The sequence below is a fragment of the Mya arenaria genome, chromosome 3 (genome assembly GCF_026914265.1).
Source record: "Mya arenaria isolate MELC-2E11 chromosome 3, ASM2691426v1".
Taxonomy (NCBI): domain Eukaryota; kingdom Metazoa; phylum Mollusca; class Bivalvia; order Myida; family Myidae; genus Mya; species Mya arenaria.
In genome coordinates this window covers 67,248,079-67,320,167 of record NC_069124.1, presented here as the reverse complement: position 1 = coordinate 67,320,167, position 72,089 = coordinate 67,248,079, and the positions used below count along the sequence as shown (strand labels likewise).

The 72,089-nt window shown below is 39.1% G+C and overlaps 3 protein-coding genes across 4 annotated transcripts; all 3 read left to right on the top strand.

The window, feature by feature from the left end:
- Positions 1-6,247: 6,247 nt before the first annotated feature.
- On the top strand, positions 6,248-10,846 carry LOC128227684 (heat shock protein 70 B2-like). The gene is made up of 3 exons (XM_052938445.1): positions 6,248-6,405; positions 6,754-6,913; positions 8,513-10,846. Exons 2-3 carry the CDS (start codon positions 6,769-6,771, stop codon positions 10,243-10,245), a joined length of 1,878 nt encoding a protein of 625 aa, XP_052794405.1. The 5' UTR covers positions 6,248-6,405; positions 6,754-6,768; the 3' UTR covers positions 10,246-10,846.
- A 2,814-nt stretch (positions 10,847-13,660) lies between these two features.
- Positions 13,661-15,477, top strand: LOC128226217 (uncharacterized). The gene is made up of 3 exons (XM_052936109.1): positions 13,661-14,211; positions 14,451-14,668; positions 15,239-15,477. Exons 1-3 carry the CDS (start codon positions 13,661-13,663, stop codon positions 15,475-15,477), a joined length of 1,008 nt encoding a protein of 335 aa, XP_052792069.1.
- A 29,881-nt stretch (positions 15,478-45,358) lies between these two features.
- Positions 45,359-62,607, top strand: LOC128226678 (alpha-tocopherol transfer protein-like). 2 transcript variants are annotated; one of them, XM_052936658.1, is made up of 9 exons: positions 45,359-45,384; positions 45,602-45,649; positions 52,607-52,804; positions 58,025-58,184; positions 58,790-58,854; positions 59,644-59,846; positions 60,934-61,044; positions 61,279-61,402; positions 61,818-62,607. In XM_052936658.1, exons 3-9 carry the CDS (start codon positions 52,639-52,641, stop codon positions 61,973-61,975), a joined length of 987 nt encoding a protein of 328 aa, XP_052792618.1. In that variant the 5' UTR covers positions 45,359-45,384; positions 45,602-45,649; positions 52,607-52,638; the 3' UTR covers positions 61,976-62,607. The 2 variants fall into 2 exon arrangements, with proteins under 2 accessions (XP_052792618.1, XP_052792617.1); XM_052936657.1 differs by lacking the exon at positions 45,359-45,384 and having other exon boundaries at positions 45,391-45,649.
- Positions 62,608-72,089: the final 9,482 nt, after the last annotated feature.

The window sequence follows — 72,089 nt, the reverse complement described above, 5'->3', positions numbered from 1 at the left end:
CAGTATATCGCTCTTATACAATTTGCAAGGAAATGAAAGCATCTTAAAACATTTACTATAAATATGACATATGTATAAGCTAATGCGATGAATTAAGTAACATATTAAGTCAAATAATACATAATAGTTCTCATGTTACATTTTATCTGCGCAACACAATAGCAAGAAGCAATATCAATTATGTTAGTTTATGCTATGAAATTAATTTTGCTATTCATAGCGTTTTAAGCTTATATTTGTTGAATTTATTTAATATATTTCGGTCAGTAGTTCAAGAGATTCGGTGAAATATCTAGTTTTATAAGTGAAATAACAACCTGTGATTTTTTCACTTAACACTAAGCATCAAAAAAACAACTTAAGAAATGAAGTTAGTTGCGTTAAGTAATAATTGAATACATCACTTTTGAAACAGCCAGCTATGGCAAAATAATAATTGATCCTATAATTGTCTTTTTGAGTGCACATGCTTCAATAACGATAATCTGCACAGTTGGAGAGGATACATTTGAAGTTTGCAAAACTATACTTGGGGTTAGACAAACAACATCCAACGCTGCTATAAATGGTGAATTGGGTAGATACCCGTTACATATTAATAGATATATACGGATTTTAAAATACTGGTTTAAACTGAAGAAAAGTGATAATATAGTTATTCAATCGGTCATTGAAGATGCTATGTTAGCTATTGATAATGATAAATCAAACTGGTTTAGTAATGTGAAGAACCTTCTTACACGATATGGATTTTACTATGTATGGTGTGATAATTCACAAATAAACGAAAACCATTTTATTTGTATTTTTAAACAACATCTTATAGACGAATATTTACAGCAATGGCAACGAAATGTCAACGAAAGTGGTATTTTAACTTTGTATAGAGAACTAAAAACCTCATTTGAATTTGAATATCATTTAGAAAATATCGCGTCAAGAAGACTGAGAATTGCTATTACAAAATTACGTATTTGTTCCCATAATCTAAGAATACATAATGGTAGATATGATAGACTTGAAAGAAACTTGCGTCATTGTCAATTAGGTGATTCTAATGAATTAGAAGATGAGTATCACTTTATGCTTAAGTGTTCATTATATGTTATGTTAAGACAAAATTATATTAAACGTTATTACAGAGTTAGACCTAGTATGTTTAAACTTGTTCAGCTGTTAAATACACAAAATAAATCTGAAGCATTTATGTGAGGTAAATTTATATCGGAAGCATTTAAGATTCGTAATACTTTATTAATGAATATATAAACCATATCATTAATTGTTCATCGTAATAAGTAGGCTTTTTTTACATTATCATTTAAAATATTTAAATGACGATTTACCTTTAAGTTATGATATTTAATTCTATTGTCGTCATGTATTCAATTATATATTGAAAATGATTGTTCCAACATGTATACATATACAAATGTCAAATAAAAACCTTGAACTAGCTTTGATGATTGCAATAACACTTTTTTCAGTTCATCCTTTGTATGTCAATAATACCAGTCGCTATCAGCTTAGTTTAGTTGTAATGTTGATATGTTTATATGAAAACATAACACACATTCTGTTAAATTTACGTGTTATAAAATATGTTCTGTTCTGTATACTTTTTAGTTTGATAGATTTGTGATTTACAATTCCAGTTCATCCTTAAAAAAGGTTGATTATAATATTTATTTAATATTTCACACTACACTGTATAATTGTAATTGTAATATATTTAATATGTATATGAAACACACAAAAAACTGTATAGTTTACGTGTAATAAATTCTGTTCTGTTCTGTGAAATTAACAAAAATAGTCGTCAGGGAAAGAACTATTCAACTTTCCAATCGTTCCATGTTCAAATAAGTGTCTTCGCTAGGACAGAGTAGAAATAATTAGAAACCAACAAAAAACAACAACAAATACTCGAATATAAAACGACTTCGGTCACTATATACTCTATTTGCAATGATCAGTTTTAATCAATTAAATTATTAAGAACACAAACATCAACTTTACTTTGATTTATGCCAAGGGTACATATTGGTCTGTGTTATTCATCAACGGACAGTCTTAATTTTAATAGCTGCACTCTCACAGATTTACCGTTTTTACAACTTTTTTATATTTTGTCTTGGAAAGAGCAAATTTTTGCGTAATTATCTGCAAACCAATGATATAAGATTGCTGACAAAAAATCAGATTGTAGATTTTCATATTTTTGTTTGAAAATTTATGTTTTATGGCTTAAACCGTTACTAACGGTTTAAGAAAAATGCATACATCATTTTTTTAACTTCGATATAAAAATCTGCGATCTAAATTTTTGTCAGCAGCCTTATTTAACTAATTTCCATTGATGTTTGCAAAAACCTGGTTCCAAGGCATATAATTCTACGTGAAAAAGATAATGTATTTGATAAAAATGAATTCATATATAACATATAGTGAAGAATATACATTACATGTAATATTGAAAGTCTTTAAATAAAACTAAGAATTTATGAACTTATTTCAATTCATGTGGCTAAAGAGTGCGATGTTCACTTTGTGTCGGAGGCATTTAAGTGTAATATGATCTATTTAATATATTTATTTTCTTGACTGACTTGGTTAAACTTCCCAGGAAACAATCAATGATCGAAAAAAAAACACCACATGTCAAATGTCAACCACGATGAGTGGTCTTTAGCTGGAAAACGAGACGTCCATCAAACTGATTGGATACAGTGAAACAAACTCAAAGACCTGGCAAACTGTCCATTATAGTTAGTCCGCATGTGTTTTATTTATACGATTAAAATGTCACTTTCAAAAAACTAATTCAGTATATGACCAGTGTAAGTTGATTATATGTTTAAGTTCATATTTGGTGAATTTTGAACGACATCTTTGTTGACTAAAAGAGCTGTAAATGTAATAAGATATTGGTTAGAAATTATTCCATTTGAAAGTCACCGTACATTTGCTATTTATATGCACCAATCATCAGTCTGAAGCGATTTTCAACATTTTTTCTAAGAAGTCGATCTAGCGATCTAGCGGCCTAGCGGCCTAGCGGCGTGAAGTTAGCGGCCTAGCGGCCTAGCGGCCTAATATATTTTGTGCACAAAAACAGTTTATATATCATTGTTTAAGAAGAAAAGGCATGTATTCGTACTTTGAAATAAGATTCCATATTAGGCTGCTAGGCCGCTAACTTCACGCCGCTAGGCCGCTAGACCGCTAGATCACTTGATCGACTTCTTGGAAAAAATGTTGAAAATCGCTTCAGACTGATGATTGGTGCATATTAATAGCACATATATCATTATTTAAGAAGAAAGGGCATGTATTCGTACTTTGAAAAAAGATGCCATATTAGGCCGCTAGGCCGCCAGGCCGCTAAGCCGCTAACTTCACGCCGCTAGGCCGCTAGGTCGCTAGGCCGCTAGATCGCTTGATCGACTTCTTGGAAAAAATGTTGAAAATCGTTTCAGACTGATGATTGGTGCATATAAATAGCAAATATATCATTGCTTTAGAAGAGTAGACGAGTTTGCATGCTTTAAATGGAAAAAAAATGTTTTATCAACTTCGAAACAAATGTTGAAAATCGCTTCAAATTTATATTTTGTGCACAAAAACAGTTCATATATCATTGTTTAAGAAGAAAAGGCATGTATTCGTACTTTGAAATAAGATACCATATTAGGCCGCTAGGCCGCTAGGCCGCTAACTTCACGCCGCTAGGCCGCTAGGCCGCTAGGCCGCTAGATCGCTTGATCGACTTCTTGGAAAAAATGTTGATAATCGCTTCAGACTGATGATTGGTGCATATAAATAGCAAATATATCATTGCTTTAGAAGAGCAGACATGTTTGCATGCTTTAAATGGAAAAATGTTTCATCAACTTCGAAAAAAATGTTGAAAATCGCTTCAAATTTATATTTTGTGCATAAATAAACAGTTAATATATCATTGTTTAAGAAGAAAAGGCATGTATTCGTTTTTGAAATAAGATTCCATATAAGGCCGCTAACTTCACGCCGCTAGGCCGCTGGATCGCTTGATCGACTTCTTGGAAAAAATGTTGAAAATCGCTTCAGACTGATGATTGGTGCATATAAATAGCAAATATATCATTTTGTTAGCAGGGCAGGCATGTTTGCATGCTACAAAATAGAAACATGTTTGATAACCTTTTTTGAAAAATATTTTGAAAATGGCTTGAAATTGATTTTTCGTGCTCAAAATCAGTTAATTTATCATTGTTTATGAAGAAAATGCATATATTCATACTTTGAAATAAGATACCATATTTCGCCGCTAGCTAGGCCGCTAACTTCACGCCGCTAGGCCGCTAGGCCGCTTACTGCACGCCGCTAGGCCGCTAGGCCGCTAACTTTACGCCGCTAGGCCGCTAGGCCGCTGACTTCACGTACACCTAGACCAATTTTATGCAAGGAAAAATGGCTGAATGGCGACGATCTTTGAAAATGACCGCCAAATTTTATATTGTCATTCCTGCTGGATCTTAATATGTCGTATTTTAGCTCCAGATTGAAGTCATGCAATGTGCAACATATTTACTGTTCCTATAACCTTTTATTACGTCTTACAAAAATAATAATGTTACATTGTATAGATATATTATCATATATATTGTATTGTTGCCATGGATACCATTTAATCCATGTAATTTGCACAATGCTAAGAAGAAGTAATAATAGCACCATTTCTATATTCAGATTGGTGTCGTGACAACGGCTTTATACGTCCACATATCATCCGTAACACTGATATTTAAAAGTCAGGTTTTATCTCTCAAGCTTTGTGTGAAGAGGCATTATTGTAGTTTATATCGTTTTCATGGCAACCACTTATTACATGCACAAATCACACAAAGTGAAATACCAAGGGTTGACGCTAAACATACAAACAAGTTTGAATTGCATTATGCAAAGTAACAAACTTTTCCCATTTTCGGACGTTTTGGACAAATTCCGAGATCATAAAAGACAACTCTTAGGCTACATATGCCTAAGTACAGATAAACAAGATGGTGATGATGGTGATGACATATTCACTACAGACCACATGTTTTTACCCTATATATAATCTATTGACAAGGGATAGAACACCGACTGCGCAATCCTTACACCGGTCCGCAAAGCGAAAGTATGTTTGTAAAAGTTTCCCCATCAATCAAAAGACAAATATTTCACGATGTTAATCATTAAAATAACATAAAATATTCACATTGCATGCGTTTTTCTTTTTAAAGCATTCTGAACAAGTGCACAATACACCGACTTCTCTCGAAGCACTTTTTAAGACGCCATTTTATGTGTTAGCAGTCATCAGCCAACGAAATTGCTCGATGTGCTCAAATCAAAATGGCCGGAAAATCCCGGAATAAATCTTGGTGGTTGAGTTTTGCCAATTTTAGTGGTAACGTATAAAGTGGTCGGAGATCCATTGAACTGAATATAATTATTTGCGTACAGCATTGCACACAACATGATTTAATTAAGGTAAATTCTCATCTTGGATTTTTGAGAGCGCGTGTCCAAATAAAACAATCGATTTATTGTGTTAGATAACACAATACTGTGTAAACGTTTGGTGACTCAAAGGTCATTCGCTTTTTAAATTTTCATCAATTTTTATTGTCATGTCATGTATAAAAAAATCTTTACTTGAACTGTCTTACACTGTTTGTTCCATTTTTTTCTGAAAAATGCAAAAAATGTCTTCAACACGTGGCTAACATATAAAATTGACGGAATTTCGTACAACGATGCAAGGCTGAAATTTTGGCCAATGATTGCATCATTAAAATGCAGACAAATCTAAATTGTTCACATGTGTAGAAGCAGTAAATAGCATAGTCTGTTATAGGCTAAGAAATATTCCCATTTCTTTTCTGTCAAAAAAGTTATTTTAAAATTAACGTTACTTAATTCTTTGTTTACATCGGTTGTGACCCGTGGTAGCCTATGTGAGAACCCCTTTAAGTCACGTGATTCCTTGCTCTGATACATATAGGGTAGAAACATCGAGAGAAACCCCTGTGTTACAGACCACCCCAAACTAGAATACATGTGGTATGATAACCGATTCCTATGAATATATTTTGCATTCAATAGACTGAAGAATTTCACAGGAATGATAATAACAATGACGTAAAAAGTATTTCAAAATAACGCTTAATGTAACTTCACGTATGTAAGGTATTACTCAGTTCGTTGGTCTGCTGCCAGCTTCTAGAACGTTGTTTTGGCGGATCGCGAACACAGTGAGTTGGCGTGGAGAGAGATATATCAGCCAAACTATTTCCGCCGGCGGTGCATTGTCGCTTTGTGAGCAAAAGCATTGTTTATACTTTTGTTTCAGTGTTTTCGTAGGATTCAAAACAACAGGTAACTTTTTTGCATCTTGAAATTAACTTCATTTTTAAACGTTTTCAACTATTTATTCATATTTTGCATCAAATGAAATTTAATCCAACTTCATAGGTCACGTTTGTTTACCAATAAATGTACTTGCATTCTGATATATGACTAGATAATCTATTTATATAAACTGGTTACTTTTATACTTCGTTGGATAAGGTTTTCAGGTGAAAATAAAAGATAAAATAATTCATAATCATAAACGAGGTAACCAACAAACTAACAGCTGCTCAAGCACCAACAACTGTCTGATCATCGTATGACATATAACGCACAATTTCAGATCTAACATGTGATTTTTTTTCTTTAATACAGTTGTCCGAAATTATCATGACGGCGATTGGTATCGACCTTGGCACGACATACTCGTGCGTGGGCGTTTTCCAGCACGGGAAAGTTGAGATCATCGCAAACGACCAGGGCAACCGGACCACGCCCAGCTTTGTGGCATTTACGGACACGGAGAGGCTTATAGGTCAGTGTGCAATTATTAATTTCAGTGCATTGGCCTCAATATTTTCATTTAAGATTTTTGCAGTCGAATCTCTCTCTGTCGAAATCCGTTTTGTCAATGTTCTGGCAAACATTTTGTTAAGGTAAAACAAATCAAAGTCTGGTTTAGTTAGACATGTTTTTTATTTTGATGGTATCGAATTTTCATTATCTCGAAGTATTTCTAGAGTTTCCAACGACTTCGTCATAGCAAGTTTTGACTGTATTCCTCCGACATTCAAATCATTCGTATTTTTTTTTAAATACAGTGTTATCATACTTAGTGTTTACGATCACATCTCCGCAAGTGAGAGCCTAAGGTTTCTGATTTATCATTTTGAATATGTATGGCGAAAACAACATTCAACTTCGATTTGGTTAGAAATTGGATTTGTATGAAAAATGACGTCGTCATTTAAGGAATGAATTGCGGGGTTGATGTCATTATCGGGGTATGAACGCAATTGGTTGGTTGGTCAAAGTGTGTGGAGTCCGAAGGACTCCACGCGTACTTTGACAAACCCAATTGCGTTCATATCCCCGATAATGACATCAACCCCGCAATTCATTACTTATATTTACACCAATAGTTCATTATTTCATTCAAGAACTGTTAAAAAATACTTCATTTCATTTAAGAAAACCTTTCAGTAGTCCGTTCTTACCCATTCGGTAAATAGAACGACCCGACTATAACCGGAAACATTTTTTTCCAAATGACGTCACAATAACGCGGGAAAAGATCAACCACTTGAAATCACTTTAAAACGTAAAATTGAAACACTTCTGGTACCAATATATTTAAAATATAATAAACTAACACTTTTAAAAATGTTGATCTATATTTTACGGGACCTGCAGACACAATACAATTAATAACAAGATCAATAGCTTTCATGTATATTGTTATGCAATGAATTACGATCCGAACATATCCGAAGATGTTGCGTTCATCGATTGATGAACGCAATTGCCGAAAGGCAGTTCATTTAAGGAATGGAAGTTGAGGTGTAAATATCATGAAATAACGTCGTTGTTTATTCGGTATATAGGTTGAGCGTTATATAGGTCGTGTAGTTAACGTTGACGTGACGTCATCAATGAATATTACTTTGAAAAATGTGCGCGCTGTACGGCGATGTTTTTTATGTATTTAGTGCTTAGGCCCATTTTCTATCAAAAATTGTATACGAGTTTTTAAAAAAATTACATATTTGGGAATAACCACTCATATCGTATCATTTATTTGTTAAATGTCTTATTCCGCGATTTGTAGATGCGCGCTGGCTATCATAGAAGTATTCGCGCCAATTTCAAAACAATTTTTTAAATTTCTCTGTTCTGAGCATGTATTGAGGTTGCTTTAGGCGTAAAGCGTACTATAAAGAAAACAAGTATTAGCAAGTTACTTAATCGTTTAACAAACACATTAAAAGCAAAGTGTCGATTTCACTGAAAGTAGCACATCGTCGGATAGTAACGTGTGACCTATTTTGGTGCACTCAATAAATAACAGAATCGAGGTGGTTATACATAAGTGATTCCGACGATAACACAGTGAAGAACGAATTTCTACTTTCAGGGGATGCCGCCAAGAACCAGGCAGTGATGAACCCAAGCAACACCGTCTTCGACGCAAAACGCCTGATAGGGCGGAAGTTTGACGACCTGTCCGTTCAGAGCGACATGAAGAACTGGTCGTTCAAGGTAATAAACAAGGGAGGTAAACCAATGATAGAGACGGAATACAAGGGAGAAAAGAAATTCTTCTCGGCGGAGGAAATCAGTTCCATGATACTGACTAAAATGAGGGAAACGGCGGAGGCATTCCTTGGTAAGAAGATAAAGGACGCTGTTGTCACTGTGCCGGCGTACTTTAACGACTCTCAACGTCAAGCTACCAAAGACGCGGGCGCAATATGTGGGCTCAATGTTCTGAGAATTATAAACGAGCCCACGGCTGCTGCTTTAGCATACGGACTGGACAAGAATCTGTCCGGTGAAAAGAATGTATTGATTTATGATCTCGGCGGAGGCACGTTTGACGTCTCCATTTTGACGATTGACGACGGCTCCATGTTCGAGGTTCGCTCCACAGCCGGGGACACGCATCTGGGAGGGGAGGATTTCGACAACAGAATGGTGAACCACTTTGTGCAGGAGTTTAAGAGAAAGAATCATAAGGATCTGAGCAAAAACGCACGTGCTTTACGCCGCATGCGGACCGCGTGCGAGCGCGCCAAACGCACGCTATCGTGCAGTACGGAGGCAAGTATTGAAATCGATTCGCTATTCGAGGGGATTGATTTCTACACTAAAATTACTCGAGCCAGGTTCGAGGAATTATGTTCAGATCTATTTCGCAGTACACTAGAACCGGTTGAGAAAGCGCTAAATGACGCGAAAATGGACAAACGTAAAATAAATGATATTGTTCTAGTTGGCGGTTCAACAAGAATACCGAAGATTCAGAAATTGTTGCAAGACTTCATGGATGGACGAGAACTGAATAAATCTATAAACCCTGATGAGGCTGTAGCGTATGGGGCCGCAATCCAAGCGGCCGTTCTTTCAGGTGACAAGAGCGAGGCCATCAAAGACGTTTTGCTTGTAGATGTCGCGCCCTTGTCGTTAGGTATAGAAACCGCCGGAGGTGTAATGACGAATCTCATCGACAGGAACGCGCGTATTCCCGCCAAAATGTCTAAGGCATTTACGACATACGCCGACAACCAACCGGCAGTCACGATTCAGGTGTACGAAGGTGAGCGGGCAATGACCAAGGACAACAACCTGCTGGGTCGATTCGAACTTTGCGGCATTCCCCCAGCCCCTCGTGGCGTTCCACAGATTGAGGTTACGTTCGACATCGACGCTAACGGTATTCTGAACGTTTCCGCTGAAGACAAAAGCACGGGCCGATCAAACAAAATCACAATTACCAATGACAAAGGACGCCTCACGAAAGCTGAAATCGATAAAATGGTAAACGACGCGGATAAATATAAAGCGGAAGACGAGGCGCAGAGAGAACGCGTAAAGGCGCGAAACCAGCTTGAGAACTACATCTTTTCTCTTAAACAGGCGGCTGGCGACGCCGGTGACAAGCTTTCAGAGGACGACAAGCGGACAGTGACGTCGAAGTGCGATGACGCTCTACGTTGGCTGGATGACAACTGTCTGGCGGATAAGGACGAGTTTGAACACAAGCAGCAGGAGCTGCAAGTCGCCTGTGGGCCTATCATGACTCGCCTTCACAAGGGCGCTAATGATGCCTCTTCCGGAAGTGGCCCAAAAGTAGAAGAGATGGATTAAATGTGTTGTTTACAGTGTATAATTAATATTTAAAATATGTTTGGTCTGCGTTTTGCCAGAACTCTTCATAATATGTGATTTATTATAAGTTTTGTTGCATTCTTTTACACCCTTTATATTGGGAACATATGCTGAAATATGCTGCAAGCACTAAGGAGTAAGGACTGATCTTTCAAACGTTGTAACAATTGCGAAGACGGTCTAAGATGTTTTGGTTTTGGATCAAATTTATTCTAACACATATTTATGTATATACATTATAGAATATCAGTTGCTCTGGTGATGGAACGGAAATGAAGAAAAAAAAACATACAATAAGTATTCATCTAAAATGTGAGTTATCTGCATCAGTGAGATTTTATGTTTGCATTCACGAATATGTGTTTACATTACGAATAGGATATTATTAACAGACCTATTGAATGCTTTTTGCCTAACTACAGTTTGTATCTGAATGCAAACATTAACATTAAACGTTAATATTCAATCGTTGAGACATAGTGTTACTGATTTTGAGTTTGCTTGATGTATCTAAATGTATAAGTCGAATTCATTTGTAAGTGATCACAAGCAGATTTATTTAATTAAAGTCGGCATTTCATAGTTCCTTGTTCAGAGCCATGGCGAATTTTAAAACAATGGGCAGTTTTATGATAGCACTGAGAAACAGATTGAAATGGTCCGGGAGTACATCACTATCTGATGTTACATCTCCAGATAACAAAGATGCTTCTGTGATGAAATTCCTATAGAAATATGTTACAAGAGCCCTCTAAAGTGAAGAAATAAAAAAGTCTTCAACCAAAGCCAGTGCATCACCAAGCTGCTCAATATTCAAGCCAGAATACATTCGAAACTTTTCCGAGATATGTTAAGCTCTTTAATGGTAGAATGTTAAAATGTCCGTATTATACTCGGTTGTTATTATACGTATCCTCGTATATGGGGATAATTTTTAGTAAGGAATTATAAGATTATTTTTTTATTAAAAAAAAAATGATTGAGTTTGAAAATCCGGTGCCAGTGTGGTGATTGGGTCGTGAAGTACTAGAATTCCTTGCAAGCCATCGGTCATTGGACTATAATAGAATACAGGGCCGGCTACATGAATTGGCGTTAGAAGAGGCGTAACTTGAGGACGCAACCTTTTAACATGCGCCTCTGCCTCAGAACCAAAAGAATATGGCATAAACTGTTTACAAGGGGATTTGAGGCTACTTCGTCAAGAACATCTTAACAATTTGTAGTCGGAAATGGTGCATTATGAACGTAGTTTATCTTTTTTCTCTCCGATATTGATCTGAAAGGAAACTTGGACGTTTTAGAAGGTGCGTGCCCCGGGTGCGCCCTCCTCTAAAGCCGCAAGTGGAATATATACGAAAATTATTGAGTGGTGTCTGAACCTATACGTCTGTCTGTGTCTGCTGCCACCAGTGTAAGGAAATATTTGGACATTATTTTGTTTAATAAATAACATACGAAACAACTTTTTGACAATTTCTTTAACATAGTTAAGTTTTAAAAAGATTATATGTAACATTTCACGCAATTTGAATACGAATTGTTTTACGGATGAATGGAATATCTCCCTGCTGACCCACTGACATGGGCCCGTACACTACCGTGGACACGGACAGTGGATCATGGAACTATGAAACATCAGCATCATTCGAATTTCTGTTAATGCATGTGTAGTCTAAAAGGATGCTAGTTTAAAATCTGCTACCGCCCGGATAACGTCTATGTTTTTATTTATGTTTAAAAATGTTAAAAATTGTATTTAAAAAGTGTAGACAAGGCCTGAAGGGAACTTTAAATGGTAGTTGACATCATGGTTTATTTAAAGCCACGACCGTTTAAATCAAATGTGATATGACTGTTGTAGTTTATTGGGCAAAACAATTCAAATGAGCGATGTATCGTTCGGGTTTAAAAAGTAGTTTCATCGGGATGTGGCTTGTATAATATACCCGAGTTTATTTTCAACAGGTAAGCAGGTATGCGAACTATTTAGCATAAACTCGATTGTATTTCACATCAGCAGTGATTTCTGGTGCAAGCAAAAGCCAATAGGTAGCTGCAACAGCTGTCGACCTCTAGGGACGTAATAAAATCCTTAACGTCACACATGATAAGAATTGGATTACATTTTTCACACAACACAGTCACACATTTCAGATCTCCAATGGAATTTGTGACATTCCCATTGTCATGTAATCACTTTTCATACATTTCAATATTAAAGTGCAAATGAGCATTTAACATATAATCGTATTTCTCTGGGTTAAAAAACAGGGGTTCTTTTCATGGTAATTGGATCCGACGAACTGAACTTTTAACAATAAATACGATAAAACTGGTCCAGGAATAAAATGTTGGATTTCTCTAACAACTTTAAATATTTCTAACACGGTTTGCCTGAAAGTCTTTGTGCTTTCAACCTCTTCACGCATATGCACGTGTTTGTCATAATCATATAATAATGTCGATATCATTTAAGACCATTGTCTTATAACTTAGAATGACTCGCTCATGTTTTTGGATCAAAAATTAGTTTTCCCGGTAATTCATCCAAAAAACTTATTTTATCATTATTTTACTCTGGTATCGAAATTGCAGAAAAAAAAACAGTTATAGCATAAGAAAGTATTTTGGTTGTAGTGGGGTTCGAACCCACGCCGGTAAATCCAAGAAAAAAATAGTACGACCACCGGGACTTTGACAAAAGTGGTGGATATGTTGATAGCATCACGTGATAATGTCAATCAACCAATCACGCAACACAACAGCCGTAATTAATTTTCAATCGCGATAGTAATTTAGGCTTCAAAGACGATATTTGAGCAAACATCAACATTTGTTGAAGGCTTTTGGCAAGTATAGAAACCTTCTTATCATAAATAAATCATATGGAAAAATGTTCACCATCTCTGACTGACACTGATAAAAGACGAATTTTTGCCAAGGGAGCGACAGCCGTTTCAAATAATTTTAGCCGATTTAAGTCGTAAATTGAAATGATTTAATGTCATAGTTTTCTTATTTTGCTATCTGTTTAAGTGAACTGATCATTAGCCAGTAATAAAATAAACGCTCAGTTGAGAAAATGAAAACGATCAACAATTTCCACCCATATGTATTAAGATGAAGAATGATGTAATAATGTATCACTTAAGACCATAACAGATACTATTAGATCCTTTGCTATCATTATCGATGACGTTATACGCAAAACACAGGCAAGGAAACGTCGCGTCTCGAAAGACACAATCTGATTGGTTTGTTCCACAATACGACGTCATGACGTCAGTGTTTGGTTAGAAACGCCGTTTTTGTTTTCACTTCGGATGAGGTGGCGATATGTAATGTAGACATAATAAGTGTTGTTTTTTTCTTTTGCGTGAAATCGTCTGTAATGAAAAATCTCAATACTAGTGAAGAGCATCAAGGTTCTGCCGACGCCGATAATTCCGCCGTTTCCGATGATGAGGGACCACGGGTAATCTGCAGCCGCAGTTACCTTGTCCCCGGCAACCCTCTTGCCCCTAAAACAAAAGCTAGGAAAAACAGAAAGCATCGTAATGATCGCGCGGACAGTCGCATAAACGGATGCGCCAAGAAATCTGACAGCATCATGAAGGCAAAGCATGGAGTCCGTGATAAGGAGAATGATGATCGCGCGGACAGTCGCATGAACGGATGCGCCAAGAAATCTGACAGCATCATGAAGGTAAAGCACGGAGTCTGTGGTAAGGAGAATGATGATCGCGCGGACAGTCGGATGAACGCCGGAAGGCACGACAAGAAAAAGAGCGCGGTGGAAGCTCTACGAGAGGACACTCCGAGTCAAATGACACGGGGGTTTCGCCTTGGTGCGCTTACGCCCTCTAGACCGGAAAACTCTCAATGTCCACCCGGCTTCCTTCCAAGCATCAGCAAGAAGTTCCTCCCACCAATAAGACATAGGTAATGGTGAAAATCTTAGATAATGATAAACTCAAATTATACAAATGACAATTATGTAATTAGCTATTGTCAAAGTATAATGAATACTATATAGCAATAAATAGAAACAAAATGCATTTGAAAAAATAATTGTTGATACATTTGTAAGTTTTAAAACATTCTTAATGACCACAGTTCGTAATGTGATCACTACTTTTATTATGATGCCCTTAACAAACTAAGCTATCTCTTGCTCGCAGCCCGGAACATAGGATCGACGATCCATTCCAGCGTGACATACCGGAAGGGGCTAGGTTCATCAAGCACACGCACAGTGCGACGGCCTTCACATTGTTCTACAATCCGCCTCACCGCCTCGCACCGCTGCCCCGCCACATGTCCGACAACCCGTGCACCTCACGTGCACGAGGCAACTACCGCCAGAGGGACAAGTCGCATCTGAAGGCTTATCGTAGTGGTAAGTGGTATTTTTTTGGTCTGGGGAATTTTTTAATATGCGCGTGTTCTTTGTTCAATTTTGCACCTGGTATAGCGCTATAAATGGAGGACAATAAGCCACTTTGAACCAGAACACATATAGAACAAATGTAATTGTACCAAAGTTGCAAACGGAATGTCTTACTATATCAGAGAAAACAATAGGATACTCGTATACATGTACATTTCAGATTATTTTTTTCTTATAAGTTAACACTTCTGCTCTCATGCAATGGCAGATGTATACCCATGCAGCGGCAAAATTATTTTTACAAACTATTGTGGGCGTTGATTCGCTCAAGTTACATAGGTTTGGATGTCATGTTTTGGTACATTTTATATTTTAAGTATTTTTTTTTCTTCTATAGCATTGGCTTGAATTTACTTAATACAACCAGCGTCATATCATGTCACCAAACATGCAATGTGTATTATATATGAATTTCAAACAAGCAGCTGTACCATTTTAATAGGCAAACAATTAAGTTTAATTAATCGGATAGCAATTTGGACAACATGGGCGCCTGGTAAAACAATATATTTTCTTAAGGCGGGAAGTCGTTCAGCAAGATACAGGCAGCGGTGGACGACAGCCGACGGGCCCGGGAGAGCCGGAACATGGAGATGACGATGGCGCGCCTGGCCGACCTTGACGAGCGGGCGGCCCGTGTCGCTCCGGTGGACAGTGGAACCACTGAGCGAGTGCGGCAGGTGCGTGCAAGACAGGATAGCATCCGGGAGGAGGGTCACATACGTGCCATGATGAACTTCATGAAAACAAAGAAATAATCGGATTGAAACAATATAGTTAAAATGTATGTAAAATGAAATAAATAGGGAATTATTTAGGTGTAATTAAAAGAGGATAAGCGAATGTTAACATAAATTTTAAGATTTTGATACATATTTATTGAATAAACGTTTTTCTCTTTTCTTATTTGATGTATTATATTTAACAACTGTGCCGGATTGTACGATGCATTATTTCTAACGATATCTTTTACACTGATATATTTTTTACAAAACAAAAGATTTACTTTTTCAAAAGCCTGCAATGCCCATATACACACAACATAAATTTACTTGGTCATAACATGAAGCTAGTTGCCTGTTGTAATCTCCATCCACCATATCTCCCTTCACTTGTAATGACCATTCCTAAGTGATAATCGAGGTCAATGATTTCTGAATCAACACCTATTTACAAAATTGCAAATAAAGTTGTTTAACAGTATTAGTTTAAACATATTTATTCAGTTCGTATATACAAAAATAACAGTACAGCAATAGTATGATGAAATGGATCGGAAAACAAGCAATGTAATTGCTTATATTAATTCCTTTCCATGTAGCAGTGTACAGTAACGAATTGCATAGAAAAGTCAGTGTATGATGTGAAGTGAACAGTTTGACGAAATATATTAGTTTAATAACTGTTCAAACTATTATTTACATTTAATTTGAATGTTTTGGAATAATAAGATAATTATTAAAAAGACAAACAAACAAAAAGAAAAAAAACGCAAAAATATTCTGTCACACACACTGTCCCGATGAAAAGCGATCGATACACCAATGGGGTCGACTGTTAGGCATCAAAACGCTTTGATGCTGTAATGAATCTCTGGACTTTTAAAAACAAGCTTGAACTGGCATCAAGGGTAAGGCGATCATTACCGAAAAGAAGATTTTCTACAGTAGCAGCACAAGGTAAATCATGGATAAAACGGTTACGCATTAATTGATATCTAGGACACTGAGTGAGATAATGTGACACAGTTTCAACAGCGCCACAAGCACAAAGGGGAGAAGGAATAATATTTCTTCTGTGAAGGTCATAATTTAATGAGCTACATCCTAATCGCAGACGAGCATGATTAACTTGGTGTTGTCTGTTTCCTACATTATACAGGAGTTGTGATTTCTTTGGTTTCGTGTTAAATTGTGATTTAAACTCGCTGAGAGTAGGTGCATGTCTGATATCTTCAGGAAGTGAGTTCCACTGGCGAATAGTCAGGGGTAGAAATGAAGTAGCATAGGCTTGAGTTTTACAAGGGATGACTGGAACTTCTGAGCGATTTCGTAGGGCATATGGCTGAGCTCTCGGCTGAGGAATTAGATTTGTAAGATACTCTGGAGAAAGACCATTTTTCATTTTAAAGAACAGAATGAGGCGATGTTTGCGTCTCCTTTCCGCAAGTGTATCCCAGTTAACGTCAGCTATAAGCCGCTCAATACTACAAAGTTTGGTAGCACCGGTTACAATTCTAGCCGCCTCGTGTTGGACAGCTTCGATATCATTTTTTAATTCATTACTACAATTGTCCCAGACAACATCGGCATACTCGAGTAAAGGTCTAATAAAAGTGACATACATTTTGTCCAAGGCTGCACGGGAAATTACAAACTTTAACGTCCTAAGAATACCAATTCTCTGCCATGCCTTGTTGACGTTTGAAGATATGTGGGATTGCCATTTGCCATCTGAAGAGAAGGTTACCCCAAGATGTTTATGAGTGCTGATTTGAGATATGGGTACATTGTCGAGATAAAGTGGGGGTTGATTTTGTTGTTGACGTTTACGAGAAAAGAGAACAGATTCTGTCTTGGATGGATTAAAAGTTACTAGCCATTTCTTCGACCAAGATGATATTTGAGATAGATCATGGTTAAGGTCGGCTGCAGAAGATACGGGATCTTCGACAATAATGTAAAGACTGGTGTCATCTGCGAATAAGCGTATGTTTGCCTTAATGTCATTGACAATGTCATTAATGAAAATAAGGAAGAGCAATGGTCCAAGGATAGATCCTTGAGGAACACCAGCGTTGATAGTGAGGATTCCTGAAGCAGAGTTGGATAGGACTACCCGTTGTTTGCGGTCAGAAAGATAAGAGGAAAACCAATGGAGAAGTGAACCACTTATACCAATGGATGACAGCTTATGAATAAGGCCATGATGCCAGACTCGGTCGAACGCCTTTGAAACGTCACAAAAGACAGCCCTTACTTCTTTCCCTTCATCTAAGGCTTTGCTGACGTCATTGTATAAGAAAGCTAACTGGTTGACGCTAGAATCGCCTTTGATGAAACCAGATTGGAAGGATGTAAGTATTTTATTCGAGATGACGTAGTTGTAGAGGTGTTTGTGGATACAGCGCTCCATGAGTTTGCCAATACAACTTAGAAGTGATATTGGTCTATAATTGCAGGGACTAGATGGATCAGATTTTTTGAAAATGGGGCAGACGTTCGCCAACTTCCATGGAGAAGGGAAGGTAGAGTTTGCCAACAATCTGTTAAAATATTTCGAGAGAGGCACAGCAAGTTCGTCTTTGCCCTCTTTAATAAGTTTAGGACTAATCGAGTCAGGACCACTGGCTTTACTAGGATCAATACAGGAAATTGCATCTCTAACGTCCTGGCTTGTCAACAATATTTGTGAGAGGAAAGTGGATGGAACGTTCTCAACTGTAAAAGGGGGATGTTGCTGGGGTTCTATGGTTGATTGTTTGCTAAAGTATGAGTTTAGAAGGTCTGCCTTTTCTTCATCGGACTCTGCCTTAATTGTTCCATCAATAAGAGTTGGAATTGGTAAAGATGTTTGTTTTTGAGTTAGTTGTTTAGCTAGTTTGAACCATACTTTAGTTGTTATGTTATCAGAGTTAATTTTGTTTATTATTTTATGTTCGTATTCCTTTTTAATTTTTCGAATTATATTTGTTGTTTCGTTGCGATAGTTTCTGAATTGTTCCCAAGCCAGTGCATTATTTGAAAGTTTAGCTTTTCGGTGTAATTTGTTACGTTTTCTGATTCGTTGTTTTACCTCTTTGTTTATCCAAGGAACGTCGCCTGGACGAATAGTTACGTTTTTATTTGGAATACTCTCAGAGGCTGATTTTAAGATTGAGCTAGCGATTGTGTCTGCCGTAGCATCTAGATTTTGATTGTTTTCGATGAACGACCAGTCGGTGGATCTGAGTTTATCGTTATATTTTACATAATCGCCTTTGTCATATAACCATATTTGGCGCTGAAAGTAAGTCTGCTTAGGTTTTGTGAATTTTAAGACAGCAACAGTCGGACAGTGAAACCGGACAAGATTTGGAACAAAAGGATCTGCGACGAAACTTGAAATAACTTGATTAGTGTGTTTAATGAACATGAGGTCGATAAGTGAACTAGAGTGCTCGGTGAAGTGAGTTGGTGAGTTAATGAGCTGTTCAGAATTTAGGGAGTCTATCAATCTACACATTTTATTTGACGAATTCAAGCTAATGTTGATGTTAAAATCACCTGCTACAAGTATGTTGTCAACATGTTGGTTGAATGCTTGGTCGAGTGAATGTTCCATGTTAAGCCACTGTGTGTTGTTTGAGTTAGGAGGTCGATAGATTCCGCCCACAAGTAATTTGTGCTGGCATACATGTATTTCAACCCAAACCGCTTCGACACCATTAACATCAAGATCATTTCGTTGAATTGCATGCAGAGTATCTCGGACATATATTGCGACACCCCCACCAAGACGATCGTTTCTGTCATAACGAAATGGTTTTTTAAAGTTTGGGAGTTCGACATCTTCGTCTGAAATTTTATTTGACAGCCATGTTTCAGTAAGGACAAGAATATCGTACGGTTGTGCTTCTACTGTTAGAATGTCAAGTTTTGGTTTCAGACTTTGTATGTTCAGATTCATGATGCTCAGACCACTATTGGTTAGTGCTGCATATGAATTTAATGAGGAGTTCAAGCTATCAGAGTTTGTCGAAGGACCAGGATTAAGCTCAATATCGCCCGATCTGCTGATGAGCAGTGTGGCGATGTACAAGAAAACTAGAACAAAGTACATTAATGAAGCCAGGGATGCTACAAGTTGGCGAGTTAAATAAGAAAAACTATTTGAGATTAGCATCTAGAAAGTTGGTCGTTAAATCATAATCTGTCGCCAGCTGAAATTGAAGGGGCGTCCGATTACCCAACAATATCGCACCAACAGTGAATCGATGATCGATGACAGTGTGTGTGTGTGTGACAAAACAAAATTATGAAGAAAAGGAAGATAATTGAAAAAATACATTGCCATAGCAAAACTGTTGATATATGTGGAGGGGACATTTATAAATACATAATACATTTTAAGTTGCCAGTATGTTAAAGATGGTAAACTCCATGGAGTTGAAAAGTATAAGTTAAGATTGAAATATGTGATATAGTAAGTATACGAGAAATACGAGAGGTGCATTGTTGTCATTATCTGTTGATTAAACACTAACAAATCCAGTCTGGTTTTTAACAAGTATCAATAAAATTTAAACAACAAAGAAAAAATAAGAAAACAAAAACAAAAAAAACAAATACAGATTTTGAGCAATGTGTTTGAACGTGTACCTTTACAACGGTTTTATTATTATATATTAAAAAACAAACAAACAAAAAACAAAAAAAAACCTTTGTCTAGAAAGAAGACAAGTATCAAAATGCTTACAAATCGACGTACAAGAGAAATAAAAAGTAATGAACATCATAAGTGTACCTTTAGCTAAATAAACAAACAAACAAATAATCAATAAAGTAGAAATAATAATAATAATAATTAAGGCTACACTTTTATCTATGTACCAATTATGAGACTGAACAAATAAATACAGCAGCGACTCACAGCAACATCAAGCTTAAGTAACAATTACAGGATATAGTCAGATAAAAAAGATCAGGCACACAGACACACTCACACGCATGCACGCACGCACCCACACACGCGCGCGCGCACGCACGCACGCACGCACGCACGCACGCACGCACACACACACACACACACGAGATTATCTGTTTACAAAGTCATGTGCATTAGATTACTTCTTAAATAATGTTGCAAAGTAATATTTCATTTATTGTAGTAATTTTTAAGGAGCGTTTGTTTGTTTTAAGTCGCTGTATAATGTAGCTGTGTGAAGTTAGCTAAACATACGACATTGGACATTGGACATTCAAAATCGAATGTTGTGCTGGCACGACATTGGACATTGGACATTCAAAATCGAATGTTGTGCTGGCACGACATTGGACATTGGACATTCAAAAGTGAAAGTCGTGCTAGCACGACATTGGACATTGGACATTCAAAATCGAATGTTGTGCTGGCACGACATTGGACATTGGACATTCAAAATCGAATGTTGTGCTGGCACGACATTGGACATTCAAAAGTGAAAGTCGTGCTAGCACGACATTGGACATTCAAAATCGAATGTTGTGCTGGCACGACATTGGACATTGGACATTCAAAAGTGAAAGTCGTGCTAGCACGACATTGGACATTGGACATTCAAAATCGAATGTTGTGCTGGCACGACATTGGACATTGGACATTCAAAAGTGAAAGTCGTGCTAGCACGACATTGGACATTGGACATTCAAAATCAAATGTTGTGCTGGCACGACATTGGACATTGGACATTCAAAAACGATTGTCGTGCCCGCACGACATTGGACATTCATAACCGAATGTTGTGCTGGCACGACATTGGACATTGGACATTCAAAAGTGAAAGTCGTGCTAGCACGACATTGGACATTCAAAATCGAATGTTGTGCTGGCACGACATTGGACATTCAATGTCCAATGTCGTGCTAGCACGACATTGGACATTGGACATTCAAAATCGAATGTTGTGCTGGCACGACATTGGACATTGGACATTCAAAATCGAATGTTGTGCTGGCACGACATTGGACATTGGACATTCAAAAGTGAAAGTCGTGCTAGCACGACATTGGACATTGGACATTCAAAATCGAATGTTGTGCTGGCACGACATTGGACATTGGACATTCAAAATCGAATGTTGTGCTGGCACGACATTGGACATTCAAAATCGAATGTTGTGCTAGCACGACATTGGACATTCAAAAGTGAAAGTCGTGCTAGCACGACATTGGACATTCAAAATCGAATGTTGTGCTGGCACGACATTGGGCATTGGACATTCAAAAGTGAAAGTCGTGCTAGCACGACATTGGACATTGGACATTCAAAATCGAATGTTGTGCTGGCACGACATTGGACATTGGACATTCAAAAACGATTCTCGTGCCGGCACGACATTGGACACTGGACATTCATAACCGAATGTTGTGCTGGCACGACATTGGGCATTGGACATTCAAAAACGATTGTCGTGCCGGCACGACATTGGACATTGGACATTCATAACCGAATGTTGTGCTGGCACGACATTGGACATTGGACATTCAAAAGTGAAAGTCGTGCTAGCACGACATTGGACATTGGACATTCAAAATCGAATGTTGTGCTGGCACGACATTGGACATTGGACATTCAAAATCGAATGTCGTGCTAGCACGGCATTGGACATTGGACATCCAAATCGAATGTTGTGCTGGCACGACATTGGACATTAGACATTCAAAAGTGAAAGTTGTGCTAGCACGACATTGGACATTCAAAATCGAATGTTGTGCTGGCACGACATTGGACATTGGACATTCAAAAGTTCCTAGTTGTCATAGATATTCGCGAAGTGATTCAGATTATGTTAATAGTCAAATCGTTCTTTAAATAGTTCTGGATGCAGCAAAGTGAAGGCAATAAAAAAGAGTTCCATACGGGTACTTGTTTATCTTTGCCCGTTGGGAAGATAAGAATTTCACGCATGGACAAATGTTTGAATCTACTTTTCTGAGGTGGCAGAAATATATATATCCGAAATCTTGGACTGGTGATAAGGCTGCAATTCTAATTTGTCCATTCAAATTATTGTGTTAAATAACGACATTCAACTTGGCTTTTATTTTTTAAAATATGGTTTATAATAACGTATATCTGTCTATTCATAGTGACCAAATATTATTTAGGCATCCAATGGAAGTGGTAAATATTAAGAGAAAAAATATAATGAAACGACAACCAGTATACAAATAATAATTGTTGGACAAAGGTCATTTTTACTCATTAATTATCTGTCAGGAGTACCCTTTAAAATAATACCAAAATTATATGGGATCCCCATGCATCAAAATGTAGCATTATCGCCAATGGTTTATGCATTGACAAGTTTAGCTGTGTGTGTATGTTGCCTTAAGTCACATCCATGTCCGACAATATTATACATTTGAGGTACCTAACACATATTTAACAAAGAAACTTGTATTTGAAAGTCCGCAACATTGTTATTGAGAGTTGTATTAAAACAATCCTTTCGATTGATATACATACATATTTCCATGTAAATGCAGACACATTCATTAATGTAATATAATTATTCTAAAGCTCTGTAGATAAACACATACTGAAGTGCACATTTGTTGGGTTTATATAATTATTTGCGCTTTGTTTCCTTTCAACCCTTTCAACCATTGTCAGTTCTGCCCAAGATGCCATTTCCAATGGCGCTGGTGTCACATTTTACATGTATAAATTGTATATTCTGTAAAACCTATAAGAACTTATGTCGTATGTGATGAAGACGTCATTTTGAATTCTTTAATGTCGATGCGATTGATTATAAAACGCTTTGTGTAATTCTGTCGACTTATCAAAAAGGTTTATCGAACACAATTATTTCATATAAACTTTACCAAATGAAGACGACGTAGCATGTTCGACTAACTGAGTCGATAAAAAAACAAGTCGACAGGCAGGAATAGGTTACTTTATCGACTCATTGACAATATTTTTTTTTGTGTTTACGTAAAACCAGATAAAAAAGATGTACGGACGATTACATTTATACTTGTAGGAATCATCAGTGCATGTCTATATTTCCCATATGTCATTATATACTGTGGATATAATTATCTTCACTTCCTTTATAAATGGTACTAGATGTGTAGCAGTGATGTGTAAACAATTAAGCTTATTAAAAATATGCCATTTTGAAAGCATTATCACTGTTTGTCTACATATAATCCACGACCATTCATAAGTATATTCATTTGAATCTTTCTCTGCATATGTGACATCATATATATCTGAATCATGCTTAAGTTTCAAATATTGCGATGGAATCGTCATGACAATGCTCTCTTGGTGTTAATAAATTTTATAATGGTTCATTGCTTTGTGATCTCTGACCCTTTTCAAATAATTTCATGACAATATCTCAAATAAACAAAAAATCCGAATAATGCATGCAATCAAAATTAATTTAAAGTCGGTAAATTCATTCATAAAACATGTCATACATTGATTTAAATGTGCTAACTGCTAGCACGACTTTCACTTTTGAATGTCCAATGTCCAATGTCGTGCCAGCACAACATTCGATTTTGAATGTCCAATGTCCAATGTCGTGCTTGCCACGACATTCGATTTTGAATGTCCAATGTCCAATGTCGTGCCGGCACAACATTCGATTTTGAATGTCCAATGTCGAATGTTGTGCTGGCACGACATTCGATTTTGAATGTCCAATGTCCAATGTCGTGCTAGCACGACTTTCACTTTTGAATGTCCAATGTCCAATGTCGTGCCAGCACAACATTCGATTTTGAATGTCCAATGTCGTGCTAGCACGACTTTCGATTTTGAATGTCCAATGTCCAATGTCGTGCTAGCACGACTTTCACTTTTGAATGTCCAATGTCCAATGTCGTGCCAGCAAAACATTCGATTTTGAATGTCCAATGTCGTGCCAGCACAACATTCGATTTTGAATGTCCAATGTCCAATGTCGTGCTAGCACAACTTTCACTTTTGAATGTCCAATGTCCAATGTCGTGCCAGCACAACATTCGATTTTGAATGTCCAATGTCCAATGTCGTGCTAGCACGACTTTCACTTTTGAATGTCCAATGTCCAATGTCGTGCCAGCACAACATTCGATTTTGAATGTCCAATGTCCAATGTCGTGCTAGCACGACTTTCACTTTTGAATGTCCAATGTCGTGCCAGCACAACATTCGATTTTGAATGTCCAATGTCGTTCCAGCACAACATTCGATTTTGAATGTCCAATGTATAATGTCGTGCTAGCACGACATTCGAGTTTGAATGTCCAATGTCCAATGTCGTGCCAGCACAACATTCGATTTTGAATGTCCAATGTCCAATGTCGTGCTAGCACGACTTTCACTTTTGAATGTCCAATGTCCAATGTCGTGCTAGCACGACATTCGATTTTGAATGTCCAATGTCCAATGTCGTGCCAGCACAACATTAGATTTTGAATGTCCAATGTCCAATGTCGTGCTAGCACGACTTTCACTTTTGAATGTCCAATGTCCAATGTCGTGCCAGCACAACATTCGATTTTGAATGTCCAATGGCCAATGTCGTGCTAGCACGACTTTCACTTTTGAATGTCCAATGTCCAATGTCGTTTGTTTAGCTAACTTCACACAGCTGTATAATGTTCGATTATACAATAAAGACACATTGTCGGTATTGCTTACATCCTTATAAATGTTCAATAATGCTTATATCGCTATAAACAAACATGACAGCATCAGACTAGTAATATGTTAATTGTTCGATTAGAGTATTTCAACTTTATTTAATACAACGTTGCTTATATCGTTAAACAGTGGGTAAATTATTTAGTCAATATAAACACAAGTATGCTATCGACGCTGGTGTGAATAGTCTATCCGTATAAACACTTGGGAATCGAAGCGTTACAATTTTATGTAAACTGCGGAGCAGAAAGTTACGTCTACTAATTAAATTTGGCTAATTCGCCCATCGACTCGCATCTATGCACTTTGTCGGAGTTGTCCTTAATCAGAATAACGCCATTGGATGTCCAGGCAGACTGGACCCGTTTGTTCTTCACAAGACGTCTTGCATGGTAATATACTTCACCACGTGTTTTGGTAAGTTCCTCGTTAATGAACACACGCTCAAGGATCTTCGAGTGTTTCAGTTGAGAACGATGAGTGAAGACAACTTGCCTAGCTCGGTACGATGTGAACTTAATGATAATGTCTCTTGGACGTGAGTTAAGCTGCTTGTTGGAACTAGTCGACTGGCCAGGGGAGGACTTCTCAGAGGAAGATTTTGGTTTGCCAAGACGGTGCATGTTGTCAATGTCGTGAATATCAATGTCAACTTTGATCTCGGTTGACAGACACTTGAATATTGCATCCATAGACTCGCCTTGCTCCTCCTTGATGCCAGAGACCCGTAAACAATTCCGTCTACTGTACTGATTGTTGGTATCGTCCTGTTTTTCTAGGATGTCAATCCGACGCTCAAGTTGCGCGATTATATCATTAAGTGAAGCATTATCGTGCTGAAGCGCCGATATCTTACTGTCGACATCTCCAAGCACTTTAGATACGACGGCAGTCACCATGTCGGTTAACTTCGACTCAAATGTGGCTTGCAAAACTTCTGCTATTTTCAGAATCTGGGTGTCGTTTAAAGTAATTTCAACATTTTCAGCCATAATTGAGGAGGTAGAGTCAGAAGACAATATTCGTGACTTTTTAATATCAACTAAATCTAGTGGTGATGAAGCTTCACGTTTTTTGTCACAATTGCTAGGGGTGTGGCTCATGATAGGAACGCTACTTTTGTCGCGCAGTGTAGATACAGACACATGAAGCGTGGCAGGTATGAGTTCTCGTGCTTTGACCGAAATACCAGGTGCAAACAGAATGTTTACAAACCCGTGAAGCGTGACACAGGTAGATATTAAATAAACGTTGTATCTAAGTCAAAAAAGCAAAAAGGAAGTCGCCTCTTAGCACAATTTAGTCCATGATACATTCACACACACTCGAATAAGCTCTAAATAGTCCCGTAACTAAGTTTCCCTGAATAATTTGCAAAAATGTCCCTCGAACAAAGGTGTGACTAAACCATTACACTGACCGGAAACGGTATTCAGTTTGTCAAGACCCCAAACATCACTTCAATGCTAACATAATTAGGGAAATCATTGAATACAGTATTTGAGAATGTAATCGAAATGATACTGGCATAGAAAGATTATCAGATTTCTTTATCACATAAGACAAATAATGCATGTGGCACTCGAGCATGTTTTTCGTTTAGCAAGGTTTTCATTGTGATTGAGATGCATACACAGGCATGGGAAGTGGTAACATCCACCAACCTCTCATAATTATAAAACAAGTCTCAAGTAGTAATCTGTTTTTTTTCGTTTTGCAAACATAACAACGTGCGATTCTTCACCTTTGTTAGTGACACTTTTTTTCAAAATCAATACATACACATATACATACACATATACATACACATATACATACACATATACATACACATATACATACACATATACATACACATATACATACACAAACATTAATTTTGACTGATAAACCTTAAACTACGTACTAAATGATGAATTAAAGGAAAATATTTATTACTGATAACAAGATTGTAACCGTGTATTTAAAAGCAGAAAGCGCAAAAATATCAAATGACTGGTGAATGCTAAAAGATTTACGGTGGTCTACTATAGTCTCATAAGGTAGAAATACCGTGTTTTATGCTCATTTCTTTAAAATTAAACCCGGTATCCTTCATAAAAAAACATTGTTTTCGACATTTATTCATCCTTTTTAAAATAGAAAAACAATATTATTAATTGTGGTAAATCTTATCTGAAGTAAGAGTACATCTTTAACAATGGAGTAACCACAAACATCAACAGTAATCCACGTAAACTGGGTGCATGTCTTCATGATCGTATTATACATAATGAATCTAATCAAATGAAATTCAGTAGTTAATTGAGTAGTTAACTAAAATTACACAAACTCTTATTGGCATTATTTGATGAAGATGATTGTGAGGAGTTCATGATGAGAACTACATAGTGAGAAGTGTAAAATGAGAAAATAACATATGAAAATTAGTAAGACCTTACCTAATGGTATCTCTGAAAATAATTCCTTTTTGTCGTTTAGCTTTGCATTTTGGCAAATGAGGACAAAGGCACAATTTGTCAAGCACCTGAGCATTGTCATATTCCAAAGTGGCTTGTTCAGAAAATGTTCTTTTTGTAAATATATACTTTCTTTATCCACTGTTTTGCTTTTAATTTTTTGAAATTAGGTAAAAGTCAGCCTTTAAACATATCGACAATTTCACAACGCAACACACAAACGATGCCGAAGTAAACAACCGGTATGACGACTTCAAACTGTTAAATACATTTTAAGACATTTCATTTCAAACTTAAATGAAAACTTGGGTCGTTCGAAACATCGAATCACTAGAGGTTTCAGCTCGGGCCCAGGCGTCCTCGAACGATCGCAGTTTTACTGTACTATTTTTTGAAACAGAAAAGCGAACAAATTATGTAGTTATTTTACCTGTCCTAAACAATCCGTCTTCAAATGCCTGTTAATACAGCTGCATGTGGTACCACCCCTCCGTCTTGTCAATTCTGCGAAATTATACATACATGTATACATGAATATATTTATATTAAAAAGGTGAGCGCCTGCGTCCTCTGTGCACCTTGTCCTGCTTATCATAACGCGATAATGGATGGTGACCTATAGTCAAAGAAGATACTCTTCATAACGCGATAATGGATGGTGACATATGGTCAAAGAAGATACTGTTCATAACGCGATAATGGATGGTGACCTATGGTCAAAGAAGATACTGTTCATAACGCAATAATGGATGGTGACCAATGGTCAAAGAAGATACTCTTCATAACGCGATAATGGATGGTGACATATGGTCAAAGAAGATACTCTTCATAACGCGATAATGGATGGTGACATATGGTCAAAGAAGATACTCTTCATAACGCGATAATGGATGGTGACCTATGGTCAAAGAAGATACTCTTCATAACGCGATAATGGATGGTGACATATGGTCAAAGAAGATACTCTTCATAACGCGATAATGGATGGTGACCTATGGTCAAAGAAGATACTCATAACGCGATAATGGATGGTGACCTATGGTCAAAGAAGATACTCTTCATAACGCGATAATGGATGATGACCTTTGGTCAAAGAAGATACTCTTCATAACGCGATAATGGATGATGACCTATGGTCAAAGAAGATACTCATAACGCGATAATGGATGGTGACATATGGTCAAAGAAGATACTCTTCATAACGCGATAATGGATGGTGACCTATGGTCAAAGAAGATTCTCATAACGCGATAATGGATGGTGACATATGGTCAAAGAAGATACTCTTCATAACGCGATAATGGATGGTGACCTATGGTCAAAGAAGATACTCTTCATAACGCGATGATGTATGGTGACATATGGTCAAAGAAGATACTCTTCATAACGCGATAATGGATGGTGACCTATGGTCAAAGAAGATACTCTTCATAACGCGATAATGGATGGTGACATATGGTCAAAGAAGATACTCTTCATAACGCGATAATGGATGGTGACCTATGGTCAAAGAAGATACTCATAACGCGATAATGGATGGTGACCTATGGTCAAAGAAGATACTCTTCATAACGCGATAATGGATGATGACCTTTGGTCAAAGAAGATACTCTTCATAACGCGATAATGGATGATGACCTATGGTCAAAGAAGATACTCATAACGCGATAATGGATGGTGACATATGGTCAAAGAAGATACTCTTCATAACGCGATAATGGATGGTGACCTATGGTCAAAGAAGATTCTCATAACGCGATAATGGATGGTGACATATGGTCAAAGAAGATACTCTTCATAACGCGATAATGGATGGTGACCTATAGTCAAAGAAGATACTCATAACGCGATAATGGATGATGACCTATGGTCAAAGAAGATACTCTTCATAACGCGATAATGGATGGTGACCTATGGTCAAAGAAGATACTCTTCATAACGCGATAATGGATGGTGACCTATGGTCAAAGAAGATACTCTTCATAACGCGATAATGGATGGTGACCTATGGTCAAAGAAGATACTCTTCATAACGCGATAATGGATGGTGACCTATGGTCAAAGAAGATACTCTTCATAACGCGATGATGTATGGTGACCTATGGTCAAAGAAGATACTCTTCATAACGCGATAATGGATGGTGACCTATGGTCAAAGAAGATACTCTTCATAACGCGATAATGGATGGTGACCTATGGTCAAAGAAGATACTCTTCATAACGCGATGATGTATGGTGACATATGGTCAAAGAAGATACTCTTCATAACGCGATAATGGATGGTGACCTATGGTCAAAGAAGATACTCTTCATAACGCGATAATGGATGGTGACCTACGGTCAAAGAAGATACTCTTCATAACGCGATGATGTATGGTGACCTATGGTCAAAGAAGATACTCTTCATAACTATAACCAGTGTACCGTCGTTGATTCGCTCCCTACTACAACCAGTGTACCGTCGTTTGTTCGCTCCCAAGTACAACCAGTGTACCGTCGTTTGTTCGCTCCCAACTACAACCAGTGTACCGTCGTTTGTTCGCTCCCAACTACAACCAGTGTACCGTCGTTTGTTCGCTCCCAACTACAACCAGTGTACCGTCGTTTGTTCGCTCCCAACTACAACCAGTGTACCGTCGTTTGTTCGCTCCCAACTACAACCAGTGTACCATCGTTTGTTCGCTCCCAACTACAACCAGTGTACCATCGTTTGTTCGCTCCCAACTACAACCAGTGTACCATCGTTTGTTCGCTCCCAACTACAACCAGTGTACCGTCGTTTGTTCGCTCCCAACTATAACCAGTGTACCGTCGTTGATTCGCTCCCCACCACAACCAGTGTAACGTCGTTGATCCGCTCCCAAATATAACCAGTGTACCGTCGTTGATTCGCTCCCATCCACAACCAGTGTACCGATGTTGGTCCGCTCCCAACTACAACCAGTGTACCGTCGTTGATTCGATCCCCACTTCAAAAAGTGTACCATCGTTTGATCGCTCCAAACCACAACCAATGTACCGATGTTGGTTCGCTCCCTACTACAACCAGTGGACCGTTGTTGAATCGCTCCTCACTACAACCTGTGTACCATCGTTTGTTCGCTCCCAACTATAACCAGTGTACCGTCGTTTGTTCGCTCCCACCACAACCAGTGTACCGTCGTTTGTTCGCTCCCAACTACAACCAGTGTACCGTCGTTTGTTCGCTCCCAACTACAATCTATGTACCATCGTTGGTTCGCTCCCCAATATAACCAGTGTACCGTCGTTGGATAGCTCCCCACTACACCCAGTGAACCGTCACTGGTTCGCTTCCCCCAACAACCAGTGTACCGTCGTTGTTTCGCTCCCCACTACAGCCAATGTTGCGTCATGGGTTCGCTCCCAACCACAGCCAGTGTATCGTCATTGATTCGCGCCCAACTACAACCAGTGTAACATCGTTGGTTCGCTCCCAACTGCAGCCAGAGAACCGTTTTGGGTTCGCTCCCCACTTCAGCCAGTGTACCGTCGTTGGTTCGCTCTCCACTAAAACCAGTGTACCGTCGTTGGTTCGCTCCCCACTTCAACCAGTGTACCGTCGTCGGTTCGCTCTCTACTACAACCCGTGTACAGTCGTTGGTAAGCTACCCACTATAACCAGTGTACCAATGTTGGTAAACTCCCAACTACAACCAGTGTACCGGCGTTAGTTCACACCCCACTATAACCAGTGTACCGGCGTTAGCTCGCTCCCCACTACAACCAGTGTACCGGCGTTATTTCGCTCCCCACTATAACCAGTGTACCGTAATTAGTTCGCTCACTACTACAACCTGTATACAGTCGTTGGTTCGCTACTTCCTACAACCAATGTACCGTCGTTGGTTCGCTCCTCACTACAACCAGTGTACCGTCGTTGGTTCGCTCCCCACTACAACCAGTGTACCGGCGTTAGTTCGCTCCCCACTACAACCAGTGTACTGTCGTTAGTTCGCTCACTACTACAACCAGTATATCGTCGTTGGTTCGCTCCTCACTACAACCTGTGTACAGTCGTTGGTTCGCTACTTCCTACAACCAGTGTACAGTCGTTGGTTCGCTACTTCCTACAACCAGTGTACCGTCGTTGGTAAGCTCCCCACTACAAACAGTGTATCGTCGTTGGTTCGCTCCTCACTACAACTAGTGTAGCGTCGTTGGTTCGCTCCTTACTACAACCAGTGTACCGTCGTTGGTTCGCTCCTCCCTACAACCAGTGTACCGATGTTGATTCGCTCCCAACTACAACCAGTGTACCGTCGTTGGTTCGCTCCCAACTACAACCAGTATACCGATGTTGGTAACTCCCCACAACAACCAGTATACCGATGTTGGTTTGCTCCCCACTACAACCAGTATACCGATGTTGGTTCGCTCCCCACTACAACCAGTATACCGATATTGGTTCGCTCCGTACTACAACCAGTATACCGATGTTGGTTCGCTCTCTACTACAACCGTTGTACCGATGTTGGTTCGCTCCCAACTACAACCGTTGTACCGATGTTGGTTCGCTCCCTACTACAACCAGTATACCGATGTTGGTTCGCTCTCTACTACAACCGTTGTACCGATGTTGGTTCGCTCCCAACTACAACCGTTGTACCGATGTTGGTTCGCTCCCTACTACAACCAATGTACCGCTGTTGGTTCGCTCCCCACTTCAACCAGTATACCGGCGTTGGTTCGCTCCCCACTACAACCAGTGTACCGTCGTTGGTTCGCTCCCTTCTACAACCAGTGTACCTTCGCTGTTTCGCTTCCTACTACAACCAGTGTAACGTCGTTGGTTCGCTCCCAACTACAACCAGTGTACAATCGTTGATTCGCTCCCAACTACAACCAGTGTACAATCGTTGATTCGCTCGCAAATACAACCAGTATACCGATGTTGGTTTGCTCCCCACTACAACCAGTATACCGATGTTGGTTCGCTCTGCACTACAACCAGTATACCGATGTTGGTTCGCTCCGTACTACAATCAGTATACCGATGTTGGTTCGCTCCCTACTTTAACCAGTATACCGATGTTGGTTCGCTCCCTACTACAACCAGTATACCGTCGTTGGTTCGCTCCCTACTGCAACCAGTATACCGATGTTGGTTCGCTCCCTATTACAACCAGTATACCGTCGTTGGTTCGCTCCCAACTACAGCCAGTATACCGTCGTTGGTTCGCTCCCTACTACAACCAGTATACCGATGTTGGTTCGCTCACTACTACAACCACTATACCGATGTTGGTTCGCTCCCCACTACAACCAGTGTACCGATAATGGTTCGCTCCCTACTACAACCAGTATACCGATGTTGGTTCGCTCTCAACTACAACCAGTATACCGATGTTGGTTCGCTCCCTACTACAACCAGTATACCGATGTTGGTAACTCACCACAACAACCAGTATACCGATGTTGGTTTGCTCCCCACTACAACCAGTATACCGATGTTGGTTCGCTCCCCACTACAACCAGTATACCGTCGTTGGTTCGCTCCCTACTACAACCAGTATACCGATGTTGGTTCGCTCCCTACTTTAACCAGTATACCGATGTTGGTTCGCTCCCTACTACAACCAGTATACCGTCGTTGGTTCGCTCCCAACTACAACCACTATACCGATGTTGGTTCGCTCCCCACTACAACCAGTGTACCGATGTTGGTTCGCTCCCTACTACAACCAGTATACCGATGTTGGTTCGCTCCCTACTACAACCAGTATACCGATGTTGGTTCGCTCCCAACTACAACCAGTATACCGATGTTGGTTCGCTCCCAACTACAACCAGTATACCGATGTTGGTTCGCTCCCTACTACAACCAGTATACCGATGTTGGTTCGCTCCCAACTACAACTAGTGTACCGTCGTTGGTTCGCTCCCTACTACAACCAGTATACCGTCGTTGGTTCGCTCCCTACTACAACCAGTATACCGATGTTGGTTCGCTCCCTACTACAACCAGTATACCGATGTTGGTTCGCTCACTACTACAACCACTATACCGATGTTGGTTCGCTCCCCACTACAACCAGTGTACCGATAATGGTTCGCTCCCTACTACAACCAGTATACCGATGTTGGTTCGCTCTCAACTACAACCAGTATACCGATGTTGGTTCGCTCCCTACTACAACCAGTATACCGATGTTGGTAACTCACCACAACAACCAGTATACCGATGTTGGTTTGCTCCCCACTACAACCAGTATACCGATGTTGGTTCGCTCCCCACTACAACCAGTATACCGTCGTTGGTTCGCTCCCTACTACAACCAGTATACCGATGTTGGTTCGCTCCCTACTTTAACCAGTATACCGATGTTGGTTCGCTCCCTACTACAACCAGTATACCGTCGTTGGTTCGCTCCCAACTACAACCACTATACCGATGTTGGTTCGCTCCCCACTACAACCAGTGTACCGATGTTGGTTCGCTCCCTACTACAACCAGTATACCGATGTTGGTTCGCTCCCTACTACAACCAGTATACCGATGTTGGTTCGCTCCCAACTACAACCAGTATACCGATGTTGGTTCGCTCCCAACTACAACCAGTATACCGATGTTGGTTCGCTCCCTACTACAACCAGTATACCGATGTTGGTTCGCTCCCAACTACAACTAGTGTACCGTCGTTGGTTCGCTCCCTACTACAACCAGTATACCGATGTTGGTTCGCTCCCTACTACAACCAGTATACCGATGTTGGTTCGCTCCCTACTACAACCAGTATACCGATATTGGTTCGCTCCCTACTACAACCAGTATACCGTCGTTGGTTCGCTCCCAACTACAACCAGTATACCGTCGTTGGTTCGCTTCCTACTACAACCAGTATACCGTCGTTGGTTCGCTCCCTACTGCAACCACTATACCGATGTTGGTTCGCTCCCTACTACAACCACTATACCGATGTTGGTTCGCTCCCCACTACAACCAGTATACCGATAATGGTTCGCTCCCTACTACAACCAGTATACCGATGTTGGTTCGCTCTCAACTACAACCAGTATACCGATGTTGGTTCGCTCCCAACTACAACCAGTATACCGATGTTGGTAACTCACCACAACAACCAGTATACCGATGTTGGTTTGCTCCCCACTACAACCAGTATACCGATGTTGGTTCGCTCCCCACTACAACCAGTATACCGTCGTTGGTTCGCTCCCTACTACAACCAGTATACCGTCGTTGGTTCGCTCCCTACTACAACCAGTATACCGATGTTGGTTCGCTCCCTACTTTAACCAGTATACCGATGTTGGTTCGCTCCCTACTACAACCAGTATACCGTCGTTGGTTCGCTCCCAACTACAACCACTATACCGATGTTGGTTCGCTCCCCACTACAACCAGTGTACCGATGTTGGTTCGCTCCCTACTACAACCAGTATACCGATGTTGGTTCGCTCCCTACTACAACCAGTATACCGATGTTGGTTCGCTCCCAACTACAACCAGTATACCGATGTTGGTTCGCTCCCAACTACAACCAGTATACCGATGTTGGTTCGCTCCCTACTACAACCAGTATACCGATGTTGGTTCGCTCCCAACTACAACTAGTGTACCGTCGTTGGTTCGCTCCCTACTACAACCAGTATACCGATGTTGGTTCGCTCCCTACTACAACCAGTATACCGATGTTGGTTCGCTCCCTACTACAACCAGTATACCGATATTGGTTCGCTCCCTACTACAACCAGTATACCGTCGTTGGTTCGCTCCCAACTACAACCAGTATACCGTCGTTGGTTCGCTTCCTACTACAACCAGTATACCGTCGTTGGTTCGCTCCCTACTGCAACCACTATACCGATGTTGGTTCGCTCCCTACTACAACCACTATACCGATGTTGGTTCGCTCCCCACTACAACCAGTGTACCGATGTTGGTTCGCTCCCTACTGCAACCAGTATACCGATATTGGTTCGCTCCCTACTACAACCAGTGTACCGATGTTGGTTCGCTCCCTACTACAACCAGTATACCGATATTGGTTCGCTCCCTACTACAACCAGTGTACCGATGTTGGTTCGCTCCCTACTACAACCAGTATACCGATGTTGGTTCGCTCCCTACTACAACCAGTATACCGTCGTTGGTTCGCTCCCAACTACAACCAGTATACCGTCGTTGGTTCGCTCCCAACTACAACTAGTGTAGCGTCGTTGGTTCGCTCCCTACTACAACCAGTATACCGATGTTGGTTCGCTCCCTACTACAACCAGTATACCGATGTTGGTTCGCTCCCTACTACAACCAGTATACCGTCGTTGGTTCGCTCCCAACTACAACTAGTGTACCGATGTTGGTTCGCTCCCTACTACAACCAGTATACCGATGTTGGGTCGCTCCCTACTACAACCAGTATACCGATGTTGGTTCGCTCCCTACTACAACCAGTATACCGTCGTTGGTTCGCTCCCAACTACAACCAGTATACCGTCGTTGGTTCGCTCCCAACTACAACTAGTGTAGCGTCGTTGGTTCGCTCCCTACTACAACCAGTATACCGATGTTGGTTCGCTCCCTACTACAACCAGTATACCGATGTTGGTTCGCTCCCTACTACAACCAGTATACCGTCGTTGGTTCGCTCCCAACTACAACTAGTGTACCGATGTTGGTTCGCTCCCTACTACAACCAGTATACCGATGTTGGGTCGCTCCCTACTACAACCAGTATACCGTTGTTGGTTCGCTCCCTACTACAACCAGTATACCGTCGTTGGTTCGCTCCCAACTACAACTAGTGTACCGTCGTTGGTTCGCTCCCTACTACAACCAGTATACCGATGTTGGTTCGCTCCCCACTACAACCAGTATACCGATGTTGGTTCGCTCCCTACTACAACCAGTATACCGTCGTTGGTTCGCTCCCAACTACAACTAGTGTACCGATGTTGGTTCGCTCCCTACTACAACCAGTATACCGTCGTTGGTTCGCTCCCCACTACAACTAGTGTACCGTCGTTGGTTCGCTCCCCACTACAACTAGTGTACCGTCGTTGGTTCGCTCCCTACTACAACCAGTATACCGTCGTTGATTCGCTCCCAACTACAACTAGTGTACCGTCGTTGGTTCGCTCCCTACTACAACCAGTATACCGATGTTGGTTTGCTCCCCACTACAACCAGTATACCGATGTTGGTTCGCTCCCTACTACAACCAGTATACCGTCGTTGGTTCGCTCCCTACTACAACCAGTATACCGATGTTGGTTCGCTCCCTACTACAACCAGTATACCGTCGTTGGTTCGCTCCCAACTACGACTAGTGTACCGTCGTTGGTTCGCTCCCTACTACAACCAGTATACCGATGTTGGTTCGCTCCCTACTACAACCAGCATACCGATATTGGTTCGCTCCCTACTACAACCAGTATACCGATATTGGTTCGCTCCCTACTACAACCAGTATACCGTCGTTGGTTCGCTCCCAACTACAACTAGTGTACCGTCGTTGGTTCGCTCCCTACTACAACCAGTATACCGATGTTGGTTCGCTCCCTACTACAACCAGTATACCGATGTTGGTTTGCTCCCCACTACAACCAGTATACCGATGTTGGTTCGCTCCCTACTACAACCAGTATACCGTCGTTGGTTCGCTCCCTACTACAACCAGTATACCGATGTTGGTTCGCTCCCTACTACAACCAGTATACCGTCGTTGGTTCGCTCCCTACTACAACCAGTATACCGTCGTTGGTTCGCTCCCTACTGCAACCAGTATACCGATGTTGGTTTGCTCCCTACTACAACCAGTATACCGATGTTGGTTCGCTCACTACTACAACCACTATACCGATGTTGGTTCGCTCCCCACTACAACCAGTGTACCGATAATGGTTCGCTCCCTACTACAACCAGTGTACCGATGTTGGTTCGCTCCCAACTACAACCAGTATACCGATGTTGGTTCGCTCCCAACTACAACCAGTATACCGATGTTGGTAACTCCCCACAACAACCAGTATACCGATGTTGGTTTGCTCCCCACTACAACCAGTATACCGATGTTGGTTCGCTCCCCACTACAACCAGTATACCGTCGTTGGTTCGCTCCCTACTACAACTAGTATACCGATGTTGGTTCGCTCCCTACTACAACCAGTATACCGTCGTTGGTTCGCTCCCTACTACAACCAGTATACCGTCGTTGGTTCGCTCCCTACTGCAACCAGTATACCGATGTTGGTTTGCTCCCTACTACAACCAGTATACCGATGTTGGTTCGCTCACTACTACAACCACTATACCGATGTTGGTTCGCTCCCCACTACAACCAGTGTACCGATAATGGTTCGCTCCCTACTACAACCAGTGTACCGATGTTGGTTCGCTCCCAACTACAACCAGTATACCGATGTTGGTTCGCTCCCAACTACAACCAGTATACCGATGTTGGTAACTCCCCACAACAACCAGTATACCGATGTTGGTTTGCTCCCCACTACAACCAGTATACCGATGTTGGTTCGCTCCCCACTACAACCAGTATACCGTCGTTGGTTCGCTCCCTACTACAACTAGTATACCGATGTTGGTTCGCTCCCTACTTTAACCAGTATACCGATGTTGGTTCGCTCCCTACTACAACCAGTATACCGTCGTTGGTTCGTTCCCAACTACAACTAGTGTACCGTCGTTGGTTCGCTCCCTACTACAATCAGTGTACCGTCGTTGGTTCGCTCCCTACTGCAACCACTATACCGATGTTGGTTCGCTCCCTACTACAACCAGTATACCGATGTTGGTTCGCTCCCTACTACAACCACTATACCGATGTTGGTTCGCTCCCTACTACAACCAGTATACCGTCGTTGGTTCGCTCCCAACTACAACCAGTATACCGTCGTTGGTTCGCTCCCAACTACAACTAGTGTAGCGTCGTTGGTTCGCTCCCTACTACAACCAGTATACCGATGTTGGTTCGCTCCCTACTACAACCAGTATACCGATGTTGGTTCGCTCCCTACTACAACCAGTATACCGTCGTTGGTTCGCTCCCAACTACAACTAGTGTACCGATGTTGGTTCGCTCCCTACTACAACCAGTATACCGATGTTGGGTCGCTCCCTACTACAACCAGTATACCGTTGTTGGTTCGCTCCCTACTACAACCAGTATACCGTCGTTGGTTCGCTCCCAACTACAACTAGTGTACCGTCGTTGGTTCGCTCCCTACTACAACCAGTATACCGATGTTGGTTCGCTCCCCACTACAACCAGTATACCGATGTTGGTTCGCTCCCTACTACAACCAGTATACCGTCGTTGGTTCGCTCCCAACTACAACTAGTGTACCGATGTTGGTTCGCTCCCTACTACAACCAGTATACCGTCGTTGGTTCGCTCCCCACTACAACTAGTGTACCGTCGTTGGTTCGCTCCCCACTACAACTAGTGTACCGTCGTTGGTTCGCTCCCTACTACAACCAGTATACCGTCGTTGATTCGCTCCCAACTACAACTAGTGTACCGTCGTTGGTTCGCTCCCTACTACAACCAGTATACCGATGTTGGTTTGCTCCCCACTACAACCAGTATACCGATGTTGGTTCGCTCCCTACTACAACCAGTATACCGTCGTTGGTTCGCTCCCTACTACAACCAGTATACCGATGTTGGTTCGCTCCCTACTACAACCAGTATACCGTCGTTGGTTCGCTCCCAACTACGACTAGTGTACCGTCGTTGGTTCGCTCCCTACTACAACCAGTATACCGATGTTGGTTCGCTCCCTACTACAACCAGCATACCGATATTGGTTCGCTCCCTACTACAACCAGTATACCGATATTGGTTCGCTCCCTACTACAACCAGTATACCGTCGTTGGTTCGCTCCCAACTACAACTAGTGTACCGTCGTTGGTTCGCTCCCTACTACAACCAGTATACCGATGTTGGTTCGCTCCCTACTACAACCAGTATACCGATGTTGGTTTGCTCCCCACTACAACCAGTATACCGATGTTGGTTCGCTCCCTACTACAACCAGTATACCGTCGTTGGTTCGCTCCCTACTACAACCAGTATACCGATGTTGGTTCGCTCCCTACTACAACCAGTATACCGTCGTTGGTTCGCTCCCTACTACAACCAGTATACCGTCGTTGGTTCGCTCCCTACTGCAACCAGTATACCGATGTTGGTTTGCTCCCTACTACAACCAGTATACCGATGTTGGTTCGCTCACTACTACAACCACTATACCGATGTTGGTTCGCTCCCCACTACAACCAGTGTACCGATAATGGTTCGCTCCCTACTACAACCAGTGTACCGATGTTGGTTCGCTCCCAACTACAACCAGTATACCGATGTTGGTTCGCTCCCAACTACAACCAGTATACCGATGTTGGTAACTCCCCACAACAACCAGTATACCGATGTTGGTTTGCTCCCCACTACAACCAGTATACCGATGTTGGTTCGCTCCCCACTACAACCAGTATACCGTCGTTGGTTCGCTCCCTACTACAACTAGTATACCGATGTTGGTTCGCTCCCTACTTTAACCAGTATACCGATGTTGGTTCGCTCCCTACTACAACCAGTATACCGTCGTTGGTTCGTTCCCAACTACAACTAGTGTACCGTCGTTGGTTCGCTCCCTACTACAATCAGTGTACCGTCGTTGGTTCGCTCCCTACTGCAACCACTATACCGATGTTGGTTCGCTCCCTACTACAACCAGTATACCGATGTTGGTTCGCTCCCTACTACAACCACTATACCGATGTTGGTTCGCTCCCTACTACAACCAGTATACCGTCGTTGGTTCGCTCCCAATTACAACTAGTGTACCGTCGTTGGTTCGCTCCCTACTACAACTAGTATACCGTCGTTGGTTCGCTCCCTACTGCAACCACTATACCGATGTTGGTTCGCTCCCTACTACAACCAGTATACCGATGTTGGTTCGCTCCCTACTACAACCAGTATACCGATGTTGGTTCGCTCCCCACTACAACCAGTATACCGATGTTGGTTCGCTCCCCACTACAACCAGTGTACCGATGTTGGTTCGCTCCCTACTACAACCAGTATACCGATGTTGGTTCGCTCCCTACTACAACCAGTATACCGATGTTGGTTCGCTCCCAACTACAACCAGTATACCGATGTTGGTTCGCTCCCTACTACAACCAGTATACCGATGTTGGTTCGCTCCCAACTACAAACAGTATACCGATGTTGGTTCGCTCCCAACTACAACTAGTGTACCGTCGTTGGTTCGCTCCCTACTACAACCAGTATACCGATGTTGGTTCGCTCCCAACTACAACCAGTATACCGATGTTGGTTCGCTCCCTACTACAACCAGTATACCGATGTTGGTTCGCTCCCAACTACAACTAGTGTACCGTCGTTGGTTCGCTCCCTACTACAACCAGTATACCGATGTTGGTTCGCTCCCTACTACAACCAGTATACCGATGTTGGTTCGCTCCCTACTGCAACCAGTATACCGATATTGGTTCGCTCCCTACTACAACCAGTATACCGTCGTTGGTTCGCTCCCTACTGCAACCACTATACCGATGTTGGTTCGCTCCCTACTAAAACCACTATACCGATGTTGGTTCGCTCCCCACTACAACCAGTGTACCGATGTTGGTTCGCTCCCTACTACAACCAGTATACCGATATTGGTTCGCTCCCTACTACAACCAGTATACCGATGTTTGTTCGCTCCCTACTACAACCAGTGTACCGTCGTTTGTTCGCTCCCAACTACAACCAGTGTACCGTCGTTTGTTCGCTCCCAACTACAACCAGTATACCGATGTTGGTTCGCTCCCTACTACAACCAGTATACCGATGTTGGTTCGCTCCCTACTACAACCAGTATACCGTCGTTGGTTCGCTCCCAACTACAACTAGTGTACCGTCGTTGGTTCGCTCCCTACTACAACCAGTATACCGATGTTGGTTCGCTCCCTACTACAACCAGTATACCGATGTTGGTTCGCTCCCTACTACAACCAGTATACCGTCGTTGGTTCGCTCCCAACTACAACTAGTGTACCGATGTTGGTTCGCTCCCTACTACAACCAGTATACCGTCGTTGGTTCGCTCCCCACTACAACCAGTGTACCGTCGTTGGTTCGCTCCCCACTACAACTAGTGTACCGTCGTTGGTTCGCTCCCTACTACAACCAGTATACCGTCGTTGGTTCGCTCCCAACTACAACCAGTGTACCGTCGTTGGTTCGCTCCCTACTACAACCAGTATACCGATGTTGGTTTGCTCCCCACTACAACCAGTATACCGATGTTGTTTCGTTCCTACTACAACCAGTATACCGTCGTTGGTTCGCTCCCCACTACAACCAGTATACCGATGTTGGTTCGCTCCCTACTACAACCAGTATACCGTCGTTGGTTCGCTCCCACCTACAACTAGTGTACCGTCGTTGGTTCGCTCCCTACTACAACCAGTATACCGATGTTGGTTCGCTCCCTACTACAACCAGTATACCGATATTGGTTCGCTCCCAACTACAACCAGTGTACCGTCGTTTGTTCGCTCCCAACTACAACCAGTGTACCGTCGTTTGTTCGCTCCCTACTACAACCAGTGTACCGTCGTTTGTTCGCTCCCAACTACAACCAGTGTACCGATGTTGGTTTGCTCCCCACTACAACCAGTATACCGATGTTGGTTCGCTCCCTACTACAACCAGTATACCGTCGTTGGTTCGCTCCCTACTACAACCAGTATACCGATGTTGGTTCGCTCCCTACTACAACCAGTATACCGTCGTTGGTTCGCTCCCTACTACAACCAGTGTACCGTCGTTGGTTCGCTCCCCACTACAACCAGTATACCGATGTTGGTTCGCTCCCCACTACAACCAGTGTACCGATGTTGGTTCGCTCCCCACTACAACCAGTGTACCGATATTGGTTCGCTCCCTACTACAACCAGTATACCGATATTGGTTCGCTCCCTACTGCAACCAGTATACCGTCGTTGGTTCGCTCCCAACTACAACTAGTATACCGTCGTTGGTTCGCTCCCAACTACAACTAGTGTACCGTCGTTGGTTCGCTCCCTACTACAACCAGTATACCGATATTGGTTCGCTCCGTACTACAACCAGTATACCGATGTTGGTTCGCTCAATACTTTAACCAGTATACCGATGTTGGTTCGCTCCCTACTACAACCAGTGTACCGTCGTTGGTAAGCTCCCCACTACAACTAGTGTACCATCGTTGGTTCGCTCTCTACTACAACCCGTGTACCGTCGTTGGTTCGCTCCCTACCACAACCAGTGTACCGTCGTTGGTTCGCTCCCTACTACAACCAGTGTACCGTCGTTGGTTCGCTCCCAACTATAACCAGTGTACCGTCGTTGGTTCGCTCCCCACTACAACCAGTGTACCGTCGTTGGTTCGCTACTCACTTCACCAAGTGTACCGTCGTTGGTAAGCTCCCCACTACAACCAGTGTACCGGCGTTAGTTCGCTCCCCACTATAACCAGTGTACCGGCGTTGGTTCGCTACTCACTATAACCAGTGTACCAATGTTGGTAAGCTCCCAACTACAACCAGTGAACCGTCGTTGGTTCGCTCCTCACTAAAACCAGTGTACCGGCGTTAGTCCGGCGTTATTTCGCTCCCCACTATAACCAGTGTACCGGCGTTGGTTCGCTACTCACTATAACCAGTGTACCAATGTTGGTAAGCTCCCCACTATAACCAGTGTAGCGTCGTTGGTTCGCTCCCCACTACAACCAGTGTGCCAATGTTGGTAAGCTCCCCACTATAACCAGTGTACCGATGTTTGTAAGCTCCCCACTATAACCAATGTTGCGTCGTTGGTAAGCTCCCTACTACAACCAGTGTACCGATGTTGGTTCGCTCCCTACTTCAACCTGTGTTCCGTCGTTAGTTCGCTCCCCACTACAACCAGTGTTGCGTCGTTGGTAAGCTCCCTACTACAACCAGTGTACCGATGTTGGTTCGCTCCATACTTCAACCAGTGTTTCGTCGTTGGCTCGCTCCCTATTACAACCAATGTAGCGTCGTTGGTTCGCTCCTCACTACAACCAGTGTACCAATGTTGGTAAGCTCCCCACTATAACCAGTGTACCAATGTTGGTAAACTCCCTACTACAACCAGTGTACCTATGTTGGTAAGCTCCCCACTATAACCAGTGTACCGATGTTGGCAAGCTCCTCACTACAACCAGTGTACCAATGTTGGTAAGCTCCCCACTATAACCAGTGTACCAATGTTGGTAAGCTCCCCACTATAACCAGTGTACCGATGTTGGTAAGCTCCCCACTATAACCAGTATACCGATGTTGGTAAGCTCCCCACTACAACCAGTGTACCAATGTTGGTAAGCTCCCCACTACAACCAGTGTACCAATGTTGGTAAGCTCCCCACTATAACCAGTGTACCGATGTTGGTAAGCTCCCTACTATAACCAGTGTACCGATGTTGGTAAGCTCCCCACTATAACCACCGTACCGCTGTTGGTTCGCTCTCTACTATAACCAGTGTAGCGTCGTTGGTTCGCTCCCCACTTCAGCCAGTGTACCGTTGTTGGTTAGCTCCCCACTACAACCAGTGTAGCGCCGTTGGTTCGCTCCCCACTTCAGCCAGTGTAGCGCCGTTGGTTCGCTCCCCACTTCAGCCAGTGTACCGTCGTTGGTAAGCTCCCCACTACAACCAGTGTACCGATGTTGGTAAGCTCCCCACTATAACCACCGTACCGTCCTTGGTTCGCTCTCTACTATAACCCGTGTAGCGTCGTTGGTTCGCTCCCCACTTCAGCCAGTGTACCGTCGTTGGTAAGCTCCCCACTACAACCAGTGTAGCGCCGTTGGTTCGCTCCCCACTTCAGCCAGTGTACCGTCGTTTGTAAGCTCCCCACTATAACCAGTGTAGCGTCGTTGGTACGCTCCCCACTTCAGCCAGTATACCTATGTTGTTAAGCTCCCCACTACAACCAGTGTAGCGTCGTTGGTTCGCTCCCCACTTCAGCCAGTGTACCGTCGTTGGCAAGCTCCCCACTACAACCAGTGTAGCGCCGTTGGTTCGCCCCCTCCCCCCCATCTCCACTACAACCAGTGCTCCGGCGTATTTGATTCCTTGATCTAACCAGGGTTTTTTTTACACTTTAATTATATTTTTCTACATAACGTTATTAAAGAGTAAAATAATTATAAAATTAGTGTTTTCAAATGCGAAAAATAATGTTTTGTTCAAGAACATGAGCGAGTTCCTTTAAGCTTTGACTATACTCCTCGCTACCATTATGCGCCAGTCAATTGTAGCCACGGCCCCCAAAGTCTGGGGAATAGCGGGGACTTTGACTTTCGTTCCAGCCAAGCCCGGGTAAAATCCCCGCCCTGCGGGGACGACCTGCTGGTAAACCCCCCGCCAAATGCCCCCCGTACCCCAGGGACCCTAAGTAAGGCCCAGTCCCAACTATTTTTGGCGTGAAGACAAAACCACCGCATTCATTTGGCACTGCGGAGCCACCTAGAAGGTATTTTGCCTTTAATTTGACAGGTATGTGTATCCGCGTATCTTTATAGAATCCAATATGACAGAGGCGCAAGCAGTTATTGAGAAATACAATACCTTAATTTCTATATTTAAGTGACGAAACTTGAACCTTGTGGACCAACAGCATGGAACAAGGATCGAAAATATATGTTTTATACCCATGAATCTTCAATTACACCACAATGCGCTCGAGTGACGAAAATTAGAATAAACCTTCTGTTCAGTGATTTCCTATACAGCATGTAATTTTATTTTCAATGAAGGGTTTTAAAGAGATTAATGCTGTATTGGTTGTACTTTGTTATCCTTCAGGCAGAGTAGGATATAAAATCTATACTAAATCGCATTGTTATTAATAAAGTTTACTAGAGCATGTCATGTTTTGTATGTTAAGATAGTTATTTTTACGGTTTTAATTACTTGAAGTGCTAAAAACGTTTCTGCTTTTCGTTACAACAGACATTGTGACACTGAATATATGGATGGACCTCTTATGATTACTTTTTGGTAAGTAAATTAGAAGATAGAGTTCTTATTCTCAAAACATATCTATTGGAATGATATAAACCTATTTCTTTTTAAATAGAAATAAAGCTTCAAAACTTCCACACCTGGATCACAGACGATTGATATAGAACATATATAAACATGTACGCACAGGCGGCATCTACATGTGTATACATGAATCAATATAACCTCATCCTTTAGTATTGTATTACATGACATACATGTACATGTTTGTCGCATAATTAAAAAGAGGGCGAACTTGTAACCAAATGTGATTTTACTTATAGAACTATGTATATAATTGTTATGTTAACCAAAATATTTAGCAGAAATTGCACATAACCTATTGGACATTAAAGGTGCTTTATCCGATGAACGTGAAGGACATAAATGAGGACATTAGCGACAATAAAATAGTAGACGTACTGTGAGATACAGGTATATAATTATACGACTTTCATGTTTTGAATAAATAAACATAAAACAAAGTAATAAAGCTGTATCATCCTGATTTTAGGGGAGGACAGCACGCTTGAGAAATCGACATAAATGTGCGTGTGTGCGTACTAAAATATACAAAAATAAAAGCATAGACTTGTTAAAGTGCACTATTTATATTTGAATATGTATGTTTTGATTTGTACTCTGTATACAAATATAAGACGAAAAACATTTTTTATGCTGGTGAAACTTTTAAAGGTATACGCTTTCGTCTTCTTTTTATGTAAAGTGTTATTACAATATCACGGTCACGCTACTCCGGTGGTATTTATAATGCAAGTGAAAGCAATATAATAGTATAGGGACAGTAAACAAGTACAGTATATCTTTATGAAATGTCCATTGATCAATAGGCATTCTCGCCTTAAACTACAGGCTTGCTGTAAACGTATTTGTTATTATAAAATCCCACGCACTACATATCGCAACAGTCCACTCTTACTTTAAGGACAATTTGAAATGACGTCACAAAACAAAACAGTGCGTCATTAAAAAGACATTTATGAAATAATGCGTCTGAATTATGTATAATAATTATTAATTATATAGATTATTAGTTCTGCGTTTAGGTCCTGAATGTCGTATTTGAATGTCATTGATTTTTCGGATTTTGATGTAGTGTTTTAGCTTGTATTTGTAGATCTAAGTTTAAATTAATTGCCAGTGCAGTGTATTATTGCAAACATAATTAAGGTTCCCCAAAAATTAAGTCATTAACATTAACTGCTAAATTGAAATAGCTACGCCATCTACTTGCAGCGGAGTTAAAGTGTACCGATTTCTGACATACCGTTCATATACATCCGAGGTTGTTTTTTGTAGAAAAAGGCCGAGGAGTTCCGAATTGTGAAATCCGAATCTGAAAAAAATCGACGCGAAACGATTTATGATTCATTGTTTAATGTCTTTACGGAGAGTCTTGTCCTATATGCGAATTAAAGGGTCCGTTAAAGTTGTGTGGGTCAGACATCGGAAACAAATATGTTCGTCTAAACTGCAAACAAAACGGTTGTATCAATGAAAAAAACACATTATCAAATAAGTATTACTAAATATGGTAGAAAAAGCTATATTTCTCCGGGAAACTTTAGTAACGCTATTGAAAATAAATACTTAAAGGCTTTGATATACAAATTTGTCTTTTTTTACGAGTAGATCTCTCTGCCATTTGTTGTGAAGTAAGTAAAATAAATAAAAAAAAGTTTGAAAAGAATCGATGCTATTATACAATTTGTGACAGATTCCCTTTAAAGCAACTTTTATCTTATGGAAGCCGACATATACCATGTATTTAAATAAAAACATATTAACGCTGAAAATTAAAGCGGGATCTCATGTTTCTTATAGTTGCAAAACAACGATGACTTACTTAATAGGTTCTATATTCTACCCTTGAACACTGTGCCACACCAGTGCGCGTGAGTTATGCCCGAGGCATATAAATATACCACGACATTCAGTGACCCATTGAATGGCGCTCAGTGGATACTTGATCTACTTTATGTAACTGTTCTAAGAGAGAGAGAGAGAGAGAGAGAGAGAGAGAGAGAGAACTTATAGCACTTGACTTAATCGAACTAGTGAATTGACATAAAAGCAATTTTGTTGCAATCTATAAGTCGTCCAGAAAGGAACATTTTGAAGCAAAAAATACATCTTGCTTTCTGATTTAAACATCTTGTTTTCTGACTATTTCATCTTGCAATCTGACTTTTTCATCGTGCATTCTGACTTGAACATTTGCCTCTCTTACTCGAACATCTTGTTTGCATCCTTCATTCGTTGTTTGGGCATCAGTATCTTTAGCTTCGTGAAAGTCCCTTCGTGTATCTTGGTCCAAAGTAACATTCAGCGTTTGCTTATGCATAAATGTACATTCGGTTGTTGTTTTTTTAGTTACTTCGCGGTAAATTATCAATTAATTCAATACTCTCAGACATAACCGTGTTAAGTAATAGTAGGATGGCATGAAGTAATATCTTAATGATTAAGAATGGGCGGAATGAGCGTAGTTAATGAGCCCTTCTTAATCATTAAGATATTACTTCAGGTCATCTAACTGACTTGGAAAAACAACGTTATTGACTGACATATTGCCAACGCAAAACATTTCATATAGATGGATATCAAGTACCTTTTCGTCGCGACCGTTTATTCAATGGCGGTGGAGGTTTGGCAGTATATGTAAAACAAAACGTAAATTGCATACGACGATTAGATTTAGAAGGAGATTATATAGAAATAATTTGGTTAGAAATTATGCCAACAAAATGTAAATCTTTTTTAATTGGTTCACTTTACAGGCATCCAGAATCTAAAGTTGCATGGAAAGAAATATTTGACACTCATATAGAAAATGTTCAACTTGAAGAAAAAGAAATTATAATTTTAGGCGATATAAATCGAGATTTATTAAATTCCAAAATAAATGATGAATGGTCTAGCTATATTTTAACACTAGGATTAAAACAGTTAATTAAGCAGCCGACGCGTGAATGTTCAACTTCAAAAACTTTAATAGACCACATTTATACTAATTGTGATCAAAATATATGTAATGTAAGCGTGCCCAAAATAGGAATTAGCGATCATTATCCGATCCTATGTACAAGAAAGTTAAATTATAAAGAAAAAATCAATTCACATAATTTTATAAAATACAGATCATTTAGGTCATTTTCAGAGGAGTCATTTTTATCAGATCTTATCAGAATCCCCTGGGGTAATCTAAACAACACTGATACTAATGAAGTACTTCACACTTGGGTATCTAATTTTTCAAGTGTTGTAGATAATCACGTCCCAATTAGAACTCACAGAGTTAAACACATAAAACAACCAGATTGGTTTACACCTGATATTTTAGATGAAATTAAAAAACGTGATAAATTTAAGGCTAAAAATGATATGGATAATACAGAGTTTCAAGAAATAAAGTTTGTACATTGATAGATAATTCTAAAAAAGAATCTTATAAAAGAAAAATTGAGGAAGGAAAATCAGACCCTAAAACAGTTTGGAAAATATTTAAAGAACATGGTGCGTCTACAAAAAAGACAAACAACTGTAATTTAATAAAAAACATTCATAAAGATGGAATAGATATTACTGATAACCAAGATATTGCAAATACTTTTAATAACTTTTTTGTAAACGTAGCAGCTAACTTAAAAGAACCTATTCCAACTTCAAATTTTAATAAAGTAAATGATTTTGTAAAAACAAAAGTTCCTGATCATATATATTTTCACATTCCTCTGATTACGGAATCCCAAACGCGTAAAATGTTAAATAATTTAGATGTATCCAAAGCTACAGGACTTGACCAAATAGGGCCAACACTTTTAAAATTATCAGCCGATGTTATATCAAATAGTCTTACGTATGTTATAAATTGTAGTATAAAACAAGGTGTTTTCCCAGATGAATGGAAATGCGCCAAAGTTAATCCTTTATTTAAAAAAGGTTCATCAAATGATGTAAATAACTATAGGCCAATATCAATTTTACCTACTCTTTCAAAATTGATTGAAAAACATGTGCATGATTCATTTGTTAATTACCTTAATCATTATAAATTATTATGTAAATCCCAAAGTGGATTTAGAAAAAAACATAGCTGCGAAACCGCATTAGTATGTATGATAGATAAATGGTTAACAGCTTTAAATGATGGAGAATTTGTAGGCGTTGTTATGTTAGATTTTTCTAAAGCATTCGATTTATGTTCCCACGAAATACTATTAAAAAAAATACAAATTTACAAATGTGGAGATAATACTATTAAATGGTTCAAGTCTTATCTTACAAATAGAACTCAAGCGGTGAACTTAAACGGTGTTCTCTCTGATAAGCAAATTACGACATGCGGGGTCCCGCAAGGGTCTATTCTAGGGCCTCTTTTATTTATTTTATTCATAAATGACTTGCCTATGTATGTACAGGATAATGTTTCAAACGTTGATATGTATGCAGATGATACTACAATATATGACACAAATAAATCTAAATTTGAAGTTGAAATGAATTTACAAGCTGCTTTGAATAACGTCAGTACATGGTGTCTAAACAATGGTATGGTATTAAATGCTTCAAAAACAAAAGTAATATTGATAACGACACCCCAGAAGCGGACAAAATTAGTTAATCAACCTCTAAATTTGAAATATAAAGACTTAAATCTGGAAATCACAACAGGTGATAAAATTCTTGGCATATATATAAATGAAAACCTTAAATGGGATACGCATATAAAATTTCTTAGGAAGAAAATATCTAGTAATTTGTGGCTATTATCAAGAATTAAAGTATTTATTCCTGTTAATTATAGAATAATGTTTTACAAAGCCTATGTCCAACCACATCTTGACTATTTTAGTATCATTTGGGGTAGTACAAAACAATCAAATATCCAGGTTTTAGTGCGATTACAACGAAGAGCATGTCGTATCATTCTAGGTGAACAATATACCACTTTAAGCGAGGCTTTGAATACAATTAATTCTCTTAATATTGAACAGAGGGTTTCACTTCATAAAGCCAAATTTATGTACAGGGTATCGCAAAATGCAGTCCCGTCATATATTCAAAATATGTTCAATTACAATGTCAGGCGTCCAAATCATTTACGTTCTTCAAATAAATCGGATTTTTTAATACCCAAACCAAATATAGAACTTTTTAAAGGGAGTATGTCGTACTCTGGGGTAAAAGTATGGAATAACATTCCAAATGAAATAAGACAGAGCGAAAGTATTAAAAGTTTTACAGTAAATTATACTAAGTGGATAAATTCGAATCAACAGTCATAAAGCTAAAATTGTAAATATGGCCATATGTAAGTCTGTAAGTTAAACCTCTGCCGCCATATGTATGTATTATGTTGTTGTGTAACATTGTTATCATGTTGATCATGTTTATGAATAATGCTAACTTTGAATTTGTTATGCTGATTGTTATATTGCTATATAATTATGTATTTGTATGTATGTAAATATTGCTTTAGAGGGCCCCAAGGAAGATTAGTTTACACTAATTGGGTTACCCTCTGTAAATAAAGACTTTCATTCATTCATTCATTTCATTCATTCATTCATTGCGAAATCTAACGCAGGGATTGTGTATTGGATAAGTGGCAGTAGGCGGACCTTTAAACACCCGCGAAACTTGAAATTCTTAATGATTAAACATAGTACCTAATCTGCACTTGGCTGGAAAATGTAGGTTGTATTCTTAAAAAGTCTTATTTGAGCTAAATTTTTACTCTAGCTAGCTAATAGCTTAATTAGTCCTACCAAACTTTCTTTCCTTGATTAGATTTCAAATATTCAACATGATGACAAATGTCAGCAAGAATCAGAACGAATATTGCATAGCATGATGCAATACGAAATAAATCGTTAGTTTCCGTTGGGGGTAATTTTCGATTCTGAGGGAGGGGCGCTAGTCAAAATGTTACAAGCCTTAGTTACGCCCCCCCCCCCCCTCGCTCTAACGCCAAAGCCTAGTAAGCCCCAGCTAACATGACGTGCTCCTTGGTCATTAGGAGATAACGAAGTTTTGAAACCACTGTTGCTCAGATGACGAATTAAGGATGCAATAAGGTAAGATGTACAAGCCAGAAAGCAATAAGCAAACTCACAAAATGACCATCGGCTAACCATAATGTGCAAATTGGGAATTCAAAACGGAACTTTACGTACTCGTATTACACAATAAAGGACCATGCATGAAATGTCGTAGCGCAAGGAATACAACTCAAGTCGGACGTTTTAGTCATGCTTGACATGCTGTTATCTCCCTTGAATAAACATACAAGGGACTCGTTCATGGTTTGAAAGATGAACTTTTTACGAAAACAAATTATTACGAAATAAAGTGTGGCCAGTCATAAGGAGTGTCAAAACGTAGATACTGACAGCTGACAACTGACAAATGTTGATATTTGCTCAAATTTTGTCTTCGAAGCTAATCAGCAAATTATTGTGTCGTGGTTGGTTGAAGGATAGTAGCACGTGATATTTTCAATGTAGTCGATAAATGTTGAAATATATATTATCGAATGTACCTCAAAATTTTGGCCCCAAATCAATGAATTGTAGACGACGAAGTTTGATATCTAAAGGGATTCGCTCATGATTTGGGACCAAAATTATTACTTTCGAATCAGGTTTCTCAACCGCCAAACCATATTCGAAAATTTTACTTAAAGAAACAAATGCATGGTTGTGTGTACAGTTTTAACAACATTGTGGATCCTTCGTCCGAGGCTGTAGCAAATATTTCTGTATTTTTACAAAACAATGATACCGTAGTTGGTCATTTGACTGAATCAACTAAATGGTGTTTCAACACACGTGTTGGATCACTTTCCGCCATGTTTTTTTTTTCCAAAGTGAACTAGTTATCCCATTTTCCCAAACCTATTCCAAATCAAGATAATGTTTCTTTTTATAGAAATATGTTGTTGACTCTGACGTGACATCATTATGTCGCCAAACGATCCGGACGCGAAATACGTCTGCTCTTTCACTGACGCCGAGGTAAACAAGGCAATCGTAGAGCTAAAGGAGCATCCGGCAGACCGACTTCCGGCTGTACGCGCATTCCGGAAATGGATAGAGGAACAATCCTCGTGGCTAACCTCACCTACAGGTATGTTTAATTAGGTCTTGTCTGTATATTCTTAGTAATGTTTTCCTTCATAAGAGGACTGGACTTGGATTTAAGTTAAATGTTTGTTAAGCATTGTAACGCCGCATAGCAGCATCGCCGCATAAACGTGTTTTTTTTTCGTTTATGCGGTGATTTTCAACGCATAAACAGAGCGACCACGTTTATGCGGCGACGCTCAACGCCTAAAGCAGAAATTGCTTATATTGGGCGCAACTGTGCCTTTTTGCCACATAAAGAGGATTAACTAAACTATTTAATATAAAGCTAAAAAATAGAGTTCAAATATTTCAACAAAAACGATGGTGATAACGTTGATGATGATGATGACGACGACGATGACGATGACAATGACGACGATGATGATGATGATGATGATGATGATGATGATGATGATGATGATGATGATGATGATGATGATGATAATTATGATGATGATGATGATGATGATGATGATGATGATGATGATGATGATGATGATGATGATGATGATGATGATGATGATAATGATGATAATGATGATGATGATGATAATGATGATAATGATGATGATGATGATGATGATGATGATGATGATGATGATGATGATGATGATGATGATGATGATGATGATATGATGATGATGATGGTTGTGGGGATGATGATGGTGGTGGAGAATGTGATTGTGTTGATGGTGGTATTGATGATGTTGTTGATTATGAAGATGATTACGATTAGGGCGTAGCATATTACTGTCATTTTGAAGAAAATACGGGAAAAGTAGGCAGGCAAATTGGTCAAATTTAAGGTAATATTTTAAAGTTGAGGCAAAATTTAAAGTTGAAAATTAATTATTACTCCCCTTGGAGTGTTCCCATTTACATTTTCTTTGTTACAAAAGACTAGTGCATAAAAATACAATCAATGAAATAAAGACGTCCATGATGACCATATATCATTCATCTGAGTCCTCTTGTTCAAGTGCCCAAAACTAATGTTGTGTTGAAATTTTTGGAAAGAATATCATTTTCAAAAAGTTTTCTTTCGTTGCCCTGGTAATCAGAGAAATACGCTGATGACTTAGACGTGAATAAATTTCACAATCACACAATTACCAGTAGTTCTTGTCATTGAAATAATTCTTAGCTCATCTGAGCACAAAGAGCACATGTTGAGCTGTGAGGATTGTTTGATTTCTGTTGTTTTGTTTTATTTGAGTTTATCAAGGTCTGCCCGCGCCAATTGGCTGCATTATGGCTTGACCATCACGACTTAAATTGAGTTTAAATGCCATAAGTGACAGCAATTCGCAGTCAAATCCAGACATTGGAAGACTTGAAGAAACAGAGTGAGATACAAGAGATCCGGGTGCGATACCCAAGCTCTTTGCGAAGAGACCTCTTGGTTCTTTAACGTGCTCGGTGTAAAGCACCGATACACGGGATACAACTTTCCTGGGTTGAACCAGTACTGAGTACATCACTTTTCCAAGCACTACCCTTTAAATATGGAGGCTATTCGTTGCCAAATGTCCAGACGTGTATGTGTGTATTTTAGGTTTGTAACATTGATGATTTACCAATTTACATTTTACAACCGCCAACTCATCGGGTGTATGTTTACATTTTACACTGCACATTTTCATTTTTTATTGTACCAATTGGAGTTTTATTCTCGTTGCATCTATTCAACAGAAGATTTAGTCGTGTTTATAAAGTTGTGTATGTTAAACACACGTCATTCTTTGAAGTCACATGCCGAGTTTTACATTGCGGTGTGTAGAAGACAGATTTCAGTTCGTAGTTCTATAAAGTACATTGTATGGTGGTGACCTTTCATTCGCAGTTGAACATGTTTACGAGATGAATTTAATTATAGATAACTCCGCTTTAACCATGTCTTAACTCCGCCTTAACCACGTCTTAACTCCTCCTTACGTCTGTCGGAAATTTCCGCTATCACTCGGCTTTATTTAAACCAATTATGGATACTTTGGACCATGGACATTGCGAACGGACTATGATTTGGAAACAGGATGTATTATAAATTATTTCATGTCGAATAAAATAATATATGATATTACAACATGTTTTTGTCTATATAATAGTAACTAATACGCACATATGACATGAAATGAGATGTATGCAAAATGATACCTGACACAAACAAAACAAAATGTAAGTCATTAACATTAAATTATACTTCAAGAATGAAAAGTCCCATTGTCTTATTTTTCTTTTAAAGCTGCACTCTCACAGATTGACCGTGTTGACAACTATTTATATTTTTTTGTTTTGGAATTAGCCATTTTTTGCGTAAATGTCTGGATACCAGTGGTATAAGACTGCTGACAAAAGATCAGATACAGTTTTTCAGTTTTACGTTCGCAAATTGATGTTTTATGGCTAAAAGTGATAATACAGTAACGTTTTAAGAAAAATGAAAAATGTCGGCAGTTTTCCAAACAATTTAGATCTGTTTTAGCGTGAGTAATCTTATTATTTGTATAGAAAGCATTGCTGCCAAAATCCGCCGAGTCTGGGACAAAAAAGGATGTCAAAACTGTCAATCTGTGAGAGTGCAGCTTTAAATTACTATAAACACTATTTTAAATTCTACCATTAGAGGACACTTTCTTGCCTTTTTGCAATGTTCAAGATTGCAAGTAATATTAGATAATTTAAAATTTACGAAGAAAAAAATCTAAATTTTCATTTAGTTGAAATTATTCACTAAGATGCCCCAGAGGTTTCTTACCTGGTAGCTGGAACTGTATGGATAAAATACTCTTAGATTACAACTTCATATAACTCGTACATTATACTGTAACGAATATTATTTTATAGGTAATTAATAAAGTATTTTAATGATGAAGTCAATTTATTGCTAATAAACAATTATTACTTGCTGCTACCTTTTATACCCCACCCACACTCAATAGTCAGGGCTTTTTTCACATTTAGGTGAAGCGGACCTAGCCCTTTTGGAGGGGAAACATCGCGCGTTTGTTTTTCTAATCTAAGACTCACGATATCTATTTTTTCATAACTGGGGGACACAAGTGGGTTGGAGGGCTGTTCTTCCATCCACATGGATATTTTGTTTCAATGATGTATTGAAATTACACGTTTACACCATACATGCTTATTAAGATAGTAAATGTATAACATCAGACACAACTAGGTGGATATCATTATGATGTCCAGGGACTTGCGTTAGAGGGGCGTTACTTAGGGACACAACTTTTTGGACATGATCCCTCGAGTGGGCATGACATTAATATGTTTAAAATGTGGGAAGTGGGGTTTAGGGGTACTCCCCCTAGAATATTTTAAGTCTGAATTGGTGCATTATGGCGTAATTAAGTACTTTTTTCTGAGAAATATTGACAAAAAAATTAACCTTTAAGTTTACTTGCGGGCCAACTGTGGGGGGGGGGGACACAGGCCCTACAGCTCCCCTCCCCCCACACTGAACGACCCGCCCATGGTCCACTTGTAAATAAATTAATGAACAATTTTTGCTTGCTTGGGTATATAAGTAAAAAAACAACTGACAGTGGCAGTATAAATCTGGGTCCGTGAGCCCAGCTCAGATACACCCAACTGCAATTGAGTATATAATATGGTGATTTATAACCCATTAAGGAACATTGATCGTCAAAATAAAATAAAAGATGAAGTTAATTTGAGTTTTTATTGTGAAAAAAGAGAGAGTACTCGGACTTACAACCGGGAATTTACAGGAGGTAGGCGAAGATGTTATCTCCCTTGCTTGATTCGACGGAAATAAACGAAAGAAAATCTGATTCGTTAGCCCCGCCCATTCACCTTCGTTTCTTCCGGTGACATTTACCATATAAGGTATAGGCGAAATCGTCTATCCTTGTAATTCTGAACTTGTCAATTGACTTTTGTAAACCTGAACTTGTTGGACTGCAAATGTTCATTTTACGAATGCGAGTGTCGACTGTAGGATTGCAGTTTTACAAATGCATTATTCGGCTTTCTAAATTACATCATCATATTGTTAAAAGCAAGTTATACGATCTATGTTTTAGTGAGTTTATACAGGGTCGATCTGACTAATATACATTTTGACTACTAAAATGACAAATGACAAATCAATACGGAAAAACTGACGAATAGAAACAACAAATAGCACGTCTACATTGACAAATGTAAGAGATATTTAGTACGATTAAGAAGCACATTGTGGGAATTACACGTCTGGACTTTTGGCAACGAATAGCCTCCATATTTAAATGCCAAGCGCCAGGCAAGGGAGCTACTTGTACCAGCTTTTAACGTCTTTCGGTATGACGCGGCCAGGGATCGAACCCATGACCTCCCGCTCCGTAGGGGGACGCTTTAACCAAAAGGCCACGGAGACGGTGACGGAATTCTGTTGTTTGTCCGCCGTTAACTTTTGACTTTTCTAGAAACGTTTGAAATGACGTTGACAGTGCGCATTGTCAAGGGTACATGCCAACCAGTCTGAAAAAAGGCGAGAATATATGTTACGTCATACGATGATTCAAATTTTTGATTGTCCCAAATGACGGTGTTGTGCGTTGTTGTAACATAATTATATTCCCGCCATTAGTCGGACCAAACGTCATTTCAAACGTTTTTGCAGAAAGATCAATTGGTTAGGTTCACATTTAAACCGATCTTACCAAATCTTTGTCAGAATCTATGTCTCAAAAAGTCTAGTACAAAGCTTGTTTTAGTAAACACAAAGAAACTAAGTCCGATCTTGATGAAACTTTATCAACCACTATTGTACTAGTATGTGTTTTAATTGTTGTTTTTTTATGCGGCGAAGGTGTGCCTTTTTGCCACAGAAGAAAGTCCTGTTTATGCGTTAAAAATCACCGCATAAACGAGGTCGATTTTCTTTATGCGGCGATGCTGTTATGCGGCGTTACAAAGCATCACGGCCTATTTCTTACTGCAAGCTTAATTGCATTTTTAGCCGTTAAAGGCGTAAACTGCCATTTAATTCAAAAATATATATGAGACGAGTTTGGGAAAAGTTTAAAACGAGCTTTTAACGAATTGCATAAATGATTTTTAAATGGCATTAAAGAACGATTTCCTGAATTAATTTAACGATTTAAAGTTTGGCGCTAAATAAGTCAGACGAAATGACCACAATGTCAAGTTGTAGAAGAAAAAAGTGTCACAACGTTTTTGCTAGAGATAATGAATGTTCTTGCAGACACTAAGTTCCTGCTGGCGTTCCTGCGAATCTCCAAATTCAGCCAGCTGACGGCTCGGGAGCGCCTCAGCAACTTCCTCGCCTCTTTCAACGACTCTGTCAGTTACCTTAACGGCCATGACCCCGCAGACCCCAAGTACCTCAATATCCTCAGGGCAAGGTCAGTTTGAAAGCCACCTTTTTAATTTCTTCGTCTCTGTCAGTGTTTCATTTAGCTATACTTCCACGCCTCGTACTCTCGTTCCATGAAACTCAATGTCCTTCAAATTGCGGGTCATGTAACTATGGAAACCAAACCGTGTCTTATCTCCCTTATTCTTTTACCGTGTGAGATATTTGAACAACCGTGACTCCGAAGTTGCCAAGCCAATGATAAAATACCGTGAAAATAACTTACGATTGATAAATTCCAAGAAGAGTTATTTTAGGCAAATGTGTCATATGTGTAAAATTCGTTTTAGTATGGGATATATACCAGAAGATGGGTATGTAAACATATAAATTTTATTTTAATAACAAAAAACTTTACGAGTAATTGTTTGTATAAATGTAAATATTCAATCGCAAAGATAACAATCAACAAGATCTGTATGAAAGCAACAAATCATCCTTAAAGTATATGTACTCATATATTCTAAGAATTCTATTCTGAAACGTTTAAATTCCGATAAGTGCTTTTCGTGAAAAAATGTATATAGCGTGTCTGTTTCCACGAATCTTAATTAAAAAAGTATTAAATAACATGTTGTTCTTTTACCGTTTCAGTCGTGTGTTCACGCCATTACCGCAGACAGACAAAGAAGGTCGAACGATAATTCTCGGAAATTACGGTATGTAATTGAGGTCGAAGCCAGTAAGTCTCCTCATAAGGACTATTATTTCATACGGTTTAATACCTCCCAGGAGGGCACTGAGACCGTACAAATGTATGATCTTCTCAGCTGGAATTGGCACGATATTTCACTACTAGAATTTCAATTTCTGCATTCCGTGTGAACGGAAAACATTTTTTTTTAATTGTAACAGTGTCACGTACATCTAGTTGCACAGCCTTAAGTGATGAGGTTCATTGTTAATTTGTTTTTGTTGTATGTGTTTTTGCGTTAATTGCTTTGCTCCTTAAAACTTTTTCCAATGTCTGCAAAAGTGCAGAGGCGTAGCTACATATAGGCTGTGTCGGCCTGAGCTTACAACTTTTTTGAAGAATGACTAAATCTTTATTACCCCAAATTGAAATAAAGTTAATAGCTACTCAAACAGCCTGAACAACCCCAAAAGTTTGTTTTATTTTAAACAAAGCAAGTTTGGTGTTTTTTGATCTACGTGCAGGGTGTATTGCTAGTGTTTTTTTGTAATCATTGAAAGTATTTATGAGTGTGTGTAGTGTTATTTGCATATAACCCCACATATAACCATCGGGCCTACGGGTTTTTAGGCCCTACCTACGCCACTAAATTGTATACATGTATTAACTCTGGTTAACCTCTAAGCTTATGTTTTGGTCTGAATACACTTGTTTAAAGATCTGAAGACTACAAAACTAATACCATGCATTGATTTCAAAGGTTGTTATTTAATTATATGTGTTCTAACTAATTTAAAATACATTTTTGCTGCAGACAATTTTGATCCCACGGGCAACTCCTATGAGTATGCAGACTTTCAGCGATCTATTCTTGGAGTGTGTCACTCCCTTGTCTTCTGTGATGAACATTTCCAATTGAATGGCGTCAACTTTCTCATGGATTACGGGGCTGTCACCATGAAACACATCACGTTTGGTGGCTCAGAAAACATGAAGAAACGGGCACAACATTTCCAGGTAAGTGTGTCCGAGTACCTTTACAAATGTTAATTATTAATGTATAAGGTCTTGAGATGATCTAAAGGTCTTGAGATGATCCTGAGGTCTTTGAGATGACCTCGAGGTCTTGAAATGATCTCGAGGTCTTGAGTTAGCCCCGAGGTATTGAGATGAGTCCGAGGTATTGAGATGATCCAGAGATCATGAACTGATCAAGAGGTCTTGAGGTGAATCCGAGGTCATGAAATGATCTAGTCTAAGAGATCTTTAGATCATCGAGAGGTTTCGAGGTAAGCCAAACGTCTTAAGTTGATCCAGAGGTATTGATGTTATTCTAAAGTCTTATAATGATCTAGAGGTCTTCAGAAAATCCCGAGGATATGAGATGAACCCGATGTCTTGAGATGAACACAAGATCTTGAGTTGATCCCGATTTCTTTGGATAAAGCCGAGGTCTTGAGATGATACAGAGATCTTGAGATAATTCAGAGGTCTTTTAGTTGCTTCCTAGGTATTGAGATGATACAGAGATCTTGAGATAATTTAGAGGTCTTTTAGTTGCTTCCTAGGTATTGAGATGATACAGAGATCTTGAGATAATTCGGAGGTCTTTTAGTTGCTTCCTAAGTATTGAGATGATACAGAGATCTTGAGATAATTCAGAGGTCTTTTAGTTGCTTCCTAGGTATTGAGATGATACAGAGATCTTGAGATAATTCAGAGGTCTTTTAGTTGCTTCCTAGGTATTGAGATGATACAGAGATCTTGAGATAATTTAGAGGTCTTTTAGTTGCTTCCTAGGTATTGAGATGATACAGAGATCTTGAGATAATTCGGAGGTCTTTTAGTTGCTTCCTAGGTATTGAGATGATACAGAGATCTTGAGATAATTCGGAGGTCTTTTAGTTGCTTCCTAAGTATTTAGATGATACAGAGATGTTCAGATGATCCAGAGGTCTTGAAGTGTATCGGACGTCTTGAGAAGGTCAAGAGGTCTTGAGTTGATCCCGATGTCCCTATGTTTCGAGATGATTCCGATGTGTCGCAACGTGCTCATCTTATCTTGGAGCGGTCTGCCTATATTATGTGATTGTTTTTTTTTCAGAAAGCACTACCCGTATCAATACGTCAATTCCACCACTATAATAATGGACCCATATTTAACGTGCTGCTCCATATCTTACGCCCTGCCTTACCTGAGAAAATGAGAATACGGGTACGTAACACCCCTCACATCATTATGTTTCAACAGTAAATACGTATAAATGAATGACGTTTGTTATACGTTATGTCGGCAACCAACAGAAATGTAACAATACTCTAAACTGGCAAATAATGTGGATTAATTCAAGCATTATATGTAAAATCCGCATTTATTTGTAAGTGTTTATTTCCACCATGACAAATGAACCAAGGTTATAACAATTTACATCGACATGTTCGTTGGTAGGTGTTCATGCATGGGCACAGTATGGTCTCCGTGTACAAAGAGATCCCAATGGAGCTACTCCCGGAAGAGTATCTGGCGGACGACTACCAGGGCGACAGCGCCGGAAGTCTCCAGGATATCACAGGTACGTTTTACGATTTAAGTTTACCCTTCAATTTAAGGGTCTATTGTGCATTGAAAACCAATCATATTTATATGCAGTTTTTTATTTAAACAGCCAAAGTGCAGTCTTTCAATGCCAATACAGTTTATATATGTTTTACCCACCCCAAGAACCTTCATACGAGCTTACTCGGACTTGCCATGCATTTACACCTCACACACGTGTATAGCGGATAAAAACATCATATGTACTGTAAAACTCTGAGTGTCATTTAAAAAAGATGAAAATGAAATGCATGATATCACCATGGTCTTACAATGTAATCTGAAGTTCTTGAAGGTAGTACTTAAAGTTTGAACATAATGTTTATTCCGTAGTGTCATAACCCCGAAATCATTGTGAATAGAATATTAATCAGTGCCTTATTCCATTCTAGAAAACAATATCAAGAAGCTTCTGTTGGACCCAGAGCGGCGGAAGTTCATCAAGGACCTTTGGAGCGGTCGGTACGGTGCGGACCTCAGCCGTAAACCTCAGCTCCAGGACACCACGGATGGCGACTTGTACGGCTCATTCCGGAAACTCAACATATAAACACATCTAAACCGCGGCTGTACTGACTGTTTGTAATCTTATGATGCTGGGATTTGGTGGCACGAGAAACTGGCTGATGGCGTCAGTGAAATTTACGTTCTGTTTTTGAATGGAAAAAGAGATCGCAAAGTGATGAAGTGTTTGTGTTACTAAAGGTTACTTCCTTACCGTTAAAGAAGTGAACAGACCGTGATTAACAACATGTTTACGAATCTCAAAACGTTCATCAAATCCATAAAATAATGTAAATAGTTAGTTTGTTAATGAATTAATTAAACATGTTTTAGTCTTGTCTTACTGAAGAACATTTAAATGTAGGGAATGGGTGTAGCCATTTCATGTCAGCACATATGCCATGAAATTTTGCATTGTGTTTTGTACATACTGCCTTATATTGAGAATTTTGTGTTCTTAAATGGGCACTAACAGTGCTTGTTTTGTCACAATTTAATAATAAGTGCTGTTTCCCGGTTCATCAGAATGTTGGTCGAGCTTTCTAAAACCAAAATACATATATATAAGCATGTATGTTAAAACGGTATCGCTGATGTTATTTTAGCTCCCTGTTTTTCGAGGGAGTGTTTTATATGGCTTTGTCGGCTGCGATGGAGTCGTTTCAATATTGGGCATAACTCATTACCATCTCAATATATTATTATATGAGTACAATGTGATATGTGTAGCAAGGTCCATAACTTTTTGATAGGTGTCGAGTTATTCCCCTTGATCGTCTGAGAGAAAAAAAAAACGGACAAATGTTAGCGCCTGCATGAGTCGCTCTTGTTCTTGGTGTTATTAGGTAGTGTTTGTTGTAAATCAACATTCAGCTATTGTCCGTATTTTAAGGTTGATTGTTAACAATTGCGATTCAAATCATTTGAACCTTATTATCAGTATATATGTTCCTTTTTCCCCTCACATGTATACAATGTAAGCTGTGAAACAATGAATATAAGCAGACAATGCTGATACTCCCCCCCGTCCCCAAATAATCAGGAATAGTAATGACGTTGCATGTTAAAAAAAGGTAAAAAGGTAGGTAATATCATCAGATCAGCCTGTATTAGTTGGGCCTTTCAAATGACAGGTATGGCACTCGTCCCCATGTTGGGCCTCCCAAATAGCAGGTGTGCCATTTGTCCCATGTTTGGCCTCCTAAAAACAGGTACGCCATTTGTCCCATGTTGGGCCTCCCATATGACAGCTTTATTATTTTTCCCATGTTGGGCCTTCTATATGACATGTGTGTCATTCGTCCCATGTTGGGCTTCCCATATAACAGATATGTCATTCGTCCTCATGTTGGGCCTCTCAGTTGAAGAAATATTTTATGTAGCGTACTAGTTTATTTGTTTCATGGTATTGTTGTCATGTTTTCATATGAATAATTTTCTTTGATTCTATTGATTATGACATATCATACACGTATACATGTTAGATTTATAGCAGTTTTGTACTTGTTAACATATCTCTCTATCTATATATATGTGTGTTATATATTATATTATATTACATGTATTAAAAAATAACAATATCATTTCGATGTGCTATTTAAACAATAAATACACAATATGCAGTTGTTGCACTCTTTTTCAAATGGTATATAACAGGAACTAGTTGAAATATTTGTCTCCTAATTTCAAGACGTTTGGACCTACATATACCATTATTGCAGCACTGTATCAACAAAATCACCATTACAGCATTTTCCACATATGTACATGTCCGTGGATGTATAACAACTGTAAACAAAGAAGTTATCAATTATCATGATGACAATAATTGTGAAAAAGCACAAACTTAAAAGAGTGTAGTTGTTAGTTACATAACGTATACGGCAACGACTTCGAGTATACAGGTCTTAACCGTGGCCAAAAAAACAATGATGTTATGACTTGACCATATATCAAACTCATTGACCATCTAGACAAGACGTTGATGTCTCTCTACAGGTCATTGTTTGTAAATGCGCTATTTATTTGTTTTTTTGGAAACCAACCCTGAATAAGCTGGTTATGGTCTGATATCTCCATATACCGTAACGTTAAATGTTGATGCCTTGTGAAGTGTGAATCATTTGAATACTGAGTATTACCTTGCCGATAACTTGTATCTTAAGGTAACTTACAAAAACTACACTTTTCACCAATATGATGTCGCCTATACTATTTTGCAAAGAATAACATATATTGAGTATAGAGTTTTATTCAATCAATAACAAAAATCGCAAACAAACACAGTATATGTGCATGGCAATGATCAAAGGTAGTAACAGTATAGTTAACAAAAGTTAATATCACACGACTGACACCTATTCAGTCCTGTTCATGGCGGAGTCTATGCTGGCCCAGGCCACCGCTGCCCTGTCCTGTCTCGTGCTGCCACCTGACCGCGATGATGTCTCCGGAGACGTTGAACATGAAGCATGGCAAAGATGCATAAAACATAAGTTAATGTACACATAAGCAGAATCAATTATTAAAATTAAAATTCTATTTTGTGCTACACGACATTCAAACATTCTGAAAGATTTCTAATGAAATTAAAAACTCTTTTTTGAATGCTCGTCATGTTTTTATGATGTCGATCTTCGTTCGTTTTTCAATCAGAGATTCAATGTCGAATGTCTATTTTGGAGATACATTGACATTCAAGATCTTCAAACTAGCTCGACATTCAATGTGAAATGTAATTGTTCAAGACATGTCGAATATAGTGCTTCTTGCCATTTCGAAATTCAATGTTGAATGTAGTTATTAATCGTTATCGACATTCAGTGTCGAATTTAGTTTTTCAAGCCAGCTCGACATTCAATGAAGAATATCAATATACCTGCATTAATTTTCTAAAATTAATGTCGTTTTTCTAAAAAGCTTGCCATTATTTTGATTGTTTCTGCTGAGTCATTGATCTAAATCTGTGTTTTGTATGTCATATGTCGACATTGGTTATGACTCATGACGTCGAATGTCTATCGTTTAGCAAGCTCGACAATGTCAATGTCTAATGTCGCGATATCGTGATATTTATGAAAGTTCGACATTTTTTTTACTTTACTTAATGTCGTTGGTGAAACTAACGGTGAGTGATTTAGCATCTTTTGGGTCAATATTGTGAAATCTTCAAGCCCTTTTGATCATATTTCGATACTGAAAATATGTGTATTAAAAAGAATTTAAAAAACTTAGAACAGAACCTTTAACTAATGGGATGTCCCCTATATTATTTTGCAAAGAATAACATATATTGAGTTTAGGGTTTTATTCAATCAATAACAAAAATCGCTAACAAACACAATATATGTGCATGGCACTGATAAAACGTAGTTTAACAACAACAGTATAGTTTACAAAAGTTCATATCACACGACTGACACCTATTCAGTCCTGTACATGGCGGAGTCCATGCTGGCCCAGGCCACCGCTGCCCTGTCCTGTCTCGTGCTGCCATCTGATCGCGATGATGTCACCGGAGACGTTAGTGATGTCGCCGACTCACTGTCGTCTGATTCCAGTTTGGCCTGGATAGATCAGGCTGTGGATTGCACCTGCAAGATACATGATAAATGTAACGACATGAACGTATGGTACAACTTAATTTGTATCATAGAATGGTAGATTATATAAATTTTAGTCTACGCCTATCATGCTTTTTATCCATGTATCAATCGTAAAACTATTCACGAAAGGCATGTTGTGGTACTATATTATCAATAAGTACTAGATTTACGAGAAAACTGACCTGAGTCCACTTGTTGCTGGAGTATTTGGTGAACAGCTCAGCCCTTAGACACGCCCCACCAAGCTCGCTCAAGTGCATGTCTGCAAAAGATATAAAACATAATTAATATGCATTTCCAAGTATTATAATAATCATGACTTAAGGTAAGAATTCAGAATGTCGCGTTAGTAAACTATTATTAATAGGAATCTTTAAATTGCATCTTATGCTTATCGATTAACCAAAACAAAATTAATTACATTTTTTAAGTAAATTGATTCTTACAACATAACTTACCCATGGCTGTTATGTTGTTGTCGCTTGTCTGTAGAGACACCAGCTGCTCTCTCAGGATTGAGGCTGCTCTTACTAGCTCCATGTTTCTGTTTTTATAGTGTTTGCTATTACAGTTGTAGTCAGAAGATGTGATGTCCTCCCAAACTTCTCCCACTATTTAAACCTTCTTCGAAATATTCATTTTTCACACTTCACACTTTCACAGCTTACTATGAACAAACAACTAGTCTTTGAAGTTCGTCTGATCAAAGGATCATCAAAGATTCACACTTTTGCAATTAAAGAACACTTGCAGATCATTAACGGCAATCAAGAATGATAATCACTGGGTAGGATTTTAATTAATCAAAACATTGTTCTGAAATCACTGGGCTGGGTTAGATAATTATTCAATGCAGATTGATCATCTACGGCAAAATGTGACTTAATTTCAGTTGTTAATTTTCATAATTTCAAAGAAATGTGAATAGTCGGAATAAAATATGTATTTCACTATTACAAACAACATGAGCATGGCAAAGATGCATATAACATAAGTTAATGTACACATAAGCAGAATCAATTATTAAAATTAAAATTCTATTTTGTGCTGCAAGACATTCAAACATTCTGAAAGATTTCTAATGAAATTAAAAACTCTTTTTCAAATGCTCGACATGTTTTATGATGTCGATCTTCGTTCTTTTTTTCAATCAGAGATTCAATGTCGAATGTCTTTTTTTGGAGATACATTGACCTTCAAGTTCTTCAAACTAGCTCGACATTCAATGTCAAATGTAATTGTTCAAGTCATGTCGAATATAGTGCTTCTTGCCAGTTCGAAATTCAATGTTGAATGTAGTTATTAATCGTGCTCGACATTCAGTGTCGAATTTAGTTTTTCAAGCCAGCTCGACATTCAATGAAGAATATCAATATACCTGCATTAATTTTCTAAAATTAATGTCGTTTTTCTAAAAAGCTTGCCATTCAATGTCGTTTGTTGAAAAAGTTTGACATTATTTTGATTGTTTCTGCTGAGTCATTGATCTAAATCTGTGTTTTGTATGTCATATGTCGACATTGGTTATGACTCATGACGTCGAATGTCTATTGTTTAGCAAGCTCGACAATGTCAATGCCTAATGTCGCGATATCGTGACATTTATGAAAGTTCGTCATTTTTTTACTTTACGTAATGTCGTTGGTGAAACCAACGATGAGTGATTTAGCATCTTTTGGGTCAATATTGTGAAATCTTCAAGCCCTTTTGATCATGTTTCGATACTAAAAATATGTATATTTAAAAAACTTAGAACAGAACCATTAACTAATGGGATGTCCCCTATATTATTTTGCAAATAACATATATTGAGTTTAGGGTTTTATTCAATCAATAAATTTCTGCTCTTACTAGCTCCATGTTTCTGTTTTTTATAGTGTTTGTTATTACAGTTGTAGTCAGAAGATGTGATGTCCTCCCAAACTTCTCCCACTATTTAAACCTTCTTCGAAATATTCATTTTTCACACTCAAGATTCACAGTTTTGCAATTAAAGAACACTTGCAGATCATTAACGGCAATCAAGAATGATAATCACTGGGTAGGATTTTAATTAATCAAAACATTGTTCTGAAATCACTGGGCTGGGTTAGATGCAGATTGATCATCTACGGCAAAATGTGACTTAAATTCAGTTGTTAATTTTCATAACTTCAAAGAAATGTGAATAGTCGGAATAAAATATGTATTTCACCATTACAAACAACATGAGCATGGCAAAGATGCATATAACATAAGTTAATGTACACATAAGCAGAATCAATTATTAAAATTAAAATTCTATTTTGTGCTGCAAGACATTCAAACATTCTGAAAGATTTCTAATGAAATTAAAAACTCTTTTTCAAATGCTCGACATGTTTTTATGATGTCGATCTTCGTTCTTTTTTTTCAATCAGAGATTCAATGTCGAATGTCTTTTTTGGAGATACATTGACCTTCAAGTTCTTCAAACTAGCTCGACATTCAATGTCAACTGTAATTGTTCAAGACATGTCGAATATAGTGCTTCTTGCCAGTTCGAAATTCAATGTTGAATGTAGTTATTAATCGTGCTCGACATTCAGTGTCGAATTTAGTTTTTCAAGCCAGCTCGACATTCAATGAAATATATCAATATACCTGCATTAATTTTCTAAAATTAATGTCGTTTTTCTAAAAAGCTTGCCATTCAATGTCGTTTGTTGAAAAAGTTTGACATTATTTTGATTGTTTCTGCTGAGTCATTGATCTAAATCTGTGTTTTGTTTGTTATATGTCGACATTGGTTATGACTCATGACGTCGAATGTCTGTCGTTTAGCAAGCTCGACAATGTCAATGTCTAATGTCGCGATATCGTGATATTTATGAAAGTTCGTCATTTTTTTACTTTACTTAATGTCGTTGGTGAAACCAACGATGAGTGATTTAGCATCTTTTGGGTCAATATTGTGAAATCTTCAAGCCCTTTTGATCATGTTTCGATACTAAAAATATGTATATTAAAAGAATTTAAAAAACTTAGAACAGAACCTTTAACTTATGGGATGTCCCCTATATTATTTTGCAAATAACATATATTGAGTTTAGGGTTTTATTCAATCAATAACAAAAATCGCTAACAAACACAGTATATGTGCATGGCACTGATAAAACGTAGTTTAACAACAACAGTATAGTTTACAAAAGTTCATATCACACGACTGACACCTATTCAGTCCTGTACATGGCGGAGTCCATGCTGGCCCAGGCCACCGCTGCCCTGTCCTGTCTCGTGCTGCCATCTGAACGCGATGATGTCACCGGAGACGTTAGTGATGTCGCCGACTCACTGTCGTCGGATTCCAGTTTGGCCTGGATAGATCGGGCTGTGGATTGCACCTGCAAGATACATGATAAATGTAACGACATGAACGTACGGTACAACTTAATTTGTATCATAGATTGGTAGATTATATAAATTTTAGTCTACGCCTATCATGCTTTTTATCCATCGTAATACTTTTCACGAAAGGCATGTCGTGGTACTATATTATCAATAAGTACTAGATTTACGAGAAAACTGACCTGAGTCCACTTGTTGCTGGAGTATTTGGTGAACATGGTGTGTACGCCCTCACATATGGACAGACGGAGGAGCAGACGTAGCTGCCGGTACTGATTATCCTCCAGCTCAGCCCTTAGACACGCCCCACCAAGCTCGCTCAAGTGCATGTCTGCAAAAGATATAAAACATAATTAATATGCATTTCCAACTATTATAATAATCATGACGTAAGGTAAGAATTCAGAATGTCGCGTTAGTAAACTATTATTAATAGGAATCTCCAAATTGCATCTTATGCTTATCGATTAACCAAAACAAAATTAATTACATTTTTTAAGTAAATTGATTCTTACAACATAACTTACCCATGGCTGTTATGTTGTTGTCGCTTGTCTGTAGAGACACCAGCTGCTCTCTCAGGATTGAGGCTGCTCTTACTAGCTCCATGTTTCTGTTTTATATAGTGTTTGTTATTACAGTTGTAGTCAGAAGATGTGATGTCCTCCCAAACTTCTCCCACTATTTAAACCTTCTTCGAAATATTCATTTTTCACACTTCACACTTTCACAGCTTACTATGAACAAACAACTAGTCTTTGAAGTTCGTCTGATCAAAGGATCATCAAAGATTCACACTTTTGCAATTAAAGAACACTTGCAGATCATTAACGGCAATCAAGAATGATAATCACTGGGTAGGATTTTAATTAATCAAAACATTGTTCTGAAATCACTGGGCTGGGTTAGATAATTATTCAATGCAGATTGATCATCTACGGCAAAATGTGACTTAGTTTCAGTTGTTAATTTTCATAATTTCAAAGAAATGTGAATAGTTGGAATAAAATATGTATTTGACCATTACAAACAACATGAGCATGGCAGAGATGCATATGACATAAGTTAATGTACACATAAGCAGAATCAATTATTAAAATTAAAATTCTATTTTGTGCTGCACGACATTCAAACATTCTGAAAGATTCCTAATGAAATTAAAAACTCTTTTTCAAATGCTCGACATGTTTTTATGATGTCGATCTTCGTTCTTTTTTTCAATCAGAGATTCAATGTCGAATGTCTTTTTTGGAGATACATTGACCTTCAAGTTCTTCAAACTAGCTCGACATTCAATGTCAAATGTAATTGTTCAAGTCATGTCGAATATAGTGCTTTTTGCCAGTTCGAAATTCAATGTTGAATGTAGTTATTAATCGTGCTCGACATTCAGTGTCGAATTTAGTTTTACAAGCCAGTTTGACATTCAATGAAATATATCAATATACCTGCATTAATTTTCTAAAATTAATGTCGTTTTTCTAAAAAGCTTGCCATTCAATGTCGTTTGTTGAAAAAGTTTGACATTATTTTGATTGTTTCTGCTGAGTCATTGATCTAAATCTGTGTTTTGTATGTCATATGTCGACATTGGTTATGACTATCGTTTAGCAAGCTCGACAATGTCAATGTCTAATGTCGCGATATCGTAATATTTATGAAAGTTCGTCATTTTTTTACTTTACTTAATGTCTTTGGTGAAACCAACGATGAGTGATTTAGCATCTTTTGGGTCAATATTGTGAAATCTTCAAGCCCTTTTGATCATGTTTCGATACTAAAAATATGTATATTAAAAGAATTTAAAAAACTTAGAACAGAACCTTTAACTAATGGGATGTCCCCTATATTATTTTGCAAATAACATATATTGAGTTTAGGGTTTTATTCAATCAATAACAAAAATCGCTAACAAACACAGTATATGTGCATGGCACTGATAAAACGTAGTTTAACAACAACAGTATAGTTTACAAAAGTTCATATCACACGACTGACACCTATTCAGTCCTGTACATGGCGGAGTCCATGCTGGCCCAGGCCACCGCTGCCCTGTCCTGTCTCGTGCTAGCCACCTGAACGCGATGATGTCACCGGAGACGTTAGTGATGTCGCCGACTCACTGTCGTCTGATTCCAGTTTGGCCTGGATAGATCGGGCTGTGGATTGCACCTGCAAGATACATGATAAATGTAACGACATGAACGTACGGTACAACTTAATTTGTATCATAGAATGGTAGATTATATAAATTTTAGTCTACGCCTATCATGCTTTTTATCCATATATCAATCGTAAAACTATTCACGAAAGGCATGTCGTGGTACTATATTATCAATAAGTACTAGATTTACGAGAAAACTGACCTGAGTCCACTTGTTGCTGGAGTATTTGGTGAACATGGTGTGTACGCCCTCACATATGGACAGACGGAGGAGCAGACGTAGCTGCCGGTACTGATTATCCTCCAGCTCAGCCCTTAGACACGCCCCACCAAGCTCGCTCAAGTGCATGTCTGCAAAAGATATAAAACATAATTAATATGCATTTCCAACTATTATAATAATCATGACGTAAGGTAAGAATTCAGAATGTCGCGTTAGTAAACTATTATTAATAGGAATCTCCAAATTGCATCTTATGCTTATCGATTAACCAAAACAAAATTAATTACATTTTTTAAGTAAATTGATTCTTACAACATAACTTACCCATGGCTGTTATGTTGTTGTCGCTTGTCTGTAGAGACACCAGCTGCTCTCTCAGGATTGAGGCTGCTCTTACTAGCTCCATGTTTCTGTTTTATATAGTGTTTGTTATTACAGTTGTAGTCAGAAGATGTGATGTCCTCCCAAACTTCTCCCACTATTTAAACCTTCTTCGAAATATTCATTTTTCACACTTCACACTTTCACAGCTTACTATGAACAAACAACTAGTCTTTGAAGTTCGTCTGATCAAAGGATCATCAAAGATTCACACTTTTGCAATTAAAGAACACTTGCAGATCATTAACGGCAATCAAGAATGATAATCACTGGGTAGGATTTTAATTAATCAAAACATTGTTCTGAAATCACTGGGCTGGGTTAGATAATTATTCAATGCAGATTGATCATCTACGGCAAAATGTGACTTAGTTTCAGTTGTTAATTTTCATAATTTCAAAGAAATGTGAATAGTTCGGAA

Excerpts from the sequence above, each read along its gene's own strand:
- LOC128227684 (XM_052938445.1), top strand. The coding sequence starts at position 6,769 with ATGACGGCGATTGGTATCGACCTTGGCACGACATACTCGTGCGTGGGC. Across the intron at positions 6,914-8,512 it reads GGACACGGAGAGGCTTATAG|GGGATGCCGCCAAGAACCAG; the intron begins GTCAGTGTGCAA and ends TTCTACTTTCAG.
- LOC128226217 (XM_052936109.1), top strand. The coding sequence starts at position 13,661 with ATGAAAAATCTCAATACTAGTGAAGAGCATCAAGGTTCTGCCGACGCC. Across the intron at positions 14,212-14,450 it reads CTCCCACCAATAAGACATAG|CCCGGAACATAGGATCGACG; the intron begins GTAATGGTGAAA and ends TCTTGCTCGCAG. Across the intron at positions 14,669-15,238 it reads TCTGAAGGCTTATCGTAGTG|GCGGGAAGTCGTTCAGCAAG; the intron begins GTAAGTGGTATT and ends TATTTTCTTAAG.
- LOC128226678 (XM_052936658.1), top strand. The coding sequence starts at position 52,639 with ATGTCGCCAAACGATCCGGACGCGAAATACGTCTGCTCTTTCACTGAC. Across the intron at positions 52,805-58,024 it reads GTGGCTAACCTCACCTACAG|ACACTAAGTTCCTGCTGGCG; the intron begins GTATGTTTAATT and ends ATGTTCTTGCAG. Across the intron at positions 61,403-61,817 it reads AAGTCTCCAGGATATCACAG|AAAACAATATCAAGAAGCTT; the intron begins GTACGTTTTACG and ends ATTCCATTCTAG.